A 61,701-nucleotide genomic window follows, 5' to 3' on the forward strand; every position below is an offset into this window, starting at 1 on the left:
TTTGAAACAAAAACTTTCTTCTGTAAACTGGAATGAAGAGCTAGATAATAATGATGCTAACGATTGTTACAATAAGTTTGTGAATGTTTTCACCAAAATATATGATGAATGTATACCTATGAAAAAATATAAGTGCAATAACAAAAGAGAACCAAGGCTTCCCTGGATAAGCAGAGGTTTACTCAAAAGCATAAATACTAAAAATAAGTTGCCGGTATAAGAGGTATGTACAGAAACCATGTAATGAAAGGCTTAATACATTCAAGAAATACAGAAACAAATTAAACAGTTTTACGAAAATCTAAAAGGGAATATTACAAAAGGAAATTTGAAACAGTAAAGCATAATTTACGAAAAACTTGGAAAACAATCAATAATATCATTGGCCGTAATAAGAAAAGTAATATTCAAACTCAATTCAAAGTACACAATTAGGTCATGTGATCTCAGATCCTCAAATGATTTCCGACGAATTTAATGACTTTTGTACAAGCATTGGGCCAAAATTAGCATCCACAATAGTTACAGATGGGAAGAACTATTATGATATACTTGAAAACACCATCAAATAGTAGCATGTATATGAAACCAGTTGTAAAAGAGGAAATTGTAAAGATTATACATAAGTTCAACCAAAATAAAAGTGCCGGTCATGATGATATAGGCAAATTTGTTGTCAAAAGGATAGCAAATGAAATATCAATACCTCTCACTGTAATTTTTAATATTTCCATTACTACTGCAAAAGTCCCTGATGAATTGAAGATTGCAAAAGTAATCCCTATCTATAAGAAGGATAGTCATGACGTGTTCTCCAACTATCGACCTGTCTCTGTTCTTCCATGTTTTTCAAAGATTCTTGAAAGACTAGTGTTCAACAGATGCATGAATTACATTAATAAATACAATATTTTAAATGAAAAACAATTTGGTTTTAGGTCTAATCATTCTACGTATATGGCAATTTTGGTATTAGTTGATAAAATCAGTACTTCAGTTGAAAATAATGAAACTACAGAAGGAATATTTTTAGATTTGTCTAAAGCCTTCGACACAATTGATCACAGCATTTTGTTATACAAGTTAGAGTATTATGGGTTCAGGGGAAATGTATTAAATTGGTTTACAGATTATTTGTACAATAGGAAACAATATGTATATTACAATTCATGTAAATCTAGCTATATGAGCATTTCGTGTGGTGTACCTCAGGGGTCGATTTTAGACCCATTATTATTCATACTGTATGTTAATGATATTGTAAATACTACCTCTGTTCTAGAATTTGTTTTGTTTGCAGACGACACTACTATTTCCTATTCACACCCAGATATTATATCTAAATTTGATCTCATTAACAAGGAACTAGAAGAGGTCAATAATTGGTTTAAAGCAAATAAGCTGTCTGTAAATGCAAGCAAGACAAATTACATGCTACTCGGTACAAGTCGTAAAACATGTATTTATAATGATAGTGTTAACATTGTATTGGATAACACGAATTTGGAAAGAGTTAAAAATACAAAATTTCTTGGAGTAACTATTGACGAGAACCTGACATGGAAAAATCATATCGATAACATTGCAAAAAACATGTCTAAGGGTATAGGAATCATTAACAAATTCATTATATTGTACACTGATACTTCCTTATGTTAATTACGGTATTATAGCATGGGGCAGCACTTGTAAAACATACTTAGATAAACTTTTCAAGCTGCAAAAGAGGGCACTTCGAATTGTATCAAATAGTCATTACCTAAGTCATTCCGCTCCTCTGTTTCAGAACTATAAAGTACTTAATGTATACGATACATATGATCTTGAATTAAGTACTTTTATGTATAAACATTTTACAAATCAACTTCCAGAAGCATTTCAAAAGTATTTTGTAAGGCAGGGTACTCTGCACAAGTACCACACGAGAAATAATGAAGATTACCAGGTTAAAACGAATTTCGCTCATAAAACCTTTAAAAAAGCGGGCCCAATTAACATGATTAAGTGGAATTCACTTGAGAAACATATAAAGAATATAAAGACGATCAAGCATTTCAAAACCAAAGTGAAAGATAATATTATTCTTAATTACATTTAGTATTTTATCTAATTTCCTTGTACGGCTTAAAGTAATTTAATTGTGTATCGTATTATCTGTAATATAGTTAATGTAGTATTGAATTTATCACGGTAATTTTTTTGCATATTCTTGATCACAAAACAGGCTTTTTTTTTGTTAGGGTAAATGAGGGGGGGTTGTGTATTGACATTTTGCGGTATATTTTGTTGTTGTTGCTTTTTGTTGTTGTTAGGACAGGGGGTTCTTAGTACAGGCCATCCGGCCTTCCGAGAACCTCCTCATTCAATGTATGTGTTTAATTGTTGTGCTGTTATATTTTATATTTGAATGAAATAAAGATGAATGAATGAATGAATGAATGATTTGTCACTTAGTATATTAAATATAATTATATAAACTTTTTCATAACAATTTTATACTAGTATTTTGATGTAATAAATATCAGTATAATTTCTAGTTCAACTGAATGCTTTCATCATGATTAACATTAATAACATGCTTTTATTTATCAAAAATCGACTATGGCATAGTCTACATGTGAAAATGTACCGTTTAAACGGTATTGCATGGGTGCTAAAAAGAGCCAAAACGCAAGTCCATTTTTAACCCAAAATTGTTTACTTTCATGTGATAATGTACACATTGCACTGGGAAATACATTTTGTGTACTTTTTTCCGACAAGGGAATGCAGTGGTGCGAAAAGAGCCAAAATGCCCCTCGGAAATAGCTTTGTTTTGGGGGAACTTGTTTGCAATGCTTTCTATCCATAGTGTTTAACGTGTTCGGACTAGAGAACCTCTTTTAAAATTCGGACTAGCGAATGCTATGAACACATGTTCGGACTAGCGAACCTTCGGACTGAAGAACCTTCGGATTATAGAAGCGTCGGATTATAGAGCAGTCCCCAGTCAAATTAAGAAAAATAAAGGATTAAGCCATTGACTAATTGCAACCGAATCCATTTAATCTTCATTATTTCAGAAAAGCTTATTAAAGCCATATTATAACATTTCTGTAAAAATAGATTAGTATTTATTTTCCATAAAATGTTAGCTTTTACTGTCAGATATGTTCCCTTTTAATTTTGAGCCGAAAAAGTGAGGCAAAGCATAGAAAATTGGTATTTACTACTAGCGCCAATGCATGTTACTCCCGCGGTTGTAATACGGTACGATCTGGGGTGTGTGTGTATGTGTATCCCGCACGACGTGTACGTACTGTGCATACGTGTTCGTACCGTAATAATAAAACGCCGGTTCCATCGTTTTATTCAAAATCTCGGATATTGACAAAACTACAGCACCCAAAGTCTTGATTTAGTATCTTTATTGACTAAAGTACATTACAATCGTGTAAAAACCAGAATTTAAATTTTTTTGAGGGCGTTCTCCACAGCAAATGTTATAATATGGCTTTAAATAACACACAAGTACCCGAAAATCAAAGTAATGGAACAGTGCCTAATTTGCATAAATCCAAATTGGCCGCTTATGTAGGGTTGGAATTTTAAAGTTGGACAAATCTAAAACCATATCTATTGCTCTCATCATAAGGATTCAGAAAAAGTATAGTTTGACCTGTCTTCGACATCCTAGCACCCTCTTTTTATGACATTTTTCAGTACATATCCACGAAAAAAGCTTATTCCCAAAATTTCAGTTCATTTTGGGTTTGCGAGTTATGCATGTGTATTACACTGCTCCATAGACAATGCGTTGTAATTTCGTTCTGGGGTATACCAGAACGAAATTCAAATTTCACGATATCTTTGCTAAACGAATTAATCTGCAAGATATATTTTGTACATAAACATTATATAGCCAGAGGTATCCAGTGATATAAAAATCTCAACTTTTTTTGAGAAAGTGGGGGATGAGGCTGTGAATCACGAAATGCCTTTTTAAGTTATAGGCAACCGGCTTCGCGGCGACCGGCTCGATCTCGTCGCTTCACGACTCGCTGCTCGTCGCTCCGCTCGTCGCTGTCGCGGCTTCGCCGCTCCCTCCCCACTTGACAAGGATCGTCGGGAGGGATAGTGAGTCGCCTTTGACAAAGACTAGGATTCCCCGTTAAGTTTGCCCTTACCCCAGCCCTTGAAAAATTATTGGGATATACGCCCGGGATATGCGCATACTCCATTACTCGTTGACTGCCGATAAACGTCCCAATAAATCCGACCCCGCCCCCCCCCTCCCAGGGGTCATTTGAGGTCAAATGACTAAAGACTGTCATATGGGCATGAAACTAGGTCGTACGAGGCTCAAACTCGGTGGGTGGGTGTAGTTCTGTCCTGGCAAGAAGAAGTTTATGTTCGTTAAGTCATCCGACCCCGGGGCCCCCTCCCAGGGGTCATTTGAGGTCAAATGACTAAAAACTGTCATATGGGCATGAAACTAGGTCGTACGGGACTCAAACTCGGTGGGTGGGTGACGTTCTGTCCTGGCAAGAAGATGTTTATGTTCGTTAAGTCATCCGACCCCGGGGCCCCCTCCCAGGGGTCATTTGAGGTCAAATGACTAAAAACTGTCATATGGGCATGAAACTAGGTCGTACGGGACTCAAACTCGGTGGGTGGGTGTAGTTCTGTCCTGGCAAGAAGATGTTTATGTTCGTTAAGTCGTCCGACCCCAGGGCTCCCTCCCAGGGGTCATTTGAGGTCAAATGACTAAAAACTGTCATATGGGCATGAAACTAGGTCCTACGGGGCTCAAACTCGGTGGGTGGGTGTAGTTCTGTCCTGGCAAGAAGATGTCTATGTTCGTTAAGTCATCCGACCACGGGCCCCCCCCTCCCAGGGGTCATTTGAGGTCAAATGACTAAAACTGTCATATGGGCATGAAACTAGGTCGTACGGGGCTCAAACTCGGTGGGTGGGTATAGTTCTGTGCTGGCAAGAAGATGTTTATGTTCGTTAAGTCATCTGACCACGGGGTCCCCTCCCAGGGGTCATCTAAGGTCAAATTACTAAAAAGTGTCGTATGGGCATGAAACTTGGTAGGTACAGTCAACATTTAAAGCAGCATTTTTTGAAGGTCATTTTGGGGTCATCCAAGGTCACCACGGGTCATCTGAGGTCAAATTAGTAAAAGCTCATATATGGGCATGAAACTTGGTAGGTACAGTCAACATTTAGAGTTATAAGTTTAGGTCATTTTGGGGTCATCCAATGTCACCCTGGGGTCATCTGAGGTCAAATTAGTAAAAATAGTCATATGGGCATGTCACCATCAGCCTGGTAATCGCGCCCAGCCGAGAACCGCCAAATATGGGTAACCGCCTAGTCTATTTTAAAACTGATGCATCAATGACTATGTTCATCATGTCATATAGAGGCCTTGCATGCGACGTATCATCCCGTAAATATGGCGGACTACTCAAATGCATTCAACAAAAGCATGATTGCAATCTACCGTGACAGTTCGTCTCACACACATAATCCTGCACTACGATCAAATAGGTTGATGACAACATTTTGATTGAATGGACTGCACTCCGCCATAACTACGGTGAAGGACACCGGTTGAAAACCTTTGTTTGGAGCCAATCAATAATTTCATGCAGGGCCTCTATTCAGCATCGAAGTGGTTACGTAATTCTCTTGGTTACCGGATCACGCTACTTTGGTATGCCTTCGAGTGCCATATACTTTATGTGGTGATCATTTCGATCGTGGTTCATTACTCTAGCGCGTGATCCCGTTGACATAGTAACATTACGTAACTTCGATACTGAATTGTATCATTCTCACATAGATATAGAAATACTAAATTCGTTCACTATCTATATTTTTACTTCTAGTAGAGCTCCAATCTAAGGGTTAAAGTTATGTTTAGGTTAGGTTAGGATTTTTTAAAGTACCCAGTACAGTGAACCTTATGGTACAAATGCGCGCGAAAATTTTAGCATAGGCCTATTGAAACTAAACTGGTGAAATATGGGACAAAAGTGGAATAAATTCACGCAAAGCGCTAAAAATGGCATTTTGTGGCTATAAAATGGCCAAATATGAGGTTAATTTCGACACAAACCAATACACAGGCGTCAATATTGGGGGGGGGGGGTGATTATATTGACCATCCCCCTGGCAAAATATTGTGGCATTTATCCCCCCGATCTACGCCTATGTAATTTAGAGCCCTGTGACTCCATCGGTCTCCCTCTCCCTCTCTCTCCTTCCCCCCCCCCTTCCTTTTTTTCTTCCTCCCCTTGGCGGAAACTCTAATAGGCACAAAGGACCAATATGCGATACGTAATCTATTTCCTTTTCTTTCTATATCTAACCTCCTTGGGCCTACATATTAGTACTGATATATCATACGCTGGCGAAATTACGTAATTAATCGGATTAATTAACATACTGAGCAATAGGTGAAAACAATTTTGACAAAAGGAGTTGTCCTTGTCAATTTGTAGACATGTACTTTTGATTATTTACATAGCTTCTTCTCCAATCACTGTGTAAAACATCCATCCAAAAATCTGATTGCTATTATTATATGGATGAATGGACATATCACAAAAGGATTGCTTATCTCAATAGGGCATGTACTTAAGCATTTTTTTTAACTGACCGGCGTTATTGGGCGTTTTATTGGAGGTCACCGAGTAATGCCGAAGATCAAAATCGATTTTATGTATTGTGTATGTATCATAGGACGCTCGTATTAATTGTCTCTATGCGCTTGAGAATTCAACAATATAAATAATGGTAGCTCTATTATAATACACATTAATGTTTTAAGCAGATAAAATTCCAAAATATAATACGTTTTCTGCCTTTGCTTGTCACGTGGTAGGCCTATGTTGAAGTTGCGATTATATTTTTAAATAAGTTTCAAATGAATAACAAGAAGACAAGTGGCCTAGTGGTCTAAGGCGCTAGGCTCATAGAGTACTAAGCGTTGCGCCGTGAGTTCGAACCCCGCCTCTGCCAAACTTTAAAAGAAGTAAATTAAAATTTGAATTTTTTTAATTTCATATTTGGGAAATGTGACTGGGAGAATTTATGTATGGTGTGGAGTGGTGTGATAGGGCATGTACTTTAACTGGCCGGCGCGGTCCGGTGACTAAGTCTTTATTGGGCGTTTTATCGGCAGTCAACGAGTAATGCATTTTATAGTGCAGTTGTAGTTGAGCCAGCACACAAAACTCAAATTGCTATACTGCGGAACAGTATAACAAGAATTTGTCTTTAAAAAAAGACAAGTTCACGGATCAGGTGTATTATAGTACATGTACTTTGAGCTGCTTTGATTGATCTAACATTTAATATTCATATCTAACCTGCACTTATTCGACAATAGATAAGTGATATGAGGCTTAATAATGATACTGCGTCTTGACTCTGGAAAACAATATTTTAAAAAAACCTCATTTTGCATTTAGTTTTTTAAGCCACCTCGGGAGCCACCTACAGGATCTCATTTTGCATTTAGGTTTTTATTGCGTTGCAAAGTAGCAAAACTTTCTTTATATATGGCCCAATTCGTGCCTGGAAAAGGCTATCCCCTCTTACAGCCTATCAACAGGTCTGATTTCTGTAATGAGGTGTCACCGGGTTTGCAAGAGATAATAATACCAAATATAAACACCATGAAATTCACCACATCACGACCAAGCTCACATTGGGTGCCCCATTCCTTTTTTAAAGGAATTTTTATTAACTCTTGCTAGCTTTTGTCAGGGTCAGCGAAATATCCCTGACACGCTAGGGTGTCAGGGATATTTGTCTTTGTCAATATTATACAGGTTTATACACATGGGTTATTACAAGAGTCAATAATAAACATTCAATTAACTATAGATAATGGACTTAGTTTTGTGCAATGTAGTTATATTGAACTTTATCTGAAGTAAATAACATGCTACACAGTTTTCTATACAGAATGATATGTGATGAGGCATGACCTCGACCTGCTAGTTTTAATTAACCAATCAGTTATGTGTATTGTCAGCATGTGGTGGCTATAAGCCAATTGAAAACATGTTTCTAAAAAAGGCTAAAAAATTCCTACGCTGTGTAGACTCTTGGCCAGGTTAAGTGCTAATAGTAAGTTGTCATGTGTGACAAGATTAGATAAAGGCATACAAACTAGGGTATGAGATATTAGGAATTATTTTCTAGCCTCTTATAAGCACATGGTTGGTGGGCTATATAGATATTCAGGACACAGGGTATGTAAGGGATAAACTGTGCATATGAGATGTGGGTGCAAGTGGCATCATTTCACTGCCTACAAGGGCGGTCAATAAGTTCGTAGAACAAGGTACTTGAAAGAGTACTAACCAAATTCTTTCTATCTCACTCTTGAGCACGTTGAGCATGATCACTACATACCTTAATGGGCTATTCCAGAAAATAGATGCACACCCCCTATAGAGGAGTTCGGATTTCCGGACTTTTTGTCCAGTCGTGATTGTTGGAAATCCAGAAATTGTCCCGCAAGGCGAAAAAATCCAGCAGAAAAATAGTTTGAAATCAAAAATTCTCAATTTAAGAGCTCATTTTGGACATTTCCTTGATGTTTCCTTCATTTAAAGCCATATTATAACATTTGCTGAGGAAGACGCCCTCACTGAATTTTTAAAATTCCTTTTTTTACACGATTAAATTGTACTTTATTAAACCAATATACCCTGCAAAAATCAAGACTCTAGGTGTTGTAGTTTTGTCAAAATCCAAGATTTTGAATAAAACGCCGGATCCGGCGCTTTATTATTACGATGGAATAATTAGTCGAACGCATACACGATGTTCATAACACACAGTACATACACGGCGTGCGGGACGGTGATATACACAACAAAGGGTCGTACCACAACATGACCGAAGGAGTGGTACGTATTGGCGACATGTGCGCTGGTAGTAAATTCCAATTTTCTTTGCTTTGCCGCACACCGACACCGCCTGGCTAATAATTATTTGGTGCAGCAGAGACACTAAAATGAATACACGGGATCGATACACGTGAATTGCTATGCACGATTTTGATATCAGACGAAAATCTTCGGATACCGGGTTAGAAAATGATGAATATCTCCGTAAATGAATTTTTCTCAAGAAACCAGATGTGGTCTCATACACTTGAAAATACGTGTTGAACAGATATGATGGTCGCTAGAATGCGCTTTGAAAATTGGCCGTGCGCTTTGAACTCAAAATCGGACCAAAACTCCAATTTTATATTGCGTTGGTCCTGTATGGACTACATCGTGTAGTACATGTACAGCTGCACTCACTACTAGGCAGTATAAAAGTCGATGACCATTGACCTCAATGGGGTAGGCCTATATAAGCTTATTCACGCACAACCAAGATCAATATACCCGGCTATTGTGAGTAGCCTTAGTCATGTCCCTCGTCTCAAAGAGCTTCAAAGGTCTGAACCAAATGGCCAATCGTGGCTGTGGATTCAACCTACCATGGCGATTTCTGCCATGAAGATATAGGGTCGATGACACTGTGTGCCGTAGTTGTTCGGCTCAAAAATGAAAGGGATATATCTGACAGTAAAAGCTAACATTTTATGGCAAAGAAATGCTAATCTATTTTGTTTGAAAATGTTATAATATGGCTTTAATCGGATTTCCTGGCTTTTTCAAGTGACATTTATCTGCAACAGGAATTCCAGTCATTTTCAGAAAGCAGAATATAATGCACCCGTACCAATTTTTCTTGAAACCTTCTATGTCAACAAAATGGAAATCTCCCGATTGCTCCTTAAGCCACTCTTCAGTGAAGGCTCATCAGCATTGATCACCAGCAAATCTTATATTATGAAGGTAGGACTTAAAATTATAGGTGTCACTAACTGGAGACCATGTCTGAACCCCAATATGGTTACTTTATATTATAACATTTGCTGAGGAAGACGCCCTCACTGAATTTTTAAAATTCCTTTTTTACACGATTAAATTGTACTTTATTAAACCAATATACCCTGCAAAAATCAAGACTCTAGGTGCTGTAGTTTTGTCAAAATCCGAGATTTTGAATAATGCTAATCTATTTTGTTTGAAAATGTTATAATATGGCTTTAACTGACCCCTCTGTCGTGAATGGCAGCTTATACTAAGGATAGCGTATCCGAAACAGTCACATTCCTACCACCAACCTTCTTCACATGATGGCTTGCCTCAATTTTGCTATCAAAATTGTATGATATGTGCCTATGGTTGTACTTTCATGTGGCAAATGATCTGTCATCAAGACTCTCCCTGGATCTCAGAAAACAGCGATGAAGACCTTGCACTATGGTGACCGAGTGATGATCTTTTTCGGGGTCGGAGATCCAGGTGCTTCCACTGAATAGACTTATAATTCCAGTGTATGTCTTATCACCAGGTGTAGACCTGAATATGTCAACTGGTATCAATTTCAAGTTTCAAGTTTCAAGTTTATTTACCATCATTTATCAAATACAAAAAGTATAATATATGATTAATGAAGTAAAGATGGAGGGCAATCCAATTAGGAGCACAGCTCGAGAAGTATTGGTTGCCCTATGAAGGTGAAGATTCTGGGATCCTATCTAAAACACCTGGAAAATTGATTAAATTTGAAAACACTTTCATCAGCGTTGTAATAATTAGTTTGTGGCTATCATCTTTCTTGTTTGGTTCTTTATTCATTTATATCAATGCCACTGTACTGAGCATGTATATCTTTAATGGTGATGTCAGCAAGTCTTTTGGACCTTGTATGATCTTCAAGGACGCTCATTCCATCATTGAACTCAAAAGACAATTTCATTGCTGTTGAATATCAAGGACTTTGTCACCATTTATTTTACAGTCACTGTAGGCCTACAATTTCATTCGAGTTTTCACCACCATGACAAGAAAAATTTCCGTGCATGACCCTGTGTTCACTTCTGGTAGTACTTGTGAATTAAAGTAGGTAGGCTTCCTCTGCAAAGTGTCCTGCCTATATACAGTGATGCAAAATCGAATATTTTTTCAGTAATGTTTTGAAGGAACAAGCTTTCAAATGAAACCAAATTCATTACTGTGCGACAAAGTAACAAATAACATATCTTGTTCTACGAACTTTTTGACCACCCCTCGTATATTGGTCGTGCCATAGCTGAGGAAGTATTATCAAAAGGTATAATACTTTTGTTTACACTCTTTACATGTTAAGCAATGATGCGTGATGAAGTACCGATGCGAAAAGGGAAAGTGTATGATGACTCAGGTACTTCAATTGATCAGTGCGATCAGTGCGATCAAAGGCCTGCTGAATACACGATGAGTGAACCACGACGTTGATTTCTCATGGATATATGCACGGTGTGACGGACTACTCGTACATTTTGTCACCACTCTACATATGTTTTGTGGGTGAGTAGAACTTTAATCAGTTTGACGCTTAGTTTTCAATGAGATACATTCATGTACCTGCGTAAGACTATAGAACATAAGGGAACTGTTTGACTATACTTAAAGACCGGACTTGATTTATTTCAATTGAAATAATATAGGCATAAACCTGAGCTCAAGATACTCTCGGGGAGCCCGGGTCGGGGAGATACTCTATCTAAAATTACAGACTTACCATTTACTATCCGACATTTTCTTACTGTATTTCAGGCACAAAAACTGACACAAACAGACTATAACTATATAAAAGTGATTGTGCAAAAAAATGATTTTTGGCGATAGGTGCATAAGTTTAGATTTTCTGTGTAAATGTAAGAATATATTATACATCACATGTGAGACGAATTCGTCTCAGCATTACAAAGCATGATCCCTATTTATGACCGGCCAATTGTTTTTCGTTTTCCTTTTTCAACCAAGAAAAACGAATATGGTCCATCCATTTTTTATTGTCGTTTTCATTTCAACCAAGAAAAACGAAAAAGGCCAACCACTATGATCGTTTTCCGTTGTAGGTAACACAAGCATAAAAATTTACGAATAAGAAAGACGAAAGAAAGGTATTAAAATGATTAAAGTCCCATTCAGTGATCGCAGCGCAAGTGTAAAAAAAAATTGTTTATAAATTGCATAAAAGTGAATGATAAGTCATTCAAATTGTCATTTGATATTTTTGGAATAAAAAAAATGGCAAAATACGAAAAAAAACAGCAGTATTGATGAAGTTGAAGCCCCATTCAAATACTATATATAGCTAATTTATATTCTGTCAGTATATAAATTACAGATTAATGTAAAATGCCTTATTTTTTAGGCTGAACCACTCGCAGGCTATACCAAAATCTGAATTTCAATATTTTTTACGATCATCCGAATGAACAAATCACTGAATGGGCCTTTAATTTAAAACTTGTTTTTCTTGCTCCATTTTCAAGTAAGAAACAAGAAAAAGGCATAACATTAGGCCGTGTAAAATTATTTTTTTTTTATAGATTTTTCAATTTTTTTAGAATTTGGAATGATTTATGAAATCTTCATACATATAAATAAGTTTATTAGAGAACACGCATCACTTCCTAGTCTTTTTGTGGTACTCTAGGGGGTTTATCCCTCAGAATCTCACATTTGAAAAAAAAAGGGCCTCATCGTTTCCTCGAGCACTGTTGGAGAAGACCGAAAACTACTGACAATGCTAATTTTACATTGAAAAAAAAAAAACACCTCCCTCCCTCATCAATTCATGAAAATCCTCTGGACGAGAACCAAAACATTAATTTTATACGGCCTTAACAATGCTCTTACACAAAGAGAAACATGGAAAATCCATTGATAGATACATTTGCTTTTATCGATCCAATTGCAGCTAAAACACGTAGTAACAATTAATAAGAAAATTTATACTATGACATTTGTTTCAACTATAGCAACTTGCCAATATACATGTATATATGCCCTTTTTTACTATCATTCATGTCATTTGGTTTTTACGTTAGCTAACGTTATTAAACCGTTGAACCATTTGCTTCTGTCGAAAGGTTCATGCAGTATTGGAAATGCATGTTAAAATGTATAGAGTTACGAAACGAGACTGACAAAAAAGTAGTGTTGACCTTTCGTGACGCATGATTTGAATCGTACATAACTTGATATGCAAAACAAAAAGGTTAAAACGGGATTCTCTATTCGCAGTTATGATACGCGCGACGATAAACAAGAATCGTCCGCTTCACAGAACAACTACTGTTAACCTTTTAGTACTTTTTTATGCATCATATCAACATAAGGCCGTATAAAATTAATGTTTTGGTTCTCGTCCCTCCTCCTCAATTTCTGGGATTTGTCAGATTTTTTTTTTTTTTTTAGATTTTTCAATTATTTTAGACTTTGGAATGATTTATGAATTTTTCATACATATAAATAAGTTTATTAGAGAACAAGGACCACTTCCAAGTCTTTTTGTGGTACTCTTGGGGGTTTATCCCTCAGAATCTCACATTTGAAAAAAAAAAGTGCCTCATCGTTTCCTCGAGCACTGTTGGGAAAGACCGAAAACTACAGACAATGCTGATTTTACACTGAAAAAAAAACAACCCACCTCCCTCCCTCATCAATTCATGAAAATCCTCTGGACGTGAACCAAAATATTAATTTTATACGGCCTAATAAATCGTCTGCTTATTGCCAGAAGTGGGTAAAGTGCAATAGCTGCCATGTGTTAAGATGAGTACAATATATTGTGTGTAAATTGCCAAATGTTCACAGGGCAGCTATTTGCACCTACCCACTTCTGTGACTGCTTAGTGCCAAAAGTGGGAAGGTGAAATAGCTGCCATATGTTAGATGAGTACAATAGGCCTATACTGTGTGGAAACTCATGTTCACAGGAGCAGTTATTTTCACATACCCACTTCTGGCAATAAGAGATGTATAGCAATATGATAAGAATAATGAACTGAGTGCAGTGCATTAGTCAAGATAATCGCACGCGCCGTGGAGTTATTGCATTTAGCTCGAGAGCCGATAGGCTCGAGAGCTAAATGCAATAACTCTATGGCAAGTGTGTTTAGTAACTTATTCTTCAATATAGTATATCCTATTAACTTTTCTACACAAAAAGTTAGCCCAGAATACAAATTTTCAGGGGTGTGGGATATATACTTTTGAAATTACACCACCTTGAAAATCAAAATAGATCTCGCGATGTGTTATTTTCGCGGGGACCCCCTAAATTTCAAATTGCTGTAGCGCGGAAACGAAAGGGAGTTACGACCTCAAATTTTCAGGTTTTTCATTTCTCAATAGTATCTATCAGTACACAACATAAAGAAAAAATCCATGAGTATCGGTTAACTTTCATGTTGAGTTGGCATGGAATGACTCTTAAATACCTACCTTTAAAGGCTGAAAAAAGAATTGTTATGTCTCAAAGCAGAGGATGATTCAAGCACTTCCCAACATTCCACAATGTTACTTGCGGTTATAGCATAGCTGTGTGAGCGAACATGACACCACTACTCGCCCACTGCATAGACGTACTGCACGTGCATGGTTTAATTTGAATTTGTACAGTTATATTTACATAAAAACGCTGTGAAGATGCTAGTCGATTTCACATTTTATGTTATCTACAGAAGGTGTGAATTATCCTTTAAACACACATCACTTTTGTTCTGAAATCGACCAAGTAATAATGACACACGCACAATTCTAAAACAACATGTTTTGCACGGAGTTCAATGGGATTTGAAAAGTAAAGTGGCAGTTGAAACTCTAGTGATAACACTTTTGCAGTGCATGATGGGGCTTCCTTAAATCATCCTCTGGTCTCAAAGCCGCGCGTTCGTTTTTCTTAGAGTCAGCGTCCATGTCAGCTGATACCGCAATTTCAATTTTTATTTACCTTAGAATGTTTATTTGTATACGCAAATTGTTATTTGTACTTCAATTGGGTAAATCAACCACAATTTTATTCTGTGTACTTTTGAACACTCGAAAATAACATCTTAATTCAAAATATAGTTTTAAACAAATCTGTAAAAAAAAAAAATCTTTAAAAAAAAACCCCTCATTTCGCATTCGTTTTTGAAACTCCAATGGGCTTTGAGACATAGCAAGAGGTTTAAGTTTTTTAACTTTCTAAGAATTTGGCATTTTTTATACAAGGATTATTTTTGCGACATTGCATAACTGGGCATCAACAGAAGACACAAAAAAAATTAATGTAGGCCTACTTTGCTTCGTGATAAGAAGATTTTATATTATTTAATCCTAATCCGGTTTGTGACATCATTATTTTATTGTTAGCTGTTATTTTATTATGTACGTCATGTGGTCATGGATATTTGAAATTACAAATTTAATTGAATCATTTTATTGAGACTGTCTGCACACAGATTATTGTTTCCAATATCTCTGGTCTGCACATGTAGGCCTACTGTGGTTTCAGCATTACATCGATTGCTCAGTGCCAGAAGTGAGTAAGTGCAATAGCTGCCCTGTGAACATTTGTCAATTTACACACATTATATTGTACTCATCTACACATGGCAGCTACACATGGCAGTTATTGCACTTATGGCTGTTATGGCACTAAACAGTCGTTATGGGCGTTTGTTTCTCCAACTCGAGGTTCATGAAACGTGATTGATTTTAGTTTTGAACAAATATAGGCTGTGCAAACAGTGGTGAAAAGTTTTACGAAAGAAGTCCTATTATTTGATATTCCGCTGGGCAAACACATTTGGTATGTTGAGGAAATAGTGTATGTTAATTTTTAAATGCATTGTATTCAAGGCTGCCTTTTCTGATTTCAACATTTTCTTTTTCAGTAATGGATTGATATAATTATAATTAAATTTCAAAATATCCGATTTTGCGTTTTTATTTATTTATTCATTCCTATTTAACCTGTATTGACCTTTCAATGCTCACTAGTTTTGTTCTCCCACTGTGCCCAGGCGTTTGTGGTCAATGCATACCCAGCAAACACAAAACGATTTAAAAACGTTTTAAACGGGCTATATTTGGGGGTTTGGTTTTGGTAAAAACACTTTAGTAACAATATAAACACTATTATTAAGTGTCGGGTTTTATGATTGTTAGATTTGTTAAACTTAGTTTCATAATACTGTCGTTTTGCCTTTCTGATGAGGCTATGAAGTTTATTTTTATACAATTTAAATTTATTAAGGTTCAGTGACGTACCGTGGCCGCTCCTATCCCGGGGGGCTGAAGAATATCACATTTTGCCGCCCCTTCCTCAACAGCCCGAAAAGGTTGACCCAATTTTTTTTCTGTGGTTTGAAAAAGTGAAAAAAAAAAGAAAAAAAAAAAAAAAAGATTTTAGGCGTATAGTAGGCCTACCATTTTTTCACAGTTCTTCAATTTTTTCGCCCTTTTTTCTTTACTAATTCTTTTTTTTAAATCGTGTCTCACTTTATATTTAACATTTTTTGATACGTATATACCGGCTCCTCCTTTTTCACGATTGAATCTATTTGTGAATTCAAATTCATAGTCAGGCAAATTATAGTAATTATGCGGTTTACTTTTTAAATGTGTTTCGGTCAATCCGATGACAGTAAAATTATGATCAATTTCTTTTAGACAATTATTCAACTTATGAAAGTTTTTCTTTAAACTTCTTATGTTCACATTCAATGCAGAAAATGTATGATCTTAAAGAATACTATATATTATTCCGTAGTTCACTTGGGGTAATGTTCTTACAGCTATTAGCATTATATTGTTCGTGCACATCCTCATTTATATACACCAGGCACAAAGAAACTCGTCAGTTATATTCATCCTTGCTGTTCAATAACTTGATAATTTTGGATTATTCTGAAATATACATTTTGTTAATTGGACTTTGCTTTCTCATTTGACACCCTGTTCGTGAAAAACGAACAAGAATTGACCAAGATATGCGCCTCCAAAGCATCAAACCCCAAAATCAAAAGTTGCATTTTCAACGATTTTCAATGGGAACGCATCGTTGCACACAAACACCACTGGCCAATCAATAGGCCTAAAGCACACAGTGTAAAGGCTGGTTCAAAGTGTATATTCGAAGGCGAATATTCGGCTTCGAATACTTTTTGGTCGTCAAAATATATGCGGCTTCGAATATAAAACTATGAACCGGAGAAAGATATATTTCTACAATTCACAGCGTTGCCCGACTGTTAACAAGTATTGCCCGTTGATCTAGGTAAGCAAAAATTAGAGAATTTCTTTAACGTAGTCAATACAATAATAGGTAAACTCAATATTGAACTACTGTCATGATTTAATGTCTGTAAAATAAAAATGAATAAATTAATTAATAAGTTAATAAAGAAATAAATAAGTCAATAAGTGATCATGCGTTTTAAGTGTAACATTTTGGGGTTCATAATATAGGCCTACCCCGGGGAGGCCTACAGCCTATGTAGTTAAATTTGGTGTCAAACTAAAGCTTGTGATGAGACCAATACAGTAGGCATAATAAATGTTGTAAACATTATTAACATTTGCATAATTTGGGGGGTTGATGATGATCAGGAGGAGCAAATTGAATATAAGTGACCCCCAGTGGTCATATAATGCAAGAGGGCCATTTCTTTTTTCACATTTTGTTTACAATTCACAACTGCATACTTTAACACCATGCAATCATATTCCAGGTAATTTAATTTGCTTTGAGAAACAATTGTGCATATTTTATTTCCTGTAATTATCAAACACATGGCTAATTGTTATCTAATCAAGTATAACATTATAATTATAATTATAGGCCTATAAATAGTAATGCGTTGAGTTTTTAAAAGTAATATCCGCCCTTTTTCTTTCTTTTTGAAATGACATACTCGTTACAAAAACAATCAGCATGGAAAACATTTTTTCGTCAGAGGCAGATATTTGGTGTATTCAGTGTCATAAAGCTACAAATAGACGATCTTTTAAATTCATTTTTAAATGGCTTTTTCTTTTTCAACCTTATTGTTTGTATTTAAAATGTTCACACAATTTGACAACGTCCCAAATTATACCTAATGTGAATCGAGCCATTTAACATGTGCTTGTAGGAAAACGATTTTGAATTAAACATATTAATTGTGATATTTTAATTCCCTAGAACACCACAAGTCCAAAATTGTAAGTGGGTTTTCTTTTATTTTACCTCATTATTTCCTTAAAATTACTCGAAAACCCTCCTAAGAGTTGTTACTGATATACATTTCATAATTTTGGGCAAAGAATAGCCAAATAGTTGACCGAAATCGTATTTGCACCAATATTTGACTGAAATCGTATATTAGCATTACCGCCCTTCGTGACTTTATTGCAAGCCAAATTGCTGCTAAATGTGAAACGAGATTACTTGAAATATATATTTCAAGAGTTGAACAAGTTTCAACTCTACGAATATATTTCTGAAATATGTCTATCTGATTGGTTGATGGTCAAGAGGATTACGGCATCCTCAAAGTCTCTTGCTGTAATTCTCTAGTCGATATCTATTATAGGACCGATCTTTTGAAATCCATACAACCGTGTCAAATGAAATAGTCTCGGATCATAATTTGTGCACGATACAACGTTGATACGTCAGATTTCGGAATTTTATTTAAAATAGGCATAAATTACCTTGAACAGGTTGAATGCTGGCAAAAGTAGATAAAATAACTGTGGGTCGAATTTACATTAATCAGTGTCCTGGGCCAGGATAACATTTAGGACTCCTTCGCATTCTAAAACAATACTTTACCAAATGTCCTTGCATTCATTTTCTCATTTAATTTATTTTTATTTTTATTAATTTCTTTATTCACTGCCTATGTGGTCAATCCGGTATTGCCAAATATTTCTCGTCCATTACCCGTGTTAATCTATTTATTTATTAAAATGCACCATCTATTAAATTCCTGTAATACAATGTATAGGCCTAGTGTATTTGATAACAAAGTTGTTTTTATTTTTGATTGGAATTTGGGGTTACATAGATTTACAAGGGGTCAGTTTTTACACGATTTCATATATTAAATATGTTTGGGCATGGCGGAATTAATATATGATTAAAAATAGACATACTTTTAGGCCCCCTTTTTTTAATGTTTGTACATTATTAATATCAATATTTATGTACAAAATGCAAACAAATGTATATATATATATTTGATTGTTTTGTAAACATTAATTTTGATGTTTATTCATAATTATGTCTGGAAAGTCAGGAAAAAAAAGGAGTATCGATATTTCCTGGGAAAGTGGATCAGATGAGCAGTGAGTAAAAACATTCGCTCTAAATGTTCATTTGATTTTTATTTTTTTATGAATTTATTAGGCCTACTGGTAAAGTGCAGAAAAAACCCCAAACGCACTCTAGGATTTTTCATCAGCAGCAGTAGAAATTTCTCTTGCATAGATTTTCGGCCGATCTCGCTTGGATTTAGCAAACAATGAACCGTTCACTTGTACATTTGTAGGTTATGTTTGTAAGCCTAAATATCATATTATTTGCATAAAACAAACTTACCATCACTACAGCATTGGAATGCTATTGCCTGCCAGGCATTTTCCTTTTTCTTTTTGTTTTTATAATAGTCCCTTACTTTTATGTCATATAAAATGGGTACGCTTGTACCGCACTAATAACGTTTTCTTTCAGTTCGTTATCAGCCATTTTGGAACTATCCAGGTGTATTTTGCACAACTGTGCAGGTTAATTTTCATTGGGGATTTTGGAAATCATCGTTCGTCCAACGATATTCAGGTGACCTCGAGCCTTTCATATAAATCAATAGTATCTCGCTATCAGTTGCGCGATATTTAATCCGACTCAACTCGGCGTGTCATCATATTTTATTCGTTGCCGTATATATTTTGACGTCACAAAAAGTATTCGACAACGAATATTCGCCTTCGAATATTCGCCTTCGAATATTCACTATGAACCGACCCTAACAGGCACAATTGAATCGTTAAAATTGCAACTTTTCATTTTGGGGTTTGAGAGTTTGGAGGCGCATATCTTGGTCAATTCTTGCTCAATGTCCACGAACATGAGAAAGAAAAGTCCAATTAACAAAATGTATATTTCAGAATAATCCAAAATTATCAAGTTATTGAACAGCAAGGATGAATATAACTGACGAGTTTCTTTTTGTGCCTGCTGTACTTGTTATCATATCTCAAAGGGTTGAAAACCATATTATCATATTTTGAGAAGGTACAATTTAAATCATCAGCTATTGGTAGCGATGCCATCTTTCCATTACATCATATTATATTTGACTTACTTACTTATACTGTTATGTAAAACCTGCATGACTATGATTATGAACATTTTTGTTTGACGACACATAAACAAAACAAGACAACAACAAAAAATGACCAAATTACATAATTGAGGCACCAACCATAGATGAAGCGCGCGTCCCGCCTCCCTAAAAGTAATATCTTTTTATTCCTTTCGTTATTATTATTATGACTAGGATTTTGATTACATTTCGACACTGATGATATCTTTTCATCTTGCCAAACTTTAAATTTAATTCGAAGGAGCTATTTAGTACTCACACCAATCGATATTAACATAAACGATATACAATTGCATACAAAAAACTTATTTTTAACCTGTTTACTCGTACATAATAAATCGACCTTCAATGCAACTGTATTTTGTTTTTGCATGACTATAATACTTCAATGATAATGCTTCAACGATAATACTTCAATGATGGATAATGCTTTTATGCATTATGTAATGTCAGAGAAGCTCATCTTCTTTGTTTTGTTTGGCGACCATTGATGTGGAATAAACACATCAATGACCACCAATCATATATAAAAACCAATTGCCAACCTTTCTTTGCATTCTGAATACGAGGAATGTCCTCCTGATATCAAATAATATAAACAATACAAATTTTATGAGAAATTATTAAAATTTGATATTTTTTAAATTGTTGATACTGTATTGAACAGTCCTCGAAGTAAACTTTATAAATCTAATGATATGTACTTAAAGTGTATATAGCTGGAATGAAAAGCCAACGGTCAATTAAAACCTTTGACCTTTCATATTGAAGACATACATTTTTTCACAAAAAGACCTGATTTTTTTTGGTGTTTTGTGGGAAAATCCATATCTTCAATACGAAAGGTCACAAATTTCAATTGATCGTCGGCTTTTCATCCAAGTTACATACACTTTAAGTAGATATCATTAGATTCAGTTATAAGGTTTATTTCGGGAACTGTGAAATATCACTTTTTAATCATTTGCCATAAAAATGTGTATAATAGCGCGAATTTCAACAACAAAAATTGATATCAGAAGGACATTCTTCGCCGGCCGGGATTCTTCCTATTCAGAATGCAATTCGATATGTCTGATGTGCTCTCATGAAAAAAAAAAAATACTGTCCAAACGTTGCTACCAGAGCCCCAAAGTCCCAAAGTTAAATGAATTCAGGATAAAAGAAACAGTAACAGTAAAGTTAATCCGTCAGTGACCATGGTGACGTGAACTCAATAGAAGCAATACAAATAATATGACGTGGTGTGAGGGCGTAAATGTTTTTAAAAGCAGCAGAAAAACCAAGCAGGAGGTATACATGTATATACGATACATGAATCCCACATGAACTTTATGGTTCATGACTTTTATGCTTTTTAAAGGTTAAATGCATGACAATTTAGCAGGCCTATATAGCCTATACAGGGTGTATCAAAATAAAGTATACAGTTTGAAAATGCCGCTAGATTAAAAAAATTTATTTGGTAGCTGAGTCAACATCTTGTCCTCCCACAACTGTAAAATTGCTGGCATCTGACCATTAATAAGGACTCGGTGGCTATTTTTGCGAGCCTTGTGACACCTCTGCCACTCTGAGTCACCTCTACTCGTCCTGACTGAAGATTCCTGATCCTGGTATAGCGTACTGATGTATCCCCATGATGTTCCATAGGTCTTGATGGTTGACACAGTCAAATGCCTTGCTGTAATCGATGAAACAAAAGGTAGAGTGGAATGGAATGTCCTCTGCATTCATGGCATTTTTCAATGATATTTCGCATACATGACAATTTGATCCCTGGTGCCTCTTCCTGCTCTAAACCCGGTCTGTTCGTCTGCTATCTCAGTCTCGAGCCTCTGTCTCATTCTGTTGTTGATGATCTTGAGAAGAATCTTGCTGGCGTGACTGATCAGGCTGATGGTTCGGTGGTTTGAGCACTCTTTTATATTTACTGCTCTCTTCCAGTCCTGATGATCACACCTTGCTCACCAGATGCCTTCCACAGTTCACCTGGAATCTCATCATCACAGCCTGGTGATTTCCCACTTTTTATCTCTTCCATTGCTTTACGAACTTCATCCAGTAGGGGGTGGTCCCTAACATTGCCTATTAATTTATCACCACTGGATTTCTTCTTGTCATGCATGCTTGTGGGGCTATCAAAGGTTTCTCCTGCAGACCTTGATGAACTCCAGAGACACATAATTGCACACAAGTTGACATCCCCAGACAGGACGTCTCTCATAAAACGTGGTGTGAATGCCATGTTGAGGAGAGCTGATATCTGCATACCTACATATACAGCAGGGGAATGGACGGTTGCCATGCCCTGGTGGTCATTTGGAAGACTGTGGTTAAACATGCAATTTTCATATTGCTTTGATTTTAATTGACAACTGCATTTTTACTCGGCTCACATAAAGAGCCACTAAGGCCTAATTAAAGGTCACACACCAGTGATTTTATATACAGTTGAGGACAAGATGTTGATTCAAATGTTTATTTAGCATTGTGACCTAACACCTCATACTTTGTAATCTAGTGACATTTTTTAATTGAACATTTTATTTTGATACACCCTGTATGCTCTAAAATATGTGATATGAGTGTGTGTCGAGTTGAATTCACAGCTTACTTCTAGCTATATTATAGGCCTATAAAATCATGTGGTCGGGCATGTTGTACAGTATGATATGTATTGTTTTTCATTCACAGCACTTTAATAATTTAATAAAACGCTTGTATTGCTCTAAAAGCTTCAAAGTCAGGGTCGATCGGTCGTTTCGATCAATCGGTCGGTCTACTCATTCAAATTTGAAAAATAAATTCGCGACCCTATATTTTTTTGGTCGGTCAGAAAAAGGGCAATTCAACTCTTTTATTAAGCCATTCTCACCAATTTTGTCTCCACTTCTTATATCTCGCTTATAGGAAGGTGTGCTGATTGTGCTCAGTAGAACCACCCACTAATTAGAGATGGCTGAGGATAACAACGGCTATATTGCGGACAATTTTAAAAACAGCAAGGATCAAGATGACCAACTGACTAATCAAATGTCGAATCTCCGCAAGAGACCTATTGCTCACTCAGCAGAGGAAAACTCCGATCCAGATCATGATCCAGGATCCAATCCACCCCGTGATCCGAGTCGTCAAGTCCGTTTTTCCGACCGTCAAGAAGATATTCCTATGCGGCAAGTCAAAACCCATCATGGATCGGTATTAACAACGCAGAAAAACTCGGACCATTAGGAAGAAAAAGACTAAGGACTGGTACCGATCATTCAAGGTAAAGATATTAATTGAACTCTGAAAGGGCGAACATCCAGCGCTCGAAGTGCGGCGGGGCAAGCAAAATTATATGATCCCGTTCAAAATCCCCCCTCTCGCCTGAATGAGTAGAAAAATACTGCTTACGTAACCATAGTATTTTCAGTTTGCAATGACGTATTCTGCAACTTACGCAAAGAAAGAATATATTATTCTTTGCTTTATATAAACGCTAAATTTGAAAGACGATGGTAGTCAATTTTGGGAGTAAAACTGAAATCACCACAATGCCAGATCTTTCATAAAACGGGAACTTGAATTACATGATGTTAGGAATCATTTGTAAATTTTCTTTTTATCAAATCCAAGTGAATATTGGGTAAAATGATGTTAAAATGATGTTAAAATGATGTTAAAACATACCTATGGTGACGTTTCGTGCTACATCGTACCCGGGGGGGGTTCTTCCTGGTTGAAGGTATACGGGGATGTGCCACGGTTTTGGGGTACCTTTTCAGCTTTGAATTTTGGTATATCAATGGGTGGGGTTTCAGTGGAGACCAATGCGCCCAATTGGGCGCATTTTGGAAAAAGTGCACATAAAGCGCCCAATAATGGCACATTTGGGTGCTTTTTGGGTGCTTTTTCTTGAAAATTGGTATACTGATGGGTAGCAAAAACAGCAAAAAGTAGGTATAGAGAAAGTCAGTATCCGAAAGTCTGCGTGGCACACCCCCGTACAAAATTTTTCGAAGAACCCCCCTGGGACATCGTAGCACTTTCTCAAATCGACGAAACGTCATCATAGGTATGTTTTAACATCATTTTACCCAATATTTACTTGGATTTGATAAAAAGAAAATTGACAAATGATATCTATTGACAATCCTGATGAACTTATTTACGGATGATGTTAGAAAATCCAATATATCTTCAGATTGCACAAAACAAATTATGCTGCAGGTTGCACCCGAAAAAAAGAGCTTTGTTAGCTTTAACAGAAATCACTGCTACCACGCAAAAAAGAGTTATTAGTTTTACAAGACCACTGTATCGTAACTTTTTTTCTATTTTGGGTAATTTTGCATAAGCATATAGGACTTTATTCAAAACGCAGATATTTATTCCTGCCCCAAAATGATTCTTTAATGGTCCTTATCCATCATACACCTCTTTTAGTTTCAGACAAGGTGCTTCATTGCGTCAACCAGATTCAGTAGACAGAATGAGAAAAGTATCTACATGGAGCAGAAGAAGGCGGGAACAATTGCAGATACCTGCCGGTGACAACGACAACACAGGCGTGTCAAAATCAACAAAGGTACAACAATTAATTCAAGCCTCAGCGACATCTTAGTACTTTATTTTCACACATCATCATAAAAAAATATTTCTTCATGCGATTTCTTGCATATATTTTAGAAACAAAAATCTGTAAAAAATTTTACTCTATTTTTCCCTGCAAAAAACAACAAATTGGTAAGATTCTCTTGAAACATGTGCTTTCATATTTCTTGATAGAACACGCTGTTGAGGTCCTTATTCAACATTCGTGACTCAACACTATCATGGAAGCTTCCAGTTACCGTCAACAATGCCGATAACCTGGATGACAATGGCCTGGCAGCCTTACACATCGCTGCGGAAGGCAATGACGCCTCAAGAATATACGAACTTATACGACGAGGAGCAAGTAAATATTCCTCATTATCCAATTAGGACCCAAACATTTGTTAGGGGCCTGATGCAAAAAAGGGGCCCTTAAAAGCTTTTCTATGGGGTTGACCCATAATTTTCATGTCAAAAAGGGGGGCCCTGAAAATTTTGAGATCTGAAAAGGGGGTTGGGCCGAAAAATTATTGTTTTTTGCATCAGGCCCCCCTAACAAGTCTTTGTGAATGGTCCCTTAAGGGACTGTGCAATAATTATGAGCCCCCGGGAGGTAAAATTTCCAAATGGCGTGCCAAAAAAATGCTCGGCCCTTCTCGGCCTGCCAACAATCGCTTGCCCCTCCCACCACACACTATCGGCCTGCAAAAAAGACTTTGCGTGTGCAGCGAGCATGGAAATTTGCATATGGGGCGTTTCCATACTGTTTTCCTAAGCCTTTTAGAGTGTTAACTTTTATTTAAAAGACGCCCATGAATGTGTACCAAAAATCGCTTGCTCCTCCCCCTTCTCGGCTTGCCAAAATTGCTTGCCCCCTTCCTCTTTCGGCTGGCCAAAAATATATTTTCTTCCAATTTTTCCCTCCCAGGGCTCACAATTATTGCACAGTCCATATTGCTAACAGTGTTTAAAAAGTGTTACAGAAACGCTATACTTGGATTTACAGCTATTTACAGTTATAGTTATATCAAAACTGTCCTGATTTGTAAACTTTTCGCTTTGATATCAACACAAGTTGATCAAATCAATCTCCTTTCAATTTAATTAAAGGCCTGAGGCCAGGCCCGTACGCAAGATTTCATGGGGGGGGGGGCGTGCTGATTTTGTGAAAAGTGGACTTTCTCCCCAAAATTTGGACCTTTTTGTAACCAAAAAAGCGTTAAAAACCAGATTTTTCTGAAATGTTGGGACTTTTTGTATACTTTTCCAAATTTGGGGTGGGGGTGTTGCTTCGCACCACCGCACCCCCCCCCCCTGCGTACGGGCCCGACGTACGGGCCTGCCTGAGGCCGCGAGAGGAGAGTTAAAGCTGTTCTCATCTGTGATCAGATCAAAATGCAGCCCCTCTTTCTATTAGCAATTGCTCTCCTGTGATATTTGTTTAGATGATCATTTTGGGTTTTACTTTTTTTCCACTCCATACAGATGTCAACGTCAAGTCTCCGGTGGATTTGGCCACACCACTTCATATGGCAGCACGTTACAATTGCCCGGATGCTGCTGAAGCACTTCTCAAACGTGGTGCTGACGTAACAGATGCACTAATCAATGGGCAAACGGCATTGCATGTATGCTGTAGACGTGGATTCTTAAACATTGCGAAGGTACCATTGCGAGATATGTTTCTATAATCATGATGCGTGTGTCTAGTGGTTATGATGCCATTTTCATTTTCAGTGCCGTAAAGAGTAGGCCTAATGTAATATTGTCAAATGCCTCAGGTAAAGGTCACTTCTTGGGATTTAATATACATATATCCATGGCTGCACAGGATTATCGTATGTAACTCTTTTAATAATCGCATCGCGAGAGTGTCATGAACTGCATCTGGCTATATGACAACCTGTTTATTATGACCACCTCAAGGAGAGCGCAAAGTTTAAGGCAGAGCTAACGTACAGCGAGCTAGAACATTTAATTCGCTCTATTACATGACCCAGATGACAAACATGAACATGACAAAAGGTTATTGTCAGCTTGCTTTAGTAAAATTATAAATTTATTTGTGTTAAAAGATGTTTCCGGCAATCCCAACATTATGCCTTATATATTAAGACATTAATTATCAAGCACTAATCACATGGTTACTTTAATTTTAAACGAACGAATTAAAGGAGTATTTCGTGATCCTAGCATCCTCTTTTTATGACATTTTTCAGTAGATAGCTACGAAAAAAGCTTATTCCCAAAATTTCAGTGGATTCCGATTTTGCGTTTGCGAGTTATGCATAATTATGTGTATTACACTGCTCCATAGACAATGTGTTGTAATTTTATTCTGGTATACCAGAACGAAATTCAAATTTTATGATATCTTTGCTAAACGAATTAATCTGCAAGAAATTTTTTGTACATAAACATTATGTAGCGAGAGGTTTCCAGTGATATAAAAATCTCAACTTTTTTTGAGAAAAGTGGGGGAATGAGGCTGTGGATCACGAAATGTCCTTTTAATACAACACGCGATATTCAAAATTCCCGATATTATTGATATTAAATTATTTTCAGGTTTTGATTGACAGTGGATCAGCAGATGTCAATTCACGGGACATAGACAAAAGTACACCCCTTCACCAAGCCACCATCAAAGGCGATATTGACCTATGTACCTTTCTAGTAAGTGATCTCAAAGACCGGACATGCAGAAATAGTTTGCTTTCACTGCGAGCTTAAAAGCATATTATAACGCTGAAGAAATAGATTTGTATTTTTTTCCAAAAGGTTAGTTTTCACTGTCAGATATGTCCTCTTTTAATTTTGGTCCAAATAGATGAGGCAATACAAAGAAAATAGGTTTTTTATGACATCATAATATGCTGCCAATGCGACCCACTCCGTTGAACGGGACTCAGGTCGGTCCTTTGATGTTTTATGACAGTCCCGCACGTCATATACGTACTGTGTTTTGAAAATCGGGTACGCATTCGAACATATTTCGTAATGATTAAACAATTTTTCAGTCGTTTTATTCAAAGTCTCGAATTTAGTCATAACTACAGCATCTAAAGCCATAATTTGTGCAGGTTACAATAATCGTGTGATAAACAGACTTTTGAAAAAAAAACCATTACGGGCGTCCTCCTCAGCATATGTTACAATATGGCTTTAACACTGTCTTAACAATTCATCAGTATGATAAAAACATTTTAATAGAAAAAACTCATGCATTTTGCTGAAATAGATGAAATCCTTTTGTGAGTCTCAGTTGGCTCTGAAAGACTCCAGGTCTCCGCTACAAAACCATGCATCATCACACCTATCATTGCTCCGCGAATTCAACTGCCGTGTACGCACGGAGATCTTTAATAGTCATGATAGTTTCTAAGACAATTTCAAATTCCAGAAAATTAGTATATTTTTAATGTCTCATTTTCGTCAAATTTGATATATTTTAAAGGTAAGTCGTCGGAATCCCAGCCCATACAATGGATGGCGGAAACCTTCAAAATACGCCTAAGAATACGCCTAAGAATACGCCTAACCTTAGACGTCTAAGATGCATTCTTAGGCGTCTAAGATGCAATCTTAGGCGTCTAAGAAATTCGCGGTAGACTTAAATCAACGAATCACAGGACCAGAAATCCCAAACAACCAATCATCTTAGGCGTATTCAATTATTGACCAATGAAATCTTAGACGCCTAAGATTTTACACGCCTAAGAATTCTTACACGTCTAAGATTGATATTTTAGTGATGGACGGTATCACCAATGTGATTTTCTCTGAGGACTTGCAGCAAAATTGATTAATTGGTTTGATTTTATTTTCGTTGGTTTGGTGTGCTGTTTTGGTGTGGCTAGTATTAGTCAGGTATTAATGTTGATGAGCATGATGACGGCGACGACGACGATGATGATGATGATGATGATGATGATGATGATGATGATGATGATGATGATGATGATGATGATGATGATGATGATGATGATGATGATGATGATGATGATGATGATGAAAATTAATACACAAACAACAAAGAGGAACAAACATGCCTAGCATATATTTATATACCTCCATGATTCTATTTTTAACATGGAAAATTTGACCTCTTGTCTTCTTGCACTTTGCGGACTGAAATTATGCATATCTGATCCCTTCAATAATATAAAAGACGATTTGACCTTGGCGAAAATATGTCACACGCTGTTCGAATTACAAAGACATAGTTAGTTGACCTTATAATGTGTGTGCAGTAATAACTTGACCTCTGAACGTATTGGATATAAACACATCATACCCTACACCGTCAGGTTAATTTTCTTGTTGAATGGAGGTATCGAGGTCTCTTAACTGTGTATTTTGGCTCAGTCATAGCATACGTGTTATCCCCCTCCCATCCCATCACCCCTTTCTCTTTGGGATTGACGCGGGTGGCTATGGAGAGAAAAGGAGTTTATTAAAAACAACCCACCCAGCCATTGTTCGAAATATTCTCTCCGTTGTACGTTTTGATCGAATTTGCGATACCGTCCATCACTAGTCACGGTCAAATGGTCAATCTTAGACGTGTAAGAATTCTTAGGCGTGTAAAATCTTAGGCGTCTAAGATTTCATTGGTCAATAATTGAATACGCCTAAGATGATTGGTTGTTTGGAATTTCTAGTCCTGTGATTCGTTGATTTAAGTCTACCGCGAATTTCTTAGACGCCTAAGATTGCATCTTAGACGCCTAAGAATGCATCTTAGACGTCTAAGATTGCATCTTAGACGTCTAAGGTTAGGCGTATTCTTAGGCGTATTCTTAGGCGTATTTTAAAGGTTTCCGCCATCCATACAGCCATACATGAGTCGCTCTTAACAGAAGCAGAATTTAATTAAATCGATCTGATATATTTTTACTTACGTAACAGTGATGTTGTACTTAATCGATCAAATGACATTGACCGCCTTTGCTTAATTGGCGGTTTTTGTATCTCTTAAATTTCAGGTGGAGAGAGGTGCTGCTATTCGTGCTTACGACGTCAACCAAGTATCACCATTGATGCAAGCTGCGCAAGGTGGCTTCAAAGAATGTGTACAATACCTGATGTCACTAGGTACAAATGAACAACACTTTTAATGCTAAATGGTTCAAAATAAATGGGCTTTATTTTTCCGGCAAGTCCCGCCACCCCTTTGGAAGAGACCGCGACTCCAAAATGGTCGCGACCCACAATTTGGGAACCGTAAGGATTGCAGGTCATGCAATTAAATCTTTTGCACAACATGTTAGAATCAATAATTGTAGTGATTGTTGGTATTAAATATACTCTATAAGCTATAATACGATGTATAACAAACATCTACCAAAAAGTAATTACCCCCTTAAAATACTGACCATTGTTCCTCAACGGTTGATTGTATGCCAAATTCGGAGTATGCAGTCGAAGCAGAATTTATGATTATGACACCTCATTTGTTACAATGGTTCCAATATTGATGTCGCAGCATACATTTAAATGAAAGTAACCCAAGATTTGAAAGTTGCAGCAAAGTCCTATTGCCATTGTATTCAGTATCCATGGAAAATAATGTTTTCAGCGCTATTCTTCTTGTTCCGTGAATATTTTAGAGGAGGTCAAAACATGTAATAATCAATAAGAAAATGTCATTGTTCACATCATTGTCATTGTTTACTTAATCCCATATTAAAACATTACAAGTTCAATGTTTTCGGTGACCAAGAAGTCACAAGAAGTGGAAAACCAAGGGTTACCTCTATTGTGAACACCTCCCAATCAGTCAATTTTGAATTTATCTTTACAACTGAAAGGAGAACTTGCAATTGTAGGCCATTTAGGACCTTGTTAGTCAGAAAACAATAATGAAATCTTTGTTTCAGTTTGACATTACGTGAATAATGATCACCGATGCTGATGTAAATAATGACAATTGATTATCACATGTTTGATCCTCCAATCTAAAGAGAGCTTAACAGGTTTCCTTCAACAATGAATACTGACGACAATGTAATAAGATTTTGCTGTAACTCTCAAATCTTGGGTTACTTTCATTAAAATGTACGCTGTGACATCAATATTGGGCCCATTACAACAAATGAGGTGTCATGTTGCGTAGAAGTAAATGTTGCTTCGACTGCATTCCAAATTTGGCACACAATCAACCGTTGAGGTATAATGGTCATTATTTAAAGGGGGTAACTACCTTTTGGTGGATGTTTATATTACATCCAGTTATCCTTATTAGAATAGTTTAGAGAATCGGTGCTAAGGTTCAGGCCTAGGACTTCAGGCAATATACCCCGGTCTTCTGTTCATTCTCTTTTGTTTTTCATTGTTTTTCTGATGTAATAGCTAATCAAGTCGGAATCCCCCTTAATGAGTACCTATCAGATAGGGACAATGAAGGCAATACGGCACTGCATCTTGCAGTTGGTAATCGCCACATTTCGGTGAGTACTGCATCCATGATCAAATTATCTGAAACTGGCTGTAAAAGATTTTGGAGAGCCAGAAATCATTGAAGACGCATTTAGTCATTATGTCATTATGCATGATGTAAATGATTTATTCATGAAAGTTGCCACTGATTTTATCTCATGCATTCATTAGTGAAATCATGAGAACCATCATTGAATCGAATGTAATATGAATAATGTAGATGTGTCCTCACTCTTAAAACAATCAAGTTAATTTGCTATTCCTTTATAATGGAATAGGATGTCACGTAAATTTCTAGTCAATTTGTAAATATTTTTTACCATAGATGGTATCAAAATCACCTGAATTGACTAAAGGACATTTCGAATACTCAGTGCCAGAAGTGGGCAAGTATAATAGCTGGGGTGTGTAGCTGCCGTGTGTAAATGAGTACAATATACTGTGTGCAAATTGCCAAATGTTCACAGGGCAGCTACGTGTACTTAACACTTCTGGCACTGAGCAGTCGAATTATCTATTTGTAAACCACACTTATGTCTTGTGTCTTCCGACAACGCAGGTTGCTAGATCACTAATAGAACGTGGTGCGCCAGTAAATTGCAAGAAAACTACCAACGGTTTCACGCCGTTACATCAGGCAGCAATTATAGGTGAAGAACCACTGTCTCAGATGCTTATTGATAAAGGAGCAGAAACAGAGATCCACGACAGAGAACAGATGACACCATTGCATAGGTGTGTATTATTTTTTGTTAATCATAAGATCGCTTATGTTAAAATCGTTGTTTTAACCCTTTAAAAGGGGTTCAAATACACTCTTATGTTACGGTAATTAAAATCCACAAATTTAACACACATTTATTCCTTTTCTCAGAGCTGCGCTTTACAACCGCGTGGATACTATACTTCTGCTAATTCGGCAGGTACGTCTTTAAATTTATCATTTTCTTTCGCTATAAACTGGGCTCAAAAAGAAACTTATAATTTTTCACTTGGTCAGATCTTGACAATCTGTCATTCAAAATGAATCAAAATTACACACAAGATTACTTCAATACTCTATTCTAATGACATGTCAATATCCAAACGATTGCCTTACTGACACAACTGAACAACGCACTGGCATGGAACTACTTGCTGTATTATACATGTATGTCACAACCTGGAAATTTCAGCAATAGAGTTTAAGGCACCATGAAGAAATCAAAACAAATTGAAATGAAGGTAATGTCACTTATCCAAACACAGACATTAATAGTGTGTGTCCACCGTTTCGCCTATGTCGGGTGTGTTTATGTATATTCATTGGAGACGAGTGTCCCGGGGGGGGGGGCACTCCAACTTTGGAGGTGACGCGTATGTAGGGCTGTTAAGACCCCCTTTTTCAGCATCGCTGTCACCCAAAGACCCCATATGTTTTACGAACACATTCTCTGTCACCCGAAGACCCCCTATTTTTCCATTTGATCTGTCACCCAAAGACCCTTACAAGTTCAATTTCAAATTTGAATAGCAACTTTTATTTTTCACTGGTTTTGTTACTTATTTTGAAAATACAATGACATTTGAAGCTATTTAGAACTAGAAATTTGATTTTCGAGGTTTTTGTGGCGCTGTTTCGGCTCTCACACAAAAATTCCATTTAAAAAAAAGTAATGTTCTCACCCAATGACCCCATATTTTTTACATTTTGCTCTCACCGAACAAAAATCATGCTCTTACCCAATGACCCCATATTTTTTACATTTTGCTCTCGTCGAATGCCCCGTAGTACGAAAGTGCCAGCACTACACCTATATCCATTTCATATTAAAGTTCCCCCGGGACGAGTGTTATTTTGTGATGCAATCCTGAGACAGGAATATCCATATCGCTGTTACAATTGCTTTACACACGCACCAAATGGGTTGTGACATGTGGTCCAGGCAGGTGTTCCATGTCAGAGCATTTTGCTGTTGTGTCAGTTACTGACAAATGTTTAGAGTAGAGTATTGAAGTAATCCTGTGTGTAATTTTGGTTCGTTTTGATGGACAGGTTTTTAAGAAATGACCTTGTGAAGTTTCTTTTTTGAGCCCAGTTTAGTTAACTGTTTAATACGAGCAGACTGCAGTTGTTTGTTTAAGCGTGTTTAGCAATGTTTAGCAAAGAAACATGTTAACACTTATCAGATTTACCGCTCAAAACGACGATGTTGCAATAATTTGCTAGTGTTCCTAGCAACAGTTATATATTTCATTTTAAGTTTACAGCTACGCGTAAAGATATTATATTATATAGTAAACTTGTTATTTTGAGATGCCCCTCTTATTGTCTTTCATTTCTCTATCAGGGTCTGTTCCTCGATTCTAAAGATGAAGACAACTTTACCCCACTTCTTTGCGCAGCCTGGAAGGGACAAACTGAGGCTGGACGCTCACTCCTAAGATACGGAGCTAATATTGATGCCGTAGACAAAGAAATGAAGTCATGTCTACACTGGGCAATTGAAATGCAGCATCTAGAATTTGCTAAGATGTTATTTGAACATGGACATGGTGGAGATGAGATATTAGAGTGGAAAGATAGACGAGAACAGACGGCATTACATTATGCAGCAGAGGTCGGCAATGTCAAGGTATATATGTTCCTCCTTGGGTACGTTTTTTCACGCTCCCTTCCTCTCTCTTTCTCTCCATTTTAACAAATGGACATGTCTTCAACAATAGAAAACTTTAAAAATAGAAACATGTGTCTTACAGTGTACATATATTAAAATAGCATGAATCCAGTTTTAACGGTCTCTTACTCCAACTACGTGTTTACTTTCATAATTTTGATTTTCAATTGATTTGTTATGTTTAATATATTTGTATTATTAGGTTTTGAATCTTCTGATAGAGAATGGTGTTAATTTAGTTGTCAGAGATAGGGAAGAAAAGACGCCTCTGCACATCGCTTCTCAGTAAGTGGATTTTTGGTTTTTATTATAAACACATTACACAACCACCCAATCACTTCCAGTTCACAGTTACTGAATTATGACTGGTATGTGTTGTACCTTTGGGAGGATACTTCATATGTTTTTGATCAAGTATTTCCCTCTAATTATACCGAGAGAATGTTGGCCATTGTAAAGCAGTTGCACTTTGTGAGGGAGTTCTTCCTGTTCAGCGATTTAGGTTTATCGATGGGTGGGTTTTCAGTGGAGACCAATGCGTATTTGGGCAAAAGTGCCCTTAAAAGCACCTTCGCTTTGGCAAACTTGTTAATAATTTTATCAGGTTTGCCGCTCCAAAAAGGGGAAACCGTGAAAGGATAGCTAAGAATCGCGACTCAAACTTTCAGTTATCTTGTATTGTTCGAAGTGCATTTGATCATCACAATTCATTACTGTAACTTAAATTATTTAATACCTCAACAGAAGCGGGCATTTGGAATGTGTGGATGCATTACTACAAGCATGTCCAGTTCCTCTCAATGATGATGACATAGATGACATGACGCCATTGTTGCTGGCTAGTGAAAATGGACAGCACAAAGTTGTAAAATTCCTCATCAAAATGGGTGCAGATATAGCGAGTAGGCAAGTATAGTCAAAAGTTTTTGCTGATAATAATTGCTATACAATGGGTAAATTCTTTGTATTCAATGGCATGTGAGCCGGAAAAGATTCCATAATGTATGTACACGTTCATTGATTTCGTCAATCAAGATGTAGAAAGTGCTCCACAAGCATGGCGAGTATTCAGCAAATCTGTGACCTAACATGGAATTTTGTCCAGCATCTCCGGTTTAAGAATATACACGAATATCCTATCCTCCCGTATATTTGTTACAGGGAAGAAAATGGTTTTACCCAAGGACGATGTACTCCCGTGGACAGAATATCAGTAGTAGGGTGGCCTTTGACGGAAATGACTCGGTTGACATTTGATCTCGTGACCTGTGTGATGTGCCCTGAGTAATTTAATTTGATGATTTATCTTTGTTTACAAAGTTACATGAGTGATGACATTTTGGGGGAATTCCCCTCTCAAATTGAGCAAAACAAGTTGAATCACATCTAATTTGGAATATTTGGAAACCCCCCTGAGGTTGTAAAGTGAAGATGACATCATGTAATGGGATTTCCCCTCAGGAAGTGATGTAATGAGAAAGGTTAATGTTATAATTAAGGCTTGGGAATTCCCACAATCACATTTGGCTATTAATATTTGGGGATTTCCAACTGCTTGGTATATAAGAAAAGGTAAACATATTTCTTCACAGTGGATAGTGTTGATCTGGGCTAGCTGGCTAATATGCTTACAGTCCAATTCCTTCAAAGAAAGGAAATTGCAAACCAGAAATATTTTATGTAGTCAAAGTACTACTATTTGCCAGTGGTGTCGGAGAAGATCTAGAATACGTCCAAGAACGTACTTCTTCCAAGAAAGGAATATATATTCTTCTGTCGACTTGCTGAAGTCTGGTGTTTTGATTCAACGCAACTGTCAAAATAAGTGGGGACAACTGCATCGCAGTCCTGCTTCCTGAAGATATTGTGTGAAAGGTGGAAATAGCACCAAGTTTGGAGAAAGCAGCGCAAGGAGTTAAATTTGGAGAACTGCGCAAGGAGTTTAGTATTGGAGTACGGCGCAAGGAGTTTAGTATAGGAGAACTGCGCAAGGAGTTATAAACGTGTTTGGAGAACACCATTTTCGTATGAGGATTTTATACGCAAGGATTTATAAATGCAAGTGTACAATGGAGTTCGCTGATTTTCGCAGGACAAGTGAATAAGGATATATTACATCAGTCGTCCAGAACATTGCAATAACTTTATGATCACCAAGAAGAAGAATGCTGGCTAAGTACTAAATAGATAAAGAGTGATTATATTTGATTATTGTGTATGTGCATTTGTTGTCATATATTATACCAATCATAACGTGCTTTCAATTAAAGACTTAGAGTTTGTTAGCTTAACCAAACAGTGTATTTGTGTTGTGCATTCGTGTGAGTTCGGGTAAAAGGTGATTTTGGCCTTGAGTCAAGTACGACTCGTAACAAAATTGGGGGCTCGTCCGGGAAATACACTGTAAAAAAGTTGACATTAATATACTGAGTCTTGAAAGTGAAAGTACAGTATGGCAGAGTTCAAAGCAGAAGTGTTTCTTGAAACTATAAATTGGGAGAAGTTTGATGAGTTGAAGAAGCCTGATTTATTGGCATTTGCCAAACATTATGACTTGAAAGTAAAGCAAGCTACAAGAAAGCAAATAATCAAAAATGATTTTTTGATGAATCCTATTTGGAAGAGAAACTTGCAGTAGAAACTGAAATTGGTGGGGACTCGGCATTTAAATTGAAAGAGTTGGAAATTCAATTAGAAATGAAGAAAATGGAAATAGAAATGGACCAAAAAGAAAAACTGGAAATGATCAAGTTAGAGAATGAAAATAAAGAAAGGCTAGACATTGAAAAACAAAAACTAGCAATGGAAGACAAAGCTCGCCAAGACAAGATGGCGCTTGAACACCAAAAGTTGGAACTTGAAGAAAAAGAAAAACAAACAAAGCTGCAAATAGAAGCACATTTGAAAGAAAAAGAAATTGAGGAAAAGTACAAGCTTGAACAAGAGAAGTTGGCAAAGCTAGGTGACAAATACTCAAGTTTCTCCTCAAAGTCAGGGTTTGATATTACAAAGTATGTAAAGCTTGTGCCTAAATTCAAAGAAAAAGAAGTTGACGAGTATTTTCAACATTTTGAAAAGGTAGCTACAAATTTGAAATGGCCTCCAGAGCATTGGACCCTACTGTTACAAAGTAGTTTTTGGGGAAGGCCAGGAAACTTACTCAGCTCTACCAATAGAGAAGTGTAATAATTATGAAGAAGTCAAACAGGCAGTTCTCAGGGCCTATGAACTGGTGCCTGAAGCATACAGACAAAAGTTCAGAGATTCAAGAAAGCAAGCAGATCAAACCCATGTAGAATTTGCTAGAGTAATAGAACAAATATTTGACAGGTGGCTTGGTTCAAAAGAAGTCAAAGATGATTTCGGCCAACTTAAGCAATTGGTTCTTATAGAAGAGTTCAAAAAATGTGTCCACGCTGACATTAAAACCCACTTGGATGAAAGCTTTCAATTAAAGACTTAGATTTTGTTAGCTTAACCAAACAGTGTATTTGTGTTGTGCATTCGTGTGAGTTCGGGTAAAAGGTGATTTTGGCCTTGAGTCAAGTACGACTCGTAACACCTGTTAGCCGGAAGTGGTGATGTCCTGGAAAGCCACGTACCTTACTACTACATAATATCAAATATATGCCATTTATTTCCACACTATGTATAGGGTAAATTCGGTCATTAGAGTGTTGATATCATATCTTTGTCATTTACAGACCATTCCTATAATTGGCACTTTCCTATCGTTGGTGGGGTGTGCATCGATATCACGTATCATAAATTAACTACGAAGCGAGGACAAGGGAACGATATCGATGTTCACCCCATCAACGACAGGAAAGTGCTAATTATAAGAATGGTCTGTTAGAGCATAGATTATCAAAAAATGATCATCTATGGTTAGAGTACCATGTGCGAAGTCGACTTATGTAAAGTCTTTAAAACTCTAAAAACAATTATATACTAGGAAATAAAGGTCCTACTTTGATTGTAGTAATTTTACTAATTTCTGATATCTTGTTACTACCAAACAGGAATGATGATCGTCGTTCATCTTTAGCGCTTGCAGCTAAGAACAATGAGATTCCAACTATGTACGTCCTGATCAATAATAATGCTGATGTTAACGCCGCAGACAAGGACCAAGTGAGTGGACAAATTGGTCATTTCGTCATTGGTCATTTCTATGACATGTCACGTTTGTCCGTGCCGCTTTACACTGTTTCCCTCAGTCGGTCAACAAACACGCATGTGCGAAGGATTCAGTCTACATGCTCTACTAGTACTAGTACTAGTCAAGCGTGCGCATTGACGATGTGAGTGGCTTTCTTCTTAACGGATTCCAGAAAATGCCAAAATGATCAATTGCTGCAGCACCAAAAACACCATTAAACGCTATAGTATTTTGGGTATATAAAAATAACTTTGTGATTTATAGTGAGCCATACCCACGGCCTATGCACACGATACAGGTTGTCGCTGATCACAGTTGCACCAATTATTCCATGAACTGCATTTATACCTACTCACGGACTTGCAGCCTAGAAACACATGCACCCTAGACATATGCCCATAATAAACCTTCACACCCAGCATCAGCTTCCAAATACGAGTTACAGCGGGACAGTCATGATTAACAACTGTCATCTTTATATAAAATGCTTTTGTACTTAAAGGAGTATTTCGTGATCCTAGCATCCTCTTTTTATGACATTTTTCAGTAGATATCCACGAAAAAAGCTTATTCCCAAAATTTCAGTTGTTTCCGATTTTGCGTTTGCGAGTTATGCATGATTATGTATAGACAATGTGTTGTAATTTCGTTCTGGTGCACCGGAACGAAATTCAAATTTCACAATATCTTTGCTAAACGAAATAATCTGCAAGAAATTTTTTGTATATAAACATTATGTAGCCATAGGTTTCCAGTGATATAAAAATCTCAACTTTTTTTGAGAAAAGTGGGGGGATGAGGCTGTGGATCACGAAATGCCCTTTTAATATCACTAACACCGAGATTGTCCAACTTACATAGCATACTTTCTGTGATTGTTTCACAGAACACACCTCTTCACCTGTGTGCACAAGCCGGACATGTAGCCCCAATAAAACTCTTGCTGAATAGTGGAGGAGATTTACGACTACAAAATGTATACGGTAGATACCCATTGGACGTAGCCATAGAGCACAAACAAGGGGAAGTTGCTAAAGCGATATTATCTTGTAAAGGGTGAGGATTAGTCAAAAAAGGGCCGCTTCAAATCTCGACCACCGGTTGGATGGCGGTTGACCGCGTTCCATTGTATAGAATAATAGAAACTTGCTTTAATCGGGCGGAACCGGCGGGCAACCGGCGGTCGAGTTTTGAAACCCTCCCTTCAATCTTGTTGAACAGAACATATTAAAATCAAACCAAATCAGTTTTAAGATGTATTTAAAACGTGTGCAATTAGAGATGACACTGATAACAGAGGTGTGCTAGGTATAAATGTGCAAATAACCGACGGCTACGATCTACGTTTTAGTGGTCACTAAAGCAAGCAAGCATGGCCCATATGCAGCCCATACTAAATCATTATACAATATTTTGCATAATGACTTGTCGAGGATCCAGGAATTTGTTCTCCTGTCTTTCCATGTCACTCGTAGAAGCCTCCTGTAACACATTATGATAACAATGTCCGGTACAAATAAAAATACATCTCTTATAAAATTATGAAAATGTCACATGCGCGCCTTTTTATTGCACTTACCTTTGCACTCCGATCCTTGTTTCTATTTTTTTAGTTGGGAAGTCGCCATGAATAACTGTGATGCGACTGGTCACTCCCCCATGAGGAGATTAATAGCTGTGCTACCGGAAGCTGCTCTGCAAGTACTGGACCAATGTGTGACAAAGTCGCACGATGATATGCATCATCCTCAATTGAAGGTACACAGAGCATGCATAGCATGGGGAACTTAATATAAAATAATGCATTTCAAAATCTGCCTACATGAGTTTACATGTGCCTTAAAGAAAATTTGCCATTTCACATCGATTATAATAACTCATTTAGTACAGTGAATGTGTCATACCACATGTATTGAGCCTGACAACTTTTGACAACAAATGCCTCATGCGAAGGTCACTTCCTAATTCCTATACATTGGTTCGCCTCAAGTTCGATAGTGATGTTGGTGTGTATTTCGCCGCGGTCGCAGTATTGAATCACCCGCATAATGTTGATCGCGCAGAGCGCAACCATGGCAACCGCAAAAAGCATTGACGTCACTACCAAACTTATTATCTAATGAGACTCGTTAAATCTGGGTCTTGTTTGATAATTGACAACTGTTTCTGCGGTCACCCCAGACAATTTCAAAAGGAATTTACGATGGGCAGTGATGAAAATGCAAATTTTGTTAAGGAAGAGGTGATGTAACAATTACGCTGCGGCTTCCATTTAAAAAAATGTATGGACACAAAATAAATTCTTATTTCAACGTTTCGTTGTAGTTGTTGTTGGCTTTGGGTTTGTTATGTTTTTCACATGAATTCATATATTCATTTATCTATTTAACGTTATTGTCCTCTATGTGAAATAGCGTCTCACTTATCATGTTTATACATTCTAAGGTTCTAAGATCTGCTTTTGATTATCATACTACTAGGTAACATACGATTATCGATATATAGATCCTGGTCCTGATGATATCACATACGACAAACACAAAACACGATATTTCGCCCTAGAGGTAAGTGTTATAAATACATAGAAGTATTAAACTATAGTCATTCTAAGAAAAACAATGAATACACCCGGGGAATACGCCTAGACATAATTGGAAAGCCAAATTTTTGCAAAGCGGCCATTTTTGTTTTATGCAAATTTCCTTTTTCCTACTTTTTGATATGTTGTTGGAGCGGGCTACGTTATTTAACCCATTCCAATTTTATTTCCAGTAATGATTTTAAACATTGTTAAACTTAAAAGTTCTATCGAATGTTTGATGACGTAAAATCGGTAATATATTTCCACCAGATATTCTACGTAACATATTATCGATTAACTTAAACATTACTGGCAATAGAATGGGAATAGATTAAATTACGTAGATATGTTACATCAAATATTCTACGTCGAATACTTGGAGTCTGTAGCGGCCTTCTTTTTTTCTTTTCATACATGTATACCTTTTTTTTAAATTCTAGACAATGGTGCAATTCAAGCGAGAAAAGCTATTGGGTCACAGCTTGTCACAGACCAGTTTGGCGCGAAAATGGTACGTAAGAAGTGCTTTTTTTCAGACTTTCTCTTCACATCTGCAATGGAGTCGTCATGATGTAATTCAAATGATTCACAATACGATGCGCCGCCAGCGGTGGCTGGGAAGAGGCCAAAATACGCAGTGCATCATGGAAAATTGTCCAAAGCCCTCGTGATACAAATACAACACAGATATAATGTGTTTAGATATCAATATAATGATGTTGCACGCAAAAGCACACTAAAACAACAATTTATCATTATAGTAAATCCATTTTCTATCTATTGAGAAATATCATCACATGGAATCCTTTATGGAGCTGATTTCAACATAAGGCTGTTGTAATTGTTATCTCATTCACGTGAAAATCCGATGACTAGAACGGCTATTTTATCAACCCTGGAGGTCAACAATTGGCATGGCAAGAGCAACCGCTGGCGGCGCATCGTATTGTGTATAAAACCAACTGTAGACAGCGGAAAAACATATGTAACATGCATTTCGTTGGTTTAGGTAAGGTATACGATTTATTCTATGTAAGAAAAGAAACAGGGGCGACATGGACTGGTTTTCATTGTGAGAATTACACAAGACTAAACAAACTATAAATTAATATAACATTTTAGAGCAGTTTCTTTCTGTCTTTCTGTAACTCTTTGAGTTTTTCTTTTACAAAAATCACCATACTTGCGTGAAGTGTACGCCAGTCGCTGGTACGAAATTCAGGTACACGCGAGTACCGTGCCTTTGTCGCCATCTGTCACGCGATTTTTGTAAAAGAAAGAAAGACAAACAAAGAGTTAATGAACGAAACAAAGAAATACTCCCAAAAAACAAGTTAATAATAAGTGAAAGTCACACTACCTGATCATCCTCCATCAAAAGACACGTTTTTGCAACTTTGAAATAGGCATTCATTTATGCTTTGTGGTGCTCACTTAAGTATGAAGACACATGTTGCAATCAAATACGCAATGTTGGAATGATCCGCTTATAGGGGTACTGCACCCTGTGGTAAATTTAGACTATTTTTGCATTTTTCTCAAAAAAATAATAACACACTGGTAACAAAAGTTATGTATATTATTGGGGCAAGGAATCCAATTACAATGTACTACACTGAAATTTCAGTGACTCAAGACAAGCGGTTCAGTATATATGATAGGAAATGAGGTACATCCTAGCGGTACCTTAGTTCTTATCATAAATAACGAACCGCTTGTCCTGGGTCACTGAAATTCCAGTGTAGTAATTGGATTTCTTGCCCCTATAATATACATAAATTTTGTTACCACAGTGTTATTAGTTTTTGAGAAAAAATGCAAAAATAGACACAAATTTATCGAGGGGTGTAGTACTCCCTTAATGATGTCCAGGCAAAATAATTGAATTGTTGGTTTAAAAAATTTAAGATATAGGGCAAAAAAAAAGGGGAATTTACTTTTTTTATAATGTTTGTATTGGTACTTTCTTCAATATTTGCCATCATATTTTCTGATACCATCATGAATACTGAAAAGAATGCGTTTTGACTTCAATTTTCAGCCTCGGAGACCATATAATTACATTGTTTTCAAACATTATGTTTTTGTCTTAAAACAGGAAGATGTTTGCTCGCTACTTTAGTTACGCCGATTTTTTCTTCTACCTGACGTTCGTTATCCTTATTAGCATGTACTTACGTCAGAATCTACCCGTATACAATAATTCCGAGCGAGATGATGTTGGCTGTCCTGTTGTAAATGCTGCAAATGAATCGGACCTTCCAGAGTGGGCTTTGCAGGCTCACGTTGGGCTCTACCAAGTAAGACCATTACTCGTTGACTGCCGATAAAACGCCCAATAAAGACTTAGTCACCGGACCGCGCCGGCCAGTTAAAGTACATGCCCTATCACACCACTCCACACCATACATAAATTCTCCCAGTCACATTTCCCAAATATGAAATTAAAAAAGTCAAATTTTAATTTAGTTCTTTTAAAGTTTGGCAGAGGCGGGGTTCGAACTCACGGCGCAACGCTTAGTACTCTATGAGCCTAGCGCCTTAGACCACTCGACCACTTGTCTTGTTGTTATTCATCTGAAACTTATTTAAAAATATAATCGCAACTTCAACATAGGCCTACCACGTGACAAGCAAAGGCAGAAAACGTATTATATTTTGGAATTTTATCTGCTTAAAACATTAATGTGTATTATAATAGAGCTACCGTTATTTATATTGTTGAATTCTCAAGCGCATCATTTCGAATTGGGTTTGGAAGATACATTCTCCTAAAGCCCGATACTGACTCCACCTGTACATTTTAATTTCATCGCGCGATACTGAGATGTTTGAAAAGCATCGCAGCATCGCATACCGCTGCGAAGTGGAGTCAGGATCGGGCTTAATTCGAACCACCAACATCCATGGTTCGATGTAGAGAGTCTTTCCTATTCAGAGGAAATACACACCTTATTGCCTTTTAACAATAACCAATGACACTAGCACGTAATTCCAGTCAAGCACCAATCTTTAATCCTATTGTTGAAGAGGATAATAAGCTTATACTTATGTATAGTATTATTAAAAAGCTTAAGTCTTTGTTTGGCTAAATCCTGTTCAAGTGTGGCTAAATCCTGTACGAATGTCAGCGGCGAATGTCAGGTTATTATTTCCCAGTCTTGAAAAAAAATTGCAGGCAGAGGTGGGAATCGATCTCGGTACCTCCCGGTTAAAAAGCACTGTGCAAAACCACTAACCCAACTAAATATCTGTTGTGAGATGCTTGACATTAATCTTTGATATTGCTTAATGGAACAAATCGCGGAATTAAATCAGTAATAAAAGAAGTAGATTCTTATTTAGCGGCCAAATTGGATAAAAGGGGAAATATTTGTCCCTGCTCTAAAGAAAACATAGGTTAGAAAATTATCAAATAAATTTAAATTAAAAATTGAGATTTTATATTTATTTATTTCACGAGGCGGCATTTTCACAGACAAACACTGTATACGCTAAAAACTCGACCCTCATTACTAGATGATGGCATAGCTCAGTGTTAGAGCATCAGACTGGTAATGTCAATATCGTTGGTTCGAATCCGCCCGTCAGCAATGGTTATTATGATTTTAATGCTACGCTACAATTTGTTCAATTTTTTTCATTTATTTATTTATTTATTTATTTATTTATTTAAATAATTTGATATATTTGAAAGGGTATTTGAGCAATTTGAAATTTTACCCCGTATAATCCTATGGGGTCATTTTGAACCCACCCCTCCCAAATTGCCAAACTTAACGCACAACACCTATGAGTTTAAATCATACATAATGATCAGTACGTCCATCATGAATGAGTGGTCACTGCATTCATTTGGGAATGTGTAGGGACTGCAGCTTGATTCACCATCCACAACATGATAATGTGTGCACATGCTACATTATATACACTTGTAGGCCTATGTTGTTGTTGGTGTATAAGTAATGAGCCTTGCAATTGAAATGCCTCAAGCTTTTAATCCGATATTCAGATTATCTATTTGTTCATGAATTGGAAGACATTCTGTGATGTATTACTGAGCTCAATGATCTGAAATTACTGGAGTGTGAGGTCAGCATAGTATTTTATTAACAGAAAGTATAGAGGGCCTGCATGAAATTATCGATTGGCTCCAAACAAAGGATTTGAGCCGGTGTCCTTCACCGTAGTTATGGCGGAGTGCAGTCCATTCAATCAAATGTTGTCATCAACCTATTTGATTGCAATCATGCTAAATTGTTGAATGCATTTGAGTAGTCCGCCATATTTACGGGATGATATGTCACATGCAAGGCCTCTATTCTCCAAATTCATTTCCTAATGTATGTGAGAATGATACAATAATGACATGATGAACATAGTCATTGATGCATCAGTTTTAAAATAGACTAGGCGGTTACCATATTTGGCGGTTCTCGGCTGGGCGCGATTACCAGGCTGATGGTGACATGCCCATACGACAGTTTTACTAATTTGACCTCACATGACCCCTGGCGACCCCAAAATGACCTTCCAAAAATTTGGCTCTAAATGTTGACTGTACCCACCAAGTTTCATGCCGCATACGCCAATTTTTAGTAATTTGACCTCAGATGAACCCTGGGTGACCTTGGATGACCCCAAAATGACCTAAACTTATAACTCTAAATGTTGACTGTACCCACCAAGTTTCATGTCCATATATGAGTTTTTACTAATTTGACCTCAGATGACCCGTGGTGACCTTGGATGACCCCAAAATGACCTTCAAAGAATGTTGTTTTAAATGTTGACTGTACCTACCAAGTTTCATGCCCATATGACAGTTTTAGTCATTTTACCTCAAATGACCCCTGGGAGGGGGCCCTGGGGTCGGATGACTTAACGAACATAAACTTCTTCTTGCCAGGACAGAACTACACCCACCCACCGAGTTTGAGCCTCGTACGACCTAGTTTCATGCCCATATGACAGTTTTTAGTCATTTGACCTCAAATGACCCCTGGGAGGGGGCCCCGGGGTCGGATGACTTAACGAACATGAACATCTTCTTGCCAGGACAGAACTACACCCACCCACCGAGTTTGAGCCCGCCCTGTAGGACCTAGTTTCATGCCCATATGACAGTTTTTAGTCATTTGACCTCAAATGACCCCTTGGAGGGGGCCCCGGGGTCGGATGACTTAACGAACATAAACTTCTTCTTGCCAGGACAGAACTACACCCACCCGCCGAGTTTGAGCCCCGTACGACCTACGACGGCCTCACATTAGCAGTCACAGACAAAACCTAGCTCAAAATAAATAACTTAGAAAATTTTCTTGATGTCCTTTAACATGTTTCCATAGTTAACCATCGTTAGCCATGGATATCTATGCTGTAGAACTGACCGGTGACTAAGTCCGATTTATTGGGACGTCTATCGACCACTCGACGAGTAATGACCTTAAGGGTTCTCCAAAATTAAAGAATTTTTTTAGAGGTTCAAGAGCGACGGTTCTCCTGAGAGGACAAAAAAGGTTCTATTTAGAACCTTTATTTCTTAGAGTGCGGTAGCTGTGACCAGCACGTTTTAAAAATAAATAAGCGATTGATAAAGAAGACTAAAATAATATTACAGCGTCAACATGGCATCCACTTTACTCATGCATGACTTCTAACAAAAGGCGCTGATTCCCTTAGTATTCCTCATTCAAACCAATTCAATATACGACCTGGAGTTACCTGCATGACTATATTGAAGCAGTCATGGTTGCACATGCAGGTAATTCTTTTGAAAGTCCTAAACAAGGTATAGCAGTCGCTGATAGGATATGCAACTTATAGAACACGGATAACCTCTGTTAATTTACATGCAATAAAAGACCTTTTAACAGTTCGAGACAATAACGTTTTGACAATTATTATAACCAGACAGCATTACCGACATTTAGTTTTATTAGTTTTCAATGGTCAATATCAAATTAATATTATACAGGTTGGCCTGTTTTTAGGAGGCCAATTTTAGGAGGCCAATTTATTTCATTGATGAATTTGATGAATTAATACTTACATAATTGTGTCTTTCTCTAACTATCATTAATTCTATAAATCATACTAAATGTATTCGTCATAATTAATATCAATGCACGTAATCTACACGCCGGTATTGACTATTGTTGAAATGGTAAGACAGATCTGAGATGTATTCTGAGATGATCCATGTTGGCGAATTAATAACTGCCGTGAATAACCTGGGAGCAGTGGCGTAGCTAGGGGTTGTACTGGTGCCCGGGGCTAAGGATACATAATGGCGCCCCCCCCCAATAAAACAATCTTTAAAACAATTGCGCGCGGAGCATAAGAAATTTGCACAAATACCATATAATTAATGTTGGTTATAATGAAGTTGACTTTCGGTCTTAAATTGATCTAAATGGCTATTTGCTGAAATACGCGAGAACATTTTGACTTTCATTGCTTGGAGGGGCGCAGAATTGATACCGGTACTGAATTAGTCAATTCGGCGCCCCCTCAGGTGGCGCCCAGGGCACGTGCCCCCCGTCGCTACGCCACTGCCCACCTTTGTTTCCAATGGACATTTTATTGTGAAATATCATTGTACAAGGAATACATAAAAAAAATTCCACATAGCCCCCGAATGAAAAGTATTTAATTATCTTTGTAATCACTCAAAAAGCATTTTGTGTGAATTTTACATCCGAACTAGAGGCTATTAAATTTTACGAGCCTTTTTATTTTACATGTAAAGCCTATGGGGGTGACGATTAGAAATGGACGGCAATATTGAAAAACCCTCATTTTGGGCCATTTTAGACACTAAAATGCCCATAAAAAAGAATAGCCTCTAGTCCGGATGTAAAATTCACACACAATGCTACCTGAGTGAGTACAAACATAATTAAATAAATTTCATTCGGGGGCTATAGCAAAAACAAAAAATGTCCTATACCTTCATGGTTATGAAACAAAGGTGTGCCGGGGAGTAACCGGAAGTGTGGCCTCCTAAATGTTACAGGCCTCCTACTAGAAATAAGGCTGACAGTGTAGGGGTGTGTGTGTGGGGGGGGGTTACGGTCCGATTGCTCGTGCTATGTATTTGCGTCGGTGGATGTTAGGTGTGGGGTGAGTTGAAGGGGTGTATGTAACCTTTCGGTCACTAGTAAATAAACTTCGAAAAAAAAGGATACTAAATCGCGAAACCTTGAATTGTTTTTTATGTATCGATATCAATGCAGTGAACACAATTATTTATATTAATTTATTAATATTGTTTATATTGCAGCTAGATAAAAACGACACAGTATATCATATCTATCTCTGGGATCCGACTATAATTGGAATACAGTTGTTTATAGTCAGTTACATTGCGTCCAGTGTCGTCTATGAATTAATCAACATGTTCACACAAGTAAGGAAACTTAAAATCTTGAAATGCACCTCTATAATAAATATGTGGCCTAAAATCAAATTTACATTATAGCAGTGACGTGCGCAAGGGTGGGTTGGGTTGGGGGCACAGCCCCTCACAGGCTCCCCAGTTTGACCTATCAGTCGAGGAGAATGGTCATTCGGGGGACTGGAGTGGTCATTGTTCATGCTAGTTTGAGCCGGAAAATGTTCTGATAAGATCATTAAGATGAAACAATGAATAGTGCATCAAACTTAGACTATCACTTTTTCAAACCATCTAAAAAGAAGAAACGTCTTTAAAAAAGACAATTTGGCTCCAAGATACCAATGGGCACCTTTTGTTATTAGTTAAGGAGATACTTATAATGCTAGCTTTAAGGTAGCGCTATTGGATATAGATTTTTGTCTGATTGAAATATGTGAGTCCATTCTCTCCTAATACAAGAATGAAAATGTTATTTTAATCGGATATTCGGTTACCAAAATATGGCCTGTCAAAATGGCGCGAAACCAAGAAGTTGGCAACAACTTTCTTTTATTTTTGTTTAATATGCAATGTAATATTTTTGTTATGCAAAGGTAGGCCTTATTTTCTAATTATATATACAAGAATTATGCAAAGTAAAATTTCAGATAGGCTACCAAATAAGATATACATTTGTAAAACCCATGGATACCTTTGGCAAATTTGAACACCACTGCAACAGTCCGACACGCCCCTAGTCCGAATCCGAAATACACTGCGCTAGTCCGAGTCTGGAAAACACTTCGTCAGTCCGAAACTGCGCTAGTCCGGAACTGCAGAAAACCAATGCGGTAGTCCGAATCTGAAAATCACAGCGCTGGTCCGAATCTGAAAAACACGGCGCTAGTCCGAATATCGGACTACCGATATGTTTCCTAAATTCAGATTCGGAATAGCGCCATGATTAGCAAATTCGGACTAGCACAGTGGTTTTCAGTTTCGGACTGGCAGAGTGTTTTTTAGATTTGGACTAGCGCTGTGTCGGAGGAGTGTTTTCCAGATTCGGACTAGGGCAGTGGTTTTCCATTTCGGACTGGCGCAGTGTTTTTCATTTTCGGACAGGCAGAAAAAATTTGGTCAAGCTTTTTGGGCGCGGTCATTCGGAGGAACAGGATTGTGTGCCCCACGAGTCAAAAATAAAATCCAGCGCACGGGTACGCCACTGCATTGTAAAACACGACCACCACTTGTTTTTCTTTCGTTCGTTCTTGTTTCCTTCTTTCTTTCTTTTTCTGTCTCTTCTCTATTTTTTCTCGTTTTCTCTCTTTCTGTTTCTCTCTCCCCTTCTCTCTTTCTTACTCTCTCTTTCTGTTTCTCTCTTACTTTCTCTTGTTCTTTTTTCTCTTTCTCTCTCTCCCCATCTTTATCCCTCTTTCTTTCTCTCTCCCCTTCTATTTCTTTCCCTCTTTCTATCTCTTTCTATTTTTCTTACAAATTTTAATCAAATTAAAGAAATGGAGCACAGACAAACTGGCATTATAATAAAGGAGAGAAAAAATCAGAACCGTTCGGATTCGAACCAGCGCGCACTAACGATTACATGTCGTTCAGCTCACCACTACACGCCACAACAGCTCATGGCGTATCTGCCGGCGAATTGAACATGTAAATCAAAAGTCTTTCCACATCGATTTTTGTGGTTCTGACATTATTTGAGAAAAGAGCAAGCCCAACAATGCCCAATTGGTATTGTTGATGTTTTCTTTTTAATGGTATTTTTGTTACAGAGATTTGCGTATTTCAGGAATCCTTCTAATTACTTGAATTGGGCCATGTATGTACCTACTATGTTCTTTGTGTTCCCCCCGTACGAAGCGCCATGTGACTACAATTGGGTGTGTGGAACAATCGCAGTATTCGGTACATGGATGAACTTCATATTTGTTTTAAACAGGTGAGACAGAAGTATTCTAATACAGAGGGTAGGGGGAAACATTTTCCAAATTGCCCCATCCCACTGACCCGCTCAGGACCGGATTTACCTTTTTTTTGGGGGGGGGGCCTGGGCCAGGCCAAAATTTGGAGGCCCCCAAACGCACCGTTTTAGATTTTACTATGACATTTGCGCAAGAAGCGCGCGAAAATTTTTTTACTATTTTAGCCCAAATTGAAACTGAATTTTGCTATATAACAGGCCAGTGCGCGCGAAGCGTACAAAATTGTGGAATTCTTGTACCCTATTTTGGCCCAAAACATGGTGTTTTTCGGCTAAAATGGAAGATGCACACTGCACAGGGCAATTTTGGGGTCCCAAATTTTGGGGGCCCATCTGGCCTTGGACCCGCTACTAAAACTAGCATGTTTAATATAGTCCTTATTTGCTGAGGACTTTCTTATCTTTGTTTGAGTTCCTTTTGATTTTTCCCGTTTATTTTATTGTTTTCTTTCATTTCATTGTTTTCGTCTTCACGCAGATTTGATTTCTTTGGTTTATATGTGACAATGTTCTTCACTACGCTTATATCATTGGTCAAGGTAGGTACGGGTAACGGCGGGTAATCCCGAACGCGGTGTAATCCCGAACGGTGCTGTTATAGCCAACTTGAGAAAGGTGACGCTATCACACTACTCTGCAGTAAACGCCACTACAAAGATACATTCACACAATGCACATTTGGGTCAAGAGGTTGGGAGTTCTCACAAAATATTAAAAACGAAATTAGACACTTTCGACTTTTTATCGTCAGTTCGGTTTTCAGATGCTTGGGAAATATTTTAGTGATGAAGAGGGGTGCCGGTGAATTGTACAATTAATTAGACATGAGGCCGACTGTTTAAAGATAATTGACGTGACCAAATCGTGTTGACATAAATAGCTTATCAGTACAATTAAGACAAAGTAATACATGAGTGGTGGGGTAATCCCGAACGGTTATAGAAAACAGTAATGATACCGTTTGCGGGCCTTCGCGAACGGTCGTCATGAGTGTGACTTTTTTTTTATCTGCATTGATCTACAGAGCTATATGTATTATGAGCTGAATATGAACTAATCTTTCACCGAGGTTCTAGAAATAAATTAAAAGTCATTTTAACACTCCAAATTGATTCTTCGATGAGCTTTCCCAGTACCGTTCGGGATTACCCCGCGTTCGGGATTACCCGCCGTTCCCATATATTTTCTTTGTTTCATCATATCTATTAACTAGTTATGATTAAATTAGTGAGAACGTGCTTAGGGACCGTTCACAAACACTTGTTTGGGGGGCTGATGCAAAAGGGGCCCTTAAAAGTTTTGACCCTCCTAAGGGGGGGGGCTAAAAATGACCACAAATTTTCCGGGAAAATTGAGTTTATGCTTTTCTATGGGGTTGACCCATAATTTTCATGTCAAAAGGGGGCCTGAAATTTTGAGATCTGAAAGGGGCCGAAAAATTTTCGCGATGAAATTGTTTGCATCAGCCCTCCCCCCAACAAGTGTTTGTGAACGGTCCCTTATAATTAACGTATTACCCACTCTTAATATTGGTATGGTTTATTTTATCTTACGTTGTTTTAATGTGTAGTAATAGGCTTAAATGAAAAGGTGTTCGGGATTACCTCACTCTCCCGGCCACAAATCGTTACGTATTTGCATTGGCGTACGGTGGCCGCTCCTACCGGGGGGGGGGAAGCTGCAGAAAAATGATTTACAAGGTAATAATTATATTTATGCTTGTATTCAGGAATATAGCGCCTTTAAAGTTTAAAAGCTCATCCCAAGCAAGAAATAATTTAATGTTTTATTTCACAAGACACACGAAACGCAACAATCCATAAGAACAGCACATGTCCCGCATATCATTTTGAAGAAACAAAGAATCCAATCTTTAACTAATAACACCAGTGGAGTAGATTTCTTTTTGACATTGGGGGATGGGGTTGATTTTTGTTAAGTATAGTGAATTTATAGCACCTTTTGCTACAGAAAATTGCTATATTGAAGCTAAATGGATTAAATAATTAATGGTGCAAAAGTGGAATAAATTTGCACTTTTGGGGCTAAAATGGTCAAATATGAGGTTAATTTGGTCAGAAACCCACATACAGGCCTCAACATTGGGGGATGATTGTATGGACCACCCCTAGCAAAATATTGGGGGTTACCCCCTCCCTCTCCCCGTAATCTAAGTCTATGAATAACACATAATTGTTTTATTATATTCCAGGCCATGAGCGTCTACATCTTCTTCATTATCGGCTTTGCGCTGTCTTTCTTCATTTGTTTCCAAGCAACAAATGTGAGTATGAAGATTTTTTCAACTATCCTAAAAAATTCGAAAGAACCATTAATTGTTTTGCTTCTTTACCCGAGACCCATCTTAAGTCAGAAGGGGTCAGGATTGGTTCATTATGGCGGAGAAGATAGCTAGCGCGTTTATAACCTCGGTTTTAATGCTCTAATAGCATTTAATGAACAATTTGCTGCGATACTCATTTTCAACTTGTTTGAAGCAATTGCATAAATATTATATTCGTCCCTCGTGTTGTTGGACTATTCCAAAACATTCATAGCACCCCATGACATGTCAATTTATAAAAAAAAAATAAGATGGCAATTACCTGGAAACAATTTTATCCAAAACGATTGGGATTTCCCAATTTGAAAGAAATGTTTGATAAATATTGCGAATTCCCAGTGCAGCCTATGGAAGAAGGCAAAATTTTACCTGAAGATTTTGGGAATTCTCAGGCTAATTTGTGATGCAAAATCAGTCGGAACTCGTTAATATTAAATTAAGTTTCTTATAGGATAGTTAAAAACGTTTACAAAGGGAAATGTTTTCTTTGTTTGCCTGTATCTCAAAATCAATATTTCTGAGTTCCGACTGATTTCGCTTGATCGCATAACATTTGGCAAAAATTGTGTGAATTCCCACATGGCAAAAGCAGGCAAAACATTTTGGGAATCTCATGTCTTCTTTAGGGGGGATGCCATTAATGTCTGGAATAGCCCGTTGCATATTGATACCATATCTATTTTCTCAGGAATCTTTTCGCACTGAATGGTCGTCCATAATAACAACCTTCGTAATGACACTCGGTGAAATCAACAAAAGTGATTTGCTCGACACTGGTGAATCCTTGAGTCCATTTGAAGAAGTTGCCAATGGTTTGGTTTTCATCTTTCTGTTCCTTATGCCAATGGTTCTCATTAATCTAACGGTAAGTTCATTCCCATATTCCATAGTTTGTTTGTTTTTTCTTTTACCATGAGCGATTATTTGACGCCGTGTCACTTGCAACCATGTCAACTTAACAATTCGTACAATTCACATGATCCAACTTATCAGCCAATGATTTACGATAATCAAATTATTCTACAGGGCTCTCCCCGTCAATCCAAAACACCGTCAATCCGAACCTCCGTCAGTTCGAAAATCTAATTGAAGTTAGGGTTAGGGTTAAGGTTAGGGTTATGGGTGACGTCTTTTTCAATCAGATTTTCGGACTGACGGGGGTTCGGATTGACGGTGTTTAGGACTGACGGGTGTCCCCATTCTACATATGTACCATCAGCGTTGCAATCAGTAGTCCAATTGGGCCTACTCATCATTTACTGATTTGTTAAGTGCATAAGTAGGCCTATAACAGTTGCTGTTTTTTTCATGATTTTAATAGATTGGTATATCAGTGGGTGACATCGATAAGATTCTAGAATCATCTTACGTAAAACGACTCAGTTTACAGGTGAGGAAATTACCGTGTCCATAAGGTATAATGCGATAGCTCGTGCTATGCACACTTGGAACATAAAGGGAAAAAGGCTGTCGAATTCGTCTGGCATGCCACACGAATTCGGCAGCTTTTCTCTTTTTGTTCCCAGCATACATAGTGCTAGCCGACCTTTGGTGATTGCACATACGCATTCGACTGGTCAAATTGACTGGTGTGAATTGACCTTTTCGGTATACGGTAAATCCCATAAGCCTTTGAAAGTAGACCTGATATGTCGTCATTTGAAGTTCGCTAAACGACGTTCGCATCGGCGCGGCGTGACGCGTATTGACGTCAAATGGCGACAATGATCTCACTCTCGGGTCTAGGCCTACTCGCAAAGGCTTTATGGGATTTACCGAAAAGGTCAATTACGATGTGAGGATGTATAGTTTTGGTTTCTTTGCAAAGGACTTCTGGAAATCACCGAAAGGGTTAATTGATCAATTGAAATCGTGTTTTTGAAAAATAGCATTGGCGTAAGAAACAATAATCAAACCCCTTTAAAAAGCGTGTCCGTCGTTGTGCTTTTCTTATTACCTTGTATAAATTGAATGCCCGTATTTGAAACAAAAGTCCGTTGTGATAATTATCTTCACAAGAGCAAGAAATGGAAGAAAATTATTCAAGATAACAAAAAACCCCAATGAAGTGATTGTAGCTTAGTATATATCATGATTGTTTCTGCCTCGATTTCTTTTGCTGCAGGTGAATATCATACTTCAAACGGAGAAGAAATTTCCCCGATGGCTACAGCGTAAAATCTGGTTGCCCAGAGCAGAATTCTGGCCTAATAGGAGGAAAAATACCTTATGGCATAGGGTTCGTATAATTGCATGCAATGTCGATATCATTGTTTTGCGTTTAAAAATCATTATTATTCAAATAATATCGTTAATTTATTACATTCGCACACTGGCCCCCAAAATAGCAAAACCCAGAGAGCAAAACACACCTCATTTGGGACTAAAATGGTTTGAAATATACAACACTTCCCCGACCCCACCCGCCCTAAATTTTAAAGCTTCCGCCGCCACTGATTTACGAACTTTGTAAATGATGAGTGCTATGAAATCTCCGTTCTGACAGAACGAGAACGTAACTTTTGGCTGATACCTATATATTAACGATCGCCTTGCGTGTTGCCCGCTGTGCTACTCTTACTTCCCGAATATTATGTGTGAAAGCTTTGTTTGTTAAGGATGCTAATAAACTGGGTTCAAATTTTAAATATCCTGTCCGTCAAAATGAACAAAATTACACACAGGATTATTTTAATACTCTACTCTAAACACATTATCAGTAACCAAGCAGTTACCCAACTGACACAACAGCAAAATGTACTGACATGGAACGGCTTCCTGAACCACATGTCACAGCCCATTTAAATCGTGTGTAAAGCAATGTAACAGCAATGTGGACTTTCCTGTCTCATGATTGCCTCACAAAAATAACACTCGTACCCAACGAACATAAATACACCCCGACATATGCGAACATAGTGGACACACACACACTATTAATGTCTGTGTTTGGGTAAGTAACATTACCTTCACTTCAATTTGTTTTGACTTCTACATACAATGACATAGTGCTAAAAACTCTTATGTTGCCCAAATTTCCAGGCTGTGACAAGTAATACAGCAAGCGGTTCCATGCCAGTGCATTATTCAGTTGTGTCAGTAAGGCAACCGTTTGCATATTGACATATCATTAGAGTATTATTTGAAGTAATCTTGTGTGTAATTTTGGTTCATTTTGATAGACAGATTTTCAAGATGACTATAATCATCGGTTTCTTTTTTAGCGCAGTTTAGTACTTTGGATTTGGTAAACTAGGCCGGCTATACAGTACCACGTAATAAGTATATATCAGTCAGTCAAACCAATTTTTTCCATACATTTTCCTGATAGATGGTCAGACGACTTCAAGGGGCATCTGGGACAAAATTTCTACGAAAATCGCAGGAAGAATCAAAGAAAGACGTTACCGTACAAGATGTGTTGATATCGGTTAATCAGCATGATTCGACGTGAGTACAAATGTCTTGATTTATAATGGGCAAGCTAGATACAGCGACCGAATTACACGAATTAGGTGCATTTTCTTCTATACAGGGTTCGATTTTTGCCGGCAAAAACCTGTTTTTACCTGGTTTAAACTGGCAAAAAGGCAAAAACTGACAAAAACAGAAAGCTCATAAACAGTAACCACACAACTTTTAATGAATCATTCAACTATTTTCATTTGTCTTATCAAGTCCTTGAAATTAAAAAAAAATGATTTTTGATATGCCACATTTCAGTCAATTGCAAGCAATGAATACCCATGCCTCTAATTTCTTAATATGTTACTTATAATTACAAAATGTGGCCTTTTTACACTTAGGAAATTATTTTGTAACTCAATAACTTGTTTTGAGATGAAAAACTGAACTATTTATCACTTTTTTTAAATTTTGCCAAGCGATACAAACCGCGGTTAAAACCGCGGGTTTTTTTCTCCTGCGACAAAACCTGCGAATCCTGCTTCTATAGGCCTATAATCATGATAATAGGTACATCGAAAGTCAGAATTCCAGAGTCTTGAGTCCGCATGGTACATCCCTATGTACACACCTTCATTCGCTCCCCACTTGGGAGTTATACTCTAGCATTTTACCATTCTTTTACTATATTTTGTTATTGCTTTACAGATTGTCGGCCCTCGTAACGATCATCCATCAGCAAGGCAAACTACTGCGTCGTATTGCTGAGAAACATGATATAACTGCAGAATTAGACGACCCGTTGGCTTTGCGTTCAACCCCAACTGGAAAAGGACACTATGATTTGAGCTAGGAAATAAAGATTGCTATATAAATATAACTGACTGATGAACCCGATGTTGAGAATTAAGGATTGCCATGATATAATGCCAAACTTAAGACGATCACTTTTGTGATCTTATATGTAGTTGCTAGCTAGGGTTAGAGTAGGCCTACTTCCATATAATGACTTGATACTAACATTAATGTAACAGCATGAACGCAAGGTAAATGTAACATAACTAGGCTATTTCCTCTTAAATTGCCCTCAATAACCTAATAAATTACTCTTTAATGTCCCTTATTCTTCAGGCCCTGTCCTCTTTCGGGAGCCGATTTATAGTTTAAGCTTGATGGATTTTCAAAACCTCAACCTTCAACAATGTTTGTGAGCACTATTGTTGGGGTTTTTTCGGTGAAAATATAGCTTCAAAATGTTTTACATACAGGGTGTCCAAAAAAAAAAGAGGCCCCTCATTGCGCCCTCTTTTTCGCCTATTTTTGAAAAGTTGATCAAATATATTTTGGTATGTAAAGAAACCTTTAATTGTTAGCTTCAATAAACCAAAACAATTATTTCAATCGGCTCACAACTTTTGAAGATATGCCCTAAAGACGAGTACCCATTTTTCACACTGTCCACGGATAGCAAACAGAGTGGTTGGGATGGGTCATGCTGTGGAGTGGCTTGCAAGATCACCAGACCTCACACCAGTTGATTTCTTCATTTGTGGGAAAATCCAAGATCTTTGCAAACATATTACTGATATATTCACAAGTATCCGGCGCACAGGGTTGGTACGCAACGCAATTGATGCAATGAGGACTTGGGCTGAACCCTGTATTCGTCAAGGAGGCAACCAGGAGGAGGGCAGAGCAGCACAGTAAACTCACTTCAAAAGAACCAAAGACAAACTAAACAGTCCTTTTCAGGGCTACCTTTAAACGTTGTCAATAAAAAGAAAGCAAGAAACAATAAAGTAAGAAACATAAGAAAACAAAAAGGCATAAAATAACCGAGAAAAACAAAAGTAATTGCAAGTATACACAATGGTATAGCAAAAGAAGTCCCATCCCACGTCAATTTCGCCCGAATTAATGACACTTAACAAAATCCATAACCCATAAGCCCACCGGTAAAGCCCATTCCCTATCGAGGAATGTTTTATATTCACGAAAGGTATATGCACTTTTCAATCTTTAAAGTAGCTAAACCTCCTCCGTGGACAGAGTGAAAAACGGATACATTTCTTTAAAAGAGCATATCTTCAAAAGTTATGAGCCGATTGAAATAATTGTTTCGGTTTATTAAAGCTAACGGGTAAAGGCTTCTTTACATACCAACACATACTTGATCAACTTTTCTGAAATAGGAGAAAAAGAGGGCGCAATGAGGGGCCTCTTTTTTGGGGGGACACCCTGTACGACATAAACTTTAAGCTATAGAGCGACGCCCTCAATTTTTCTCGAATTTCTACTTTTTGCATGATTGTAATGCGCAATGGTGTACTAAAATATCACGTGAAAGACTAAGCCTGAAGTGCTTTAAATAGGCCTACAGTAAAATTGAAGTTTTTAAATTAAATCATGAGATCATCGATTTTATTTCCGAGTTACCGATTTAATGATGGCTAACATGTCTCGATCAAAAAAATTTGAGGGTAAAAGTACGGTGGAAAATGTACGACAAGGTATGCACATTCCAAATATTTTGCGCGCTCCGCGAGTATGAATGTTAAGTGTTCACTTGTGTACTCTCAAGCTTCAAATCAACCAACTTTGCGCACTTTATACCATTTGGATGTTTCATCACTATAACTCCAATGAGTAGGCCTTATAACTCCAAATGGTTTTTAGCTTTGGTTTCTTTTTGAGTACATGAAGCGGTTATCAAAAAAATTAGACGATAAAAATGAGGGGATCAAAACAAATTCCTAAATTTTCAGGGGGGATTTATATGTCGGAGGTTCCAAATTGTCCACCCTTACCACCAAAGAACTTATAACACTCCCTTATATACGTCCCGGCTGCCTGAAGCTCCGCTGAAACATTCGTGTAATACGATCGGCGAGCTAAATACACACATTGTAGCTGCTGGAATGAAATAGCAATTTTATTCGTTTTACCCACAGAATTAATTCTGTGGTTTTACCTCATTTGTTTGGCTTGAAATTAAAAAGGGACAATGAGATCAGTGAAAACTAACATTTAAATAGGAATCTATTCTCATATTCACATTGTGGTATATTTACAAAGTAAGAAGGAGACTGGGTTGAATTTATAAAACAACTGACATAATTACATATCGCTCATTCTACAAAATCGGGTGCCAATCAACTCTAAAAATAAAAATAATAAAAGTTCTTTAAAAAGACCTGCTTTTTGTGTTTTTAAGAGTAAATGTATCACTACTTTCAGATGTAAAAGATTGCCAACACCACTTGCATATTTTTCTTTCAGGAAGTCATTATGTTTTTAACACTAAAACTCAATGTAATGTGAGCTACGTTACCGGCTACAAAATGGGATGGTTTTACTTAATCCAAGGTCATAAAAAGCAAACAAAAGTTCACTTGAGTGAAATGTAAAACCGATTTCACCATTTCATAGAAGTTTTAAAGATGTGTAAATGAGTGCGTAACGTAGCTCACAGTAACGTAGTTCATCGGGGTTTTTAATGTTTTTGATGTGATTTGTGAACGTTAGAACGTTATGTCGGTTAATTCTAATATAAATGGGGTTCGATGCACTGGTACCTATCACATAATATTAGGAAGTACATGTTATACAAGTGCATACTATATAGAATCCTGGTAACGTAGCTCACCAGTCTTAACATGGTCGGTCCAAATTTCAATGTTTACAATGCAACATTTCTATGCCAAAAATGCTACAGCATCACGATTTTTACTGTGATTTTTAAAAACCTATGATTGTTTGCCTTCAAAAACCGCAAACTACATTGATATCTCTGTTTTACTTCTTTCCAATAACGTGTGTTAAAAGGGGGTAACGTAGCTCACGGCGTTTTGGTGGAATTTATTTTAGAATTACACAAAGACGTTTTAATCACTAAAAAATGATGTTGATAAACAATATGATGGCGCGTTAAAATACAACAAATATGTAAAGAAATCTCATTTATTCAAAGAAAATATTAAGGGTCAGATTTATCACTTGAGCAGTGGAAACGTATTTTTAGCGATTTTTGCGCCTTTGCAAGGGGTAATCAGGCTAAAGAAAGCATTTAAAGTATGTACAACTATATATGGTTGAATCCAACCAAAAGTGTCCACGGGCCAAAAATAAAACTCCAAAATAAAAATGTCTCCACAATTTTTTCCTTTTGCCCATTGATTGATGGCATATTAGCCTTATAGGAACCAAAAGTGCCATCACTAATCTTGAAAAATAAATCCATGACGTGTGATAGTAAATGTGACATCAAAACCCAATGTTACCTACGAATACCACTAGGATGCTTTCACTGTCGCAATACTAATCAACCTAAAAAATGGAATATTCCTATTAACACTTTTTTCGTGTAATGTAGACCACGGGCTGTCAGGAAAATGCTATAGTTCAACCAGAAAATATTTGTTTTTATTTTTATAACGCGATCAATATGATCTTAGTCAATTTATGCTAGTTTATTTTTGAAAATGAAGTTTAGGTCAGTTTCTGTATTTTATTTATCAAATGAGTATGAATAAATTGTATAAGAACGAGTGGGATATCTGTTTTCAGGAATATTAGGAATTTTACGCATACACCTAATGCTTTATAAAATGATAGGTGAAGAAACCCGGGTATTCGTAGGTAACATGACCGATTTAACAATTTCTATATTGAGTTTAGAGGTTCAAATTTTGCTATTATGATAATGAGTGAATAAAATGGTAGTTTTTAGATCTCTTTCAGATGGTACGTCCAAATGAATAAGTGCTTTTACCTTAGATCAAAAATTTTTGATGCTTTTAGCAAGATTTTGAACACTTCATTTTGATATACAAGTAAACTGAGCTCAAAAAGAAACTTATAATTTTTCACAAGGTCATATCTTGAAATCCTGTCCATCAAATTGAACCAAAATTACACACAGATTTACTTCAATACTCTACTCTTAACACATGTCAGTAACCAAGCAGTTATCAACTGACACAACAGCAAAATGCACTGACATGGGACAGCTTCCTGGACCACATTCACAGCCCAGCCCTGTTTCATGAAAAAAGTGTATGAAAAGCAGAAAGCAGCACCGTTTTATCAACTGTGAAAGGTTGCTGTGTGCATTCTCACAGATTTTTTGTCCTGGGTGCCAAATGTTGGGCTGTGAAAGTGAAGGAAGTCCAGGAAGCTGTCGCATGACAGTGCATTTTGCTGTTGTGTCAGTTGGACAACTGCTTGGTTACTGACATGTGTTTTGAGTAGAGTATTAAGGTAATCATGTGTGTAATTTTGGTTCATTTTGATTGACAGTATTTTAAGATATGACCTTGTGATTCACAAGTTGTAAAAAATTAGAAGTTTCTTTTTGAGCTCAGTTTAGTTAAACAGCAAATTTACATAATAAATAATTGTTGAATGAATCCGTATATGGGTAATAATATTGTCCGGGGGTACCGCGTAAAGTTTTTGACAATTAATTTCCATTGGTAGGGACACTTCATTACACATGTCATGTATTATGCTGTATTCGTAAGTAACATTTCAGTATTTGTAGGTAAGAATTAGACTTTTCCAAATTTTAGTATTTTCCGAAGTACGATATTGACATTTTACACTGGTTTCTTCAAAATGATTTCAAATCAATATGGAGTGCAGTACTCGCAACCGACAACGTCATTTTTAAAGCAGCTGTCCCAGCAAACACAAGGCGTTTTTAAACGTTTTAAACATGTTATATTTTGGGGTTTTGGTTTTGGTAAAACCGTTTTAATAACATTAAAATGTCGGGTTATATCAGGGAACTTCGATATCTGGGAATTGCGACTGAAATCACGATTCGTACAAGTGGTATATCATCTCTACGAACTGAATAAGCCTTTTTGAAATATGGCGGGCACAAAAG

At 37.2% G+C, this 61,701-nt stretch overlaps 1 protein-coding gene across 1 annotated transcript; it reads left to right on the forward strand.

Moving 5' to 3' along the window:
• The first annotated feature begins 11,308 nt into the window (after nucleotides 1-11,308).
• On the forward strand, nucleotides 11,309-60,547 carry LOC140153255 (transient receptor potential cation channel subfamily A member 1-like). Its single transcript, XM_072175987.1, has 28 exons — nucleotides 11,309-11,423; nucleotides 23,180-23,537; nucleotides 24,698-24,839; nucleotides 25,040-25,211; nucleotides 26,333-26,511; nucleotides 27,416-27,523; nucleotides 29,836-29,944; nucleotides 31,202-31,299; nucleotides 31,848-32,023; nucleotides 32,163-32,211; nucleotides 33,619-33,903; nucleotides 34,148-34,230; nucleotides 34,690-34,851; nucleotides 37,968-38,079; nucleotides 38,994-39,163; nucleotides 39,721-39,865; nucleotides 40,588-40,671; nucleotides 41,129-41,199; nucleotides 42,787-42,988; nucleotides 47,974-48,099; nucleotides 49,854-50,020; nucleotides 50,541-50,601; nucleotides 52,275-52,346; nucleotides 53,095-53,271; nucleotides 53,728-53,796; nucleotides 54,532-54,645; nucleotides 55,738-55,856; nucleotides 56,520-60,547. The coding sequence occupies exons 3-28, from the start codon at nucleotides 24,744-24,746 to the stop codon at nucleotides 56,662-56,664; spliced, it is 3,351 nt and encodes a 1,116-aa protein (XP_072032088.1). The 5' UTR covers nucleotides 11,309-11,423; nucleotides 23,180-23,537; nucleotides 24,698-24,743; the 3' UTR covers nucleotides 56,665-60,547.
• Nucleotides 60,548-61,701: the final 1,154 nt, after the last annotated feature.

Source organism: Amphiura filiformis, chromosome 1 (genome assembly GCF_039555335.1).
Source record: "Amphiura filiformis chromosome 1, Afil_fr2py, whole genome shotgun sequence".
In the NCBI taxonomy this organism is placed as follows: Eukaryota; Metazoa; Echinodermata; class Ophiuroidea; order Amphilepidida; family Amphiuridae; genus Amphiura; species Amphiura filiformis.

Bases quoted from the DNA above. Each gene is read 5' to 3' on its own strand.
- LOC140153255 (XM_072175987.1), top strand. From the start codon at position 24,744: ATGAGAAAAGTATCTACATGGAGCAGAAGAAGGCGGGAACAATTGCAG. The intron at 42,989-47,973 runs GTAAGACCATTA...TTTATATTGCAG, and splicing joins CTCACGTTGGGCTCTACCAA to CTAGATAAAAACGACACAGT. The intron at 54,646-55,737 runs GTTCGTATAATT...TTTTCCTGATAG, and splicing joins AAAATACCTTATGGCATAGG to ATGGTCAGACGACTTCAAGG.